The sequence below is a fragment of the Hakea prostrata genome, chromosome 11, assembly GCF_041222555.1.
Source record: "Hakea prostrata isolate BN-2017 chromosome 11, UWA_Hpros_2, whole genome shotgun sequence".
Lineage (NCBI taxonomy): Eukaryota > Viridiplantae > Streptophyta > Magnoliopsida > Proteales > Proteaceae > Hakea > Hakea prostrata.
Genome location: NC_142610.1, coordinates 7,754,777 through 7,815,973, shown reverse-complemented (window position 1 = coordinate 7,815,973; position 61,197 = coordinate 7,754,777). Strand labels below are relative to the sequence as shown.

Below are 61,197 nucleotides of genomic sequence, written 5' to 3'. Positions count from 1 at the left end.
GTGTAATGGTCATTGAGCCATCAAATTGCACGTTCAATCTGCTCATGGATCACATCAATGAGATTGAGTCCTACAATGGTGGGGATCAGGGGTACCTAAGGCTGCGTTTGTTTGCAAAGGTGGGGTGGGAAAAAAGGGGTGGTAAAAAAACATGTGGGTCCACATGTAGTGGGGTGAGGAGAGAAAAGGGGAAGGGTTTGTGGAGTGATGGGGTGGGTCCCTTTTCTTTCCCACTCTCAAATCCCCCAATATGTGGGGTTTAAAAGCATGGGGTGGGAAGTGCGCAGGTCCTTGATTCGGACCCTTGTCTCCCCCCCGCCCACTTTTAGGATTTGGAAGTATTTACCTTTTTCAGATTTTCCCCCCTTTTCCCCCCACCTTTTTCCGCCCGCAAATGAAATTTGAAATTTTCACGCGGTGGCACCGCATCCCAAAACACATGAACTTCCTTAAGCATTTCTGGATAGATGATGAGGAGGAGGAGAAGAAAAAGATGAAGACCCATCTTTTTGAAGCTGATCCCCCAATCTTGTATGTCCTCCATTTTCTGGGTCTTAAGCCATGGCTATGTTTTCGTGACTATGACTGCAACTGGAACGTGGAGTCACATACTGCAGGAGTTTGCATCTGATGTTGCACACAAGCGATGGCGGAAGGTTCATGATGCAATGCCAGAAAACTTGCAGAAATTTCGCCTGTTGAGGTCCAAGCAGAAAGCTGGACTGGAGTGGGATAGGAGGCAAGCTGAGAAGGGAAACTACACTGAGCATTGGAAGACTAAGATCCCCCCCCCCCCCCCCCCCCCCCCCGGTCTCAAAATATGCTTCAAGGATTTTTGCTTCTGGGAGAGTATGCTATGGCACTGGGGTGAGAAAAACTGGACAGACAACTCGACTTTTGTCACCCCGGCTACACCCACGGTAGCCAATTGAACTCTGTAAATTAACCACGTCTAGTTCTTGGCTGGCTGTGATACGGAAGATTCCTACCCGATCGGGTCTGACCCGGATGGGGTTCCACATGCTAGTTAGTCGGGACAGATGCCGATCATCCATGACCAAAAGCGTAACATACGCCACATATATAGCAATCATCCTTGATATAGAAGATCAACTCAGCAGCTGATTGAATGGGACCAACGACAAGGAAGCATGATCCTAGGAGAAACAATAGCCCTTGTCGGGCTAACTTAACAAATACATAAAAAGATAACACTTACAATATAAAAGCATAGACATACCCCTCCGATAGTTTAATCTTGTGTAGCTTTTGCATGAGACCTCACTCTATTCGTCATCTGACTTTGCCATCGGAGGCGGCTACCCGGCATACAAGCCAGCCCGCATCTAACCTTTCTTGCAAGGCTCATTGTCCCGGATACGAGAGGAGGCTCAGTTGGATCCAAAAGTATAATTGATCCGCATCAAGCTGTTTAGGATATTGCATGCATTCTCTCACGTACTCAAATTTTTTTTGCAAATCACATCTTTTATTTGATCAACAATACGATAGAATTGCCACAAGAGGTCAACCCTCCCCACTCTCCCATCATCTTGTATCATGTCAAAAAAGTTTCTAAGTTTCTGCAATTCATTCTTTTATAAGGTATTAAGGAATTCTTTTCTCTAATATTGATGTACCGTCCGTCCCAAGAACAACAACTCTTGTTCGATGAGCATTCGTCTTTTAAATGCTATGATACACCAATATGTTTTCCAAGAAAACCTCACTCCCATAACACCCAGTAACCCAAAAAAGAAAAAGAAAATTGAGGGGAAAGAGAAGAAACAGTGGATATCCCTACAGGAACTGATCAACTCCGTTATAAGAAAAGAAGCGGTGAATGTGGGGGTGGGTGTGATGGAAAGAAACAGTATGGAGACTCGATTGTTGGAATTGGTCACCTCCATTAGAGGGAATCCATCGGTGAATGTGGGGTGAGGTGCCTATTTTGTTTATGGGAAAAGGTGGGCACGTACGCCTATATTTCCCGACATTTTATGATGTTCAAAGACTCATGTGCACATAATCAATCATTGTTAGGTTTTATTTTCACATTGGTCTCTGCGATTTTGGGAGGAACCCTAGCCGCCGCCCTTTGAGGTGGAGAGACTCTCTGTCTCTCCACCTCCACCCCTTCACCGTCAGGATCCCTCACCTACTCTCTTCCTCTCTCCGTTTCTCTGATTTTATCCTTATTTTCTCCCTTCCGACTCTCCTCCCTCACCTCCTCTCTCCTTCGCTGCCGCCTCTCTGCGTTTTCTCCATCTCCACCACTCTTTTCCACCTCTTTTGTGCGCCTCCTCCACCAGCACCCCTCTCTCTCCGCCTCTCTGCCGATCTTCTGCTTCCTCTGAGTCGGCGTTTCCCGCTCACCTCCCTCCTATTCTTTCCGCCTTCTTCTCCTTCCTCATCTGCTAGGAGAAACAGATCTGAGTTGTTTGTTTCTTCTCACCTTTTTGTTTCCTAGTCTCATCGCCTCTAGCATAGTTTTCTCTCCCATCTCTCTTTCTCTATCTTTTCATCACCCACTTCATTCGGATAAAAAAAAAATTTTTTAAAAAAATCCTAATCTCTGGTTGCAGCGACCGATCTTCGATCTGTTTGCTTTTTCCGGCCGCTCCCTCTCCCTGGTTGCAGTACTTCCTTTTTCCCCTTTCCTCAGTTGTTAAATAACAAATAATTTCTTTGGTTGCAGCGATCATTGGTGCACACCGCCGATAAACTCCAAATCGAGATACCCGTTTTTTTGCGGCAAGCTTGAACGCCTTTACGGCAACGCCGGATGGCAGGTTTAACCCTCCTCCGCACTTTTGATGTTACCACTGCAACAACCAAACGACTTTTGTGTCCGCCCTTGAGGCGTGTTGTGTGTTTGTGTCCGCCCTTGAGGCGTGTTATGTGTCCGCCTTTGTGGCGTGTTTTTTGTTCCCCTTTGTGGGTGCCGGTGCTTATTTGGTGCTGCATTTGTTGTAGTTTTATTTCTAAGGGTATATTGGGCTTGACCCATCCCTTACTCAAGATGACCCTGTCTTTTGCATGTATGACAATTTGGTCGCTTTCCGCTCCTTGGTTCGGTGTGAACCTTGTGTTTTCATGCAGCTGGGTGTCTGTACTTTTCTTTCTTTAATGAATGAAGTACTACTTACCCAAAAAAAAAAAATGTGCACATAATCAAAACACACCATCTTCTCTCCCTCCCTCCGCTAAAATCCACCAAGCAGCTTGGACAGTTTTTTGTTAAATCATTAGAAGGCCTACTGTTCCTACTGTACTGTAATCCAATAATTTAATTCCCCGTGAACACAAAATGCTGATCGAATAGAATAGGAGATAGTAACCAACGGGGGTTGGTCCAAGTGGTAAGTAGCTTGGTCCGCTTAAGCAAGATTCCCGTATCGAAATCTTTTATATGTAAAAAATCCCCGCTGGGAGACTCACCCACCACAGCCAAGTGTGCGACTCGGATCGAACACCGGATTAGTCAGGGCAAAGCTTTGAAAACCGGGATTGAAAAAAAAAAAAAAAAAAAGAAAGAAAGAATAGGAGATAATAATATAACAAACTTACTTAATTACAAAATAAATAAATAAAAAAAGTATCGGAAGGGGACGACGACACCCAATACCCATGGAAATCATGAGAATTAATGAAAATTGTTTACAATCAATCAATCACCCGTTACCCATCACTAGCAGTAATATCTTTATCGGAGGCGACCACGCCAGTTTCAATCCAATGGATTGGACGCATCTGAAAACTGAAAGTTGACAAGCCCCAGCATTAAGTTTGATAATTACTTGACGATGAGTGTGAGGTGTGCTGTTTTTCCTTGTTTCACATTGACAATGCTCTCCTCGGTAGAGCACCGTATACCCCTTCCTTTCTCCCTTTCTCTCATCAAGAACTCGTTGGTATCCACTCATCCCCTTGAATGAATTTTTGTGGGGAATACGCAGAGACATGCTTCTCCGGTATCTGACTACTCCAATTCACCCTCCCTGTCGCATTTGCACCGGCACCGGAATTCTGGAACTCGCCGTAATAGAGCGTCGACAGGGCAAAGTCCCCGTCCCACGGCAACCAGCCCTGTGGGTTAATCAGGGCTTCCAAATTACAACGTACGAAGACTGTTCTTGAATACTCCTTCCATGGCCTCCCCAAGAAGTTCTTATGGACCGTGGGATTACTGTAGTACAACTTCATGTATTCATCAGTTCCATTCACCAGGCAGTTTTGGAAAACGAACCCCGTGGACTGGGCTGGGTCGGTCCGGCCATGGGCTGTCACCGCATTGGTCTCACCCTTCTCCGGTTCGACCTGTCGAGGCCGGACCAGGATGACGGAATCCTCAAACACTGCGGCTGAGTTGCCGAAGATGAAGTCAACGTTGCCTTCGATGCGGCAACCTTTGTAATACTGACGCAATGAGTGGGCATAGAGCGTGTCTTGGTTGCCTAGGAGCTCACAGTTCTCCAAGATCGACAGGTCACTGTCCAACCGCAATGCCACGGCTTGATGAGCGTCCGGTCCGGCCGTGTTCTGTATCGTTAGGTCCCGGGCCATAAAACCATCGCCCAAAACCCCTGCATCAATCAATTCACCATCACGTGAGGTCATGGTGTAGACGTGTAGTGTAGGATCCCCTTATGTATAAATATATAACATGTTATTTGAATGAATTCACAGTTAGTGCGGCTATCCGACAACTCCAACATGAAGTGGGCCCCATGGGAAACACTGGTCACCGTTAGGTGAACTGAAACGCTAACTAAAGTACTTTTACTTACCGACGGTTGCTGTGTTATAGGTGGTAACGCTCGTGAGGCCCGCGTTCAAGGAGCCCGTAATGACGGTTTTGCCCATACCATCACCTACAAAGACGAGATTCTTTTTCTCAAGTGGGACCCGTACGATCTCGTCGTACACACCGGCCTTGATACTGATTACAAACTTACGACCCAACTGGCTTTGGTTACTGGGAGCGGCGTCTACCGCTGCCTGCACCGTCTTGTAACAGCCGGAACTCGCCTCCTTACAGACGGTAAGGTCCGGCGACGAACCCCGAGGAAAACCGCCACGGAAGCCGGCAGCGGCAGCGCCAGCGGCAGCGCCAGCGGCAGCGTCTTCCCAGAAACCGTCTCTCTCCGTCATCGGAGGCTTCCAAGACTCGAGCTTGTCCTGGAAGAGGTCGTAGGAGATCATCATACTGAGAGCGTTGCTGGTGAGCCCAATCAACGAGTCCATGAACGCCATGGTTTGGTTGACGCTTTGGGTATCGTTGACGTACTTGAGACCCGACCAGCAATCGTAGTGGTAAGCGAGGGCCGCGCTCATCCAAGCCCGCGCATCCTTGATCTTGCCACGTGGAAGAACGCCAGCCGCCGATGAGATCCGGTACTCTGAGTTGTGTAGAACCTCGAGGCAGGTCTTGGCCGCGTTGGAGCGGTTCACGTTGTCGGAAGAGGCGTCCAGTATGGTTTTCACCATAGACTGGGCCGTCTTGAGATTCTGAGCCGAGACGGATATGGCCGCTTGGACGATCTCGATGGGTTTCGCGTTCTGGGTCAGATTGGATGACCGACTCAAAGAGCCCTCGCATGAATCAGGAAACCGTGTTGCCTTGCAGGCTTGGCGGATGATCTCGTCGGAGGAGGAGGACGAGGAGGAGAGGGCGAATAAGAGGAGTAGGAGGAAGGAGATAAGGCAGGCCATGGCGAAATAGAGAAAAATGGGGGGTTGAGGATTTAAGCCTTTTTCTTCTGTGCATGATGAAATGAGAGGAGAGGAGATCAATTTATATCCGAAGACTGAAGGGAAGGCATGGGAATCCGCGAATGGTGGTGGGATTATTGTTTTGGAAAGTAAAGCTGTTTTTTTTTTTTTTTTTTTGCCGTTATCGAATTAGCAACAGCGCTACCAATTGGTATTCGGGAAACCTGTGATTCGAATGTGAATGTCGGAACCTCGAGGGTGGCTCATTTGGCAAAGCTCAGCGCTTCCATATAGGAAGTTAGAGTTCGAATCTCCTAGGGGCAAAGTCCCGTCGATATTAATTATATAAAAAACACCTTGAAGATGTAATCGTGGTGCGTCCAAGCTGGCCGAATGAACCTCATTTTTAAAAAAAAAAGTAAATAAATAAATAAAAATAAAAATGTGAATGTAGGAGTCACGAGATGCACAATGTGGCTTCGAAACGAGGGTTAGATGATTTCGACGGCGTGGCCACTCCTCTTTCATTGGAGTATACGGTATACCTTAGGTATAGGTATACCTTAGCTGCGTTAAGCAGTCTGTCCAGATTTGGATTTTAACCGTCCGTCTTCTAAAAAAAAATTAACAACACCATCATCAACAACCCAAAGCCAATGCGACAAAAAGGTAGAAATGACATTCATTCAAAGGGGCCGAGGCCAAACAGATAACACCTCTTAACAATCGAGAGAGGAATGTGGCCACTCAATCATACATCAATATGGATAGGTGATTGTCTTTCAGGCTAGGAAATGAGCTGGCCCATTTGTATCCCTGGAGATAAAAATATAAAGTTAAAACAACAAAACTGTTTTTTTTAGGACTTCATCATCAAACATAATTCCTGTAATTGTAGATGGGAGAGCGAGAATTCTGGGTTGCAATAAGCTGCACCGCGACTTCACAATCAGATAATGTTTGGACCCTTTTAATGCCTCGATTAATACATTCCAATGGTGTTGCTCTAATTGCCAAAACTTCTCCAACTAGTGCTTCTCCAATAATAGTCTACTCATATATTGCTCCGGACACTTCACCATCCGGCCTTTGAATAATAAAACCGATATCTTCAATATTGCCTTCAAGTTGAAACGCTTGCATGATAGGTCACTTAATTGCATTAATATTATATCAAATCATTTGTATTTTAATGAGATTATTTGGTTGTTTTATTTGGATATGGACAGATTATAGCGTTTGGATATCAAATCCATAAAATGAATGGTTAAAATCACATCGCCACATTTTTATCAGAAGGATTTTCGTGAAATGTCTTAATTCAACAAACAAATATTTCGTTTTCTCTTGCAATCGGACATCTAAGTAGGAAGCTGAATTGAAAAGTGATTAAATTATAAACCACTGCATTAGCAAGGAGGAAGATCTAAAACAATCAAATGGGCAAGAGAAAAAAATGAAACAACTGAATTGGGAATAACTGCATTACTAAAGCAAACAATGAAAATGATAAAATTGGAAATGATACAGAATTGGCAGGATCCTCTATAAGAAGGAAGGCATTGTCAGAAATTTATCATTACAAGCTACAACAAAAGGAAGCCACAATTCTGAGGAAAAACAGTACGATGTTTTCTATTTTCATTTGTTTATTCTTCTTTTCCATGTCTAGCTAATTCCATCTTTCGATCAAGATTAATAGAACTTTGATTTTCACCAATTGTAAGACTTCAGATAATTAAATTTTTTATAATTCTCAAGTATTAATACGTGTTGGATTAATCCTTAGATAATAGATCTATTGTTTTATGATTAATACAATACTTAATCAATTAGAATAACTATTTATTATTCTCATAGAAGTGACAAATAGCATTCTTACCCAAAAAAAAAAAAAAAAAGACAAATAGCATCCTCGAATGGGTAATCAATGCCCTAAAGAGTTTGCTATGAGAATGTATATCCTAATTTAAATAAATAAGGGTTTTCCAGGTTTATTGACTAGGGATTGGGTCTTTCATATTTGATGCGATTAATAGACATAACTCAAAGAACAGATCCGAATGTTATGTTTATTAATTAAAGAATAACTCAAATGACGGATCCGAATGTTATCAAGAAAGCAAGGAAAGATTGATTGTTAAAGGACTGATCCTCAATGACCATATCCAATCTATCCGAAATTAAAGTTTTTGTTTTTAAGTCAATGATCAATTGAGAGAATCACTACTAAAATTAGATCTTGATTGGAAGTTTTTATTCCAATTTTCTTGTTACCTACTGCATCTATTTATTTGTTTTATTTATTATTTAGTAGAGATCTTCTTCGCCACCAGACGTGGAACTCGGCTTCTCAACTGTCTGATTTTAGAGATTCCCAAACTAGCGACTCATGGGATTACTCGGCTTTTGTACGTACTTTTTCTCTCTATCTTGATGAAAGACTTGAGTTACAGGTGCATGGTCGACGTCGTCGCCGAAGTGCCATTGGATACGAGGAGGACAAAGAGTGTTAGGTTTTTTATTAAAAATTTATATTATTTATATATTAAGTTTCAAAAATTAGTTTTTGCATTTCTTTTATTTAATTATTTTGTTTGTGTGTGGGACCCATGAGATAAGGGTGGTAATAAGGCATCATGGGTAAAGGAGACCCTTCATGACCTTGGTTATGAGGCTCTTCATGACATTGGTCATGGGTCTTAAAGGTCTTGATCATGGTGATGAGGTGGGTTTACTTGAATGATGGAATTTACTTAAATTCTAACTCTTGACCATCAATTCTCATTTCAACTTCATGACCATTCATGGCCATTACCATGAGTGGGGTTAAGGCCTTTGAATGGATTACATCTAATTCATTCCAAAGAAGTGAATATGAGAGTTACTTCTCCAAGTAGTCAGGAGGTTAGGTCAAGGGGTTTTATTCATATTAGTGGAGGAGGGACAAGCCCATTGATTCTCCATTAGTGGAGAATTGATTATCCCCCTTATGAGGAGATGTGGTTTGAGCCTATATAAACCCAACATTTCCTTGCATGTGGTGTGTAATTGAAACACTCCTCACACTTGCATAATTTGTGTTACAAAGTTAATTTCTTTCTTTGAATTTGTCTCAGTGTTGTGCTCTAACTTTTGGCTACTTTAAGGGATTAGAAGAACTACCTCATCTTCTAGTTGGAGGTTGCTTTATTTTGGAGGTGGTGGTGCGAAAAACCCTTGGTAGTAGGGTGCATCAATTATCTTAAAGAAACACTCAAGGTGTGACCCAACCTCATTGATCGGTGGTTCGTTTGGTTGCAACTTCAAGCTCTCCTGACCTCGTCAACTACAACTACTTAGTCTTCTGGCTTCTGGACAAAGAGAAAGCACAACAACCTTGATCTGCGGCTTTGAACCGATTGGAGGGACGATCGTAGCGTAGGCCGAGCTGGGAACTCAATGAGACTTTCCAGCTAGGGATGGTGGGTTTAGCCCCTATCTCTCCTCCTTAAGAGCCCTTAGCGCATCCCATAACTGAATGAGCTTCCCCTGAGTCAACGTGGACTACAACGCTCAGTTTTGAGCCTCGTCCGGCACAGCAGGTCACGTTTCCATGTGAAATAGGCACTCCGTCCTATCTCTAAAGATCTTCATCTCTCAATTGTATTGCAATTTCATTTTTGTGTGTTTGAAGAATTTGTAATACAATTACCCCAACAAAGAGGAATCCGAGCAATCGCAATTGCCCACGCCCATGAAGGAAACACTAGTTAGAGAGCAAAAAATTGAGCGTATCTTCACCAGGGCTCAACACCTGCAACAAATTCTCGATCGTTTTCTAGCTTGTCGACCCACAGGTCTGCTTGCAGCTGTTCACATATAGACTCTTATCCATCTATCCCCTTCTTTTTCTACTCTTTATCTATTAATTGTCTCACTTCCCTTATCTTAATTGGCGTTGTCTATGCTTTATGTATATATAGCCGTTGGTGCATGCATAGCTCCTTCCTTCTTGATATGTATAACTATGCAATGCAGGTATGGCGAAACACAACAGGGTCGTGATTGTAGCTCTCTACCCGACGGTGAAAGAGAGTCTCTACCAAGGGTGGCTGGTACATCAAGAGCACTACCTTGACGAGCTGCTCTCTACGCAGAACAGCCAGCAGCAGTGTGATAGTGTAATTCGAGACGAAGAGCTGAAAGAGCTTGTGTCTCGAGTTCTCTCTCACTACCAGCACTACTTCGAAGAGAAAACCAAAGTGGGCATCGCTGACGTATTCGTACTCTCCTCGCCCAGCTGGTTGAGCCCTTTCAAGCAAACCTTGCTTTGGATGGCAGGGTTCAAACCAGGAATGCTGATTCGACTCGCTGAAAACTCGGTTAACGATTTGTCAGACGATCAAAAGCAGCTGTTGGATTCAATGAGGAGAGAAACAAAGATGCATGAGAAGTTAACTGTGGGATGAGCTCGCTCGGGTGCAAGAGTCCGTGGCGGCGCCACCAATTTTTGAGGTGATAAGACGGAGAGGCAGGGGTTTGGTGAATGGTGTGTGGAGAGATGCAGAGCAAGTGCTTCAAACGGTGACTTCGGAAATGCAGAGTTTGGTGGGGAATGCAGACTTGCTGAGGCTAACCACTGCGAGAGGACTTATTGATTTGCTTAAACCACTTCAGTCTGTGAAGGTCTTAGCTGCTCTTGCTCAGCTTCAGCTAAGAGTTCGTGCATGGGGTTGGGAGCGAGAAGCTGAAAGGCGGAGGCAAGATCCTCAGAATTACTTCTAATCAGAGAGACAGAGAGATTGATGGGTTTTCTTCCTTTGTTCTCTTCGGAGAAGACAAGTGTAGAGACCATCAACACACGCACAAGTAACGTATGTAGTGATGGGCGATCTCAGGGTCAGCAGAGTTGATTATGTGTGTCTGCGTCTAGGAAGTGAAGTAGTGATGATGAGTTAGAATGGAATAAAGCACCGTACGTGTGAAGGTTTTGCTTTGCTTTCTGGAGAAATGGTGAAAAGGCGTCTCTGGTTTCCAGCAGTTGTATGAACTCTTTTAATTTTGTTGTCAAAACAAGTCTCTCTCATTTCTCCTGCAACACCAAATGGTGAATAAGTGTGTATAACACCCGCTGCTTTGATAGATCCGAGAGATGACTCGAACGGAATTTTGTTAGTGATATTTGTGAACGAATAAAATAGAATCTAATGATTTGTTTTTTAAAATATAAAGATTTTTATTGGTTGTGTAGAGAAGCAAATTGCATGGGGATTTTTTTATTTTTTTTCCCTTTTTGCTTGGCATATGAAGGTTTCAATAACTAAACCAGTAAGAGATGGGCATATAAAAATTTGTAACTTCTTCGTTAAGAAATGTTGGGTTTTACATGTTGATACGAAATCATCATGCTCGTCCTTCCTTGTCACGTTCCTGCAAAACACGTGCTCGACCTTGGGTGGTCGAGGTACGTCTCCAACGAGCAAGCCAGTACCAATGCGATATGATCACAACTACTCAATAAAGAATTCCAGTAATTGATCACATAGAATATGAATACTTACTTTCTTACATCTGCTTGAGGTGCTTATATAGCTTTAGATATTTATAGTTAGACTTCGAATATAACTCTAAGAAGAGTTGTCTTAGGAAAGTAACTCTATGAAGAGTTCCTTACCTAACTTATCCTTCCAGGAAGTTGATAGGCGATAGGAGTTTACTTATATCGAGCTCCCTTGATACGATGGTCGGACCGACCACTATATCTATGGTCGAGACAACTGGTATTGAACCCACTGGTCGGACCAGTTAGAAAAGAATAACTATTTTAGTCATTAACATAAGCCCCCCAGTTCATTGAGGACGGGAACTATGTGTTCGGCTCAAGGGATTATATTGTTCTCGTGCTTGGAGAATTTGGTCGTTCCAATCAAGGTCCTCTTTTTGAAAACTGTAATGTCCCACTTATGAGTAGCCGCCATTAACGCGCGAATATCGAAGCATGTCCTTCGAGTTTGTACGTGATTGACACGTGTCATAGTTGTCATGGTCGCATTAATATCTATCATAATGATAAAAAAAAAAACCTTTCATCTCCCACCGTCCATTTGCTTTCTTGACACTCCATTAGATTCGAATCATAGCAGTTTCAAATTTTGACCGTAGATGATGTATTTATTATAGCCCTTAGATTACAGTGACTTGAGTCTAAGGGTTATAACAACATTAGGTGACCTGTTGCTCGGTGAAGAAGACTTTGATGCTACCACTGCTACTGAAGACTTGAAGGAAGTGGAATCGAAGCACCCAACCAAACTAGAGAAAGGTCACTCCAGCCGAACTTCTTCTTCTAAGGGGAAAAACGTCCCCAAGGTTAGGAAAGAGAGACCCTCTGACCTTCCTCCCCGACCATCTAAGAGAGTTTTTGGTCCGAGCAACACCTCTGAAAAAAGTCCAGTCTTTGACCCTCATCCTTCTTTGGGGAAAGATGTTCCGGTTAAGGGAAACCAACCGACGGAAATGAAGGCTTCGTCGGAACCATCAAATGTTCTCCGACCAGACTGGCCATTGAATAGCAGTTCTTCTGTGTTCACCAGCTCCTCTACCTCCCAAGTTGCTACTGATTGGCTGGTCGGTATTCTACTTCCTACTGATATGGCTTATTTAAGGGAGTTTGGTCGTCTCCAAGCTCACAGTATCACTGTTAGGTATGTGATTATCCTTTGTTTAGCGATGAGTATTTGTTATTTTAAATGTGATCATTTATTTTCTTGATTTTAGGATGGTTTGTGCTTTGGTTCAGTCTCTTGGCCAAAGCATTGAAGCTACTCGGGAAGACCATTTTTCTCTGCCCAAATCCGAGCAATGTTCTAAGGAGTTGGAGGACAAACTGTCTTCCTTAAGGGTGAGCAAGGATTCCTGGGTAGCCAAGGAGGCCGAGCTTGTCGTGACAACATGTTTTTTTTTTGTGTGTTTGAGGTTCGTCCGGGCCAGCTTGCACGCACCTCGATTACATCCTCATAGAGAGTTTTGTCGTCCACAAGGGTCAAACCCATGACCTCTCCACTGAGAAGTATGGATCTTACCACTCTACCAACCCAGTATTGACAAAGAGAATACATGTTTGAGATATGGCAGCCATTGTTCTTTCCTAATTTGTAGTACACAAACAACTTTGTACAATCTCATCAAAGTGAAGCCAGCAAGGCTAGTTTTGTAATTACAAACCAGCTAGTGGTTGATTAAGTAATTTGTCATATTGTTTTGAGATGAGGGAATGATGTTGTTGCCCTAGTCTTATAAAATGGTCTTAAGATAAAAAAGGGTTTTCAATCTAAATCTTCTATGACGGCTGCTGTTCTTGTTTTATCTGGAGGAAGCTCTCCTACTGTTCCATAATTCTTTTAAACTCTGTACTTCAATTTTCTTCTTCAATTTTTTTTTTCTTTTTTCCTTTTGGTAAAATCCTTCTTCAGTGTTTGATTCATCCTCAGGCTTCAACATCAAGGTATTGATAATTTTGGGCATTTCATTTCGTTTTTGAATTTTGTCTTTCCCATATCTCTATTTTAACAATGGAGATTGCAGTGTGGAATGTTCTAAACTATTCCATAGGTGTTGAGGTCAATCCGACAAGGAAGAAACTGGTTAAACGAGGAGAATCTACCTCAAGGTGAACTATATGTGCTTATGTTCAATAATTCATCTTGAAAACTGGTTTGATTTCCATTTTCAGCATTTGTTTTACCTTTGTATTATAAAATAATGAAGGCTTCAAAGGAACAAACTGTTGTAGGCATTTAGGGCCTTTTTATGTCAAATTCTCATTCTAATTTTCTAATATTTATTTTTTTATGTGTTTGATATTCATTTTAAATCTTATTTTTATTGAAAATAATAGAATCCCCCCCCCCCCAAAAAAAAAAAAAAAAAAAAAAAGAAATCAATAGACTTCTTGTCTATTATGGATCTTTGGGTCAAAAATTCATTCAATTCATGTTTGAGCAAGTCATTAAAAATTCAAATGAAAATGGAGCGTATAATAGTAAACATAAATTTTTTTTATGAAAAATTGAAAACCCTATTATTTTCCCCATTTTCTCACTCTTAAATCCAAATCATTTGTCTTCAATTTTTATTAATTTTTTTACCAATTTTTAGTTTAACATGCCAAAATTATTTTTCCTTCCATAGTTTATTCTGGACAAAAGTTACTCAACCATTTTCATTTCTAGCCAAAAAAATAGATACTTATATTCATTTCTTTCAAATTGACAAAATAGAATATTATAATTGATACTAAAAGGCCCTTAATTAAAGATAAATTGGGGTGTCCTCTTAATTGAAAACAACAATTATGTGTTGCTATCCTTTGTGGAAGGATCAAATTGTTGTGAAAATTATATGGTGGAGGATTTGGATATTATTTTCTATCATTACTTACCCCACGATTGTTGTCTTATAGATAACGAAGCCAAAGAACTATGGGAATTATGATATTACATCTCAATTAATGAATGATGTTGGGGAAGTGTGCAAAAATCGGACCAACGATTTACCAGGATAACAAGGTTCGTTTACTTCTACTTTGTAATCAATGTTTTTATTACTTATACTTTATTTTTACTCCATCTGCAAGTTTAAAAGTTCTTTATCTTTTTATCAAAGAAAAAAGATTACTATTAATTAAACGTCCAGAACACACCTACAGCCATAGGATAATAGTCTATTACAGTCATCCCTTAGATAAGTTGCTGAAAAAGTTAATTGTTCAAAGTAGATTTGGAGCATAGAGTTTGGGAAAGTGCCATATTAACTTTCTTTGTTTTGTTGGCAAGCTTCAGTAGTCGTTGTACTTCCGTTAGAGACCAAGTTCCTTTTGACGGTCGGGGTAGAAGATCCGGTAGCTGTTGATAGTTAATCCAGATTTCTCATATCTCAATTCCATCGTCGGTTGCAAGTTTAAAAGTTGCTACATGATTTTCCACTTTTAATGTTAGCACATAGAAGCCATAGTTGGCTTTGTTTGCCACTATTTTGTTGTAGTTATTATGGGCCACTTTTGGTTACCAAAAAAAATTATGAGCCACTTTTGATTTATCCTTTTCTCTAGGTCTTTTATCCAAGTACAATGAGATGAAAAAAATCCAATTACAATTGTCGAGTAAAAAAAAGTCTAGTAGAATAATATAAGAAAATGAGCTCATGTTTGTTCTAGTCATAATAAGAAACGATCATATTAGAGTTGGTCTGAGAGTTGCTCCCATAAGTGATAAGCATAGAGAAAGTCGTTTGAGGTGGCATAACCACGTTCAACAGAGACCTATAAATGCTCCTGTATGGAGAAGTGATATAATCCATATTGAAGGAACTAGAAGAGCTAGAGGTAGACCTAAGATAACCTTAGGAGAAGTGGTGAGAAAGGATATGTATAGCTTAGGCCTTGTATCTAGCATGGCCTCGAACAGAACTGATTGGAGGACAAGAATTGTAATATCCAGCCCTATTCTAACCTTGACCCTGACCCGGATCCACTGTTGTATTCAGGTCCGAGGACCCCAAGCGGTGGAAGAAGAGATCTATGGACCATCCTGATTGATGATCATGATTCGGAGACCGAGCCCATGGACATTGACAATGATACCCCTTGCTTAAATGCATTGTCAGTGTTTAAGGAAAGTCTGCGCATCGGAGAAGATTAATATGGTTGATGTACCAAATGACCTCCTGTACACAATCCGAAGGTATTCCCCGAAACTAGACTTCTTGATTGAATTGTGGAAGAAAACCTCTTTTTTTTTTTTTTTTCCTTTCCCATTTCTTTCCCTTCTTTACTTTTCTTTCTTTTAATTTTTTTTTTTATTTTTTTTTTCTTTTTTTTTTCTTGACCACCAACCAACCCAACAAACCAAACCCCCAACCCCCCCAACCCCAAAATTCATCCTTTCTTCTTTTCTTTTTTTTTTTTCTCCCGCCCCCCCCCCCCTTGCCCTTTCCCTTTCTCCTTCCCCCCCGGGGGCGGGCCCCCCCCCCCCGCCCCCTTGGGTGGGGGGGCCCCCCCCCCCCCCCACACCCTTTTTTTTTTCTTTTCTCCTTCTCTCCTCCTCCCCCCCCCACCCCCCTCCCCCCCCCCCCCCCCGCTTTTTTTTTTGCGCCGCCCTTCCTCCCCCCTCCCCGCCGCCCGCATTTGGCCATGTAATCAACAGTATATCAAACGGTTATAAAAGAGAAAGGAAGGTTAAATATGTAAATATAACAAATTATTATTTTATCTAACAGTTTAAAAGTTTTGAAATTTACAAAATCCATCCCTGGCGTTCCCAAATCCTTGTGCGTTCCGCCTCCTCACCTACTCATCGTTCCACCGCCACCGCCACCGCCAGACGGCACCAACCAACTGAAACTTATCAAATGATTTTTTGTACTTGCTTTGGTGTTCTCTCTCTTTGGTTTCATATAGAATCTTTGAGAAAAGAAAGAGGGTCTTGATAATCTCTCGAATTGTTCTGCTTGTCGAATTGTTTGCAGCGACATCAGATTCCAAGTATCAATAAAAAGAGAGAAAGAGAGGTAGTAAGAGATGCATACCTGATGGCCTACGACGGCAACGCAAGCGATCATCTTCTCCGTTCGAATTCACGACGAGTCCTCCTGCAGAATCTGTATATTTATGTTTCGATTCTCATCTTCGCTGATTTTGAGAAAATTTAGTTCAAGCAACCCTAAAAGAAGTCTTAAACAACCAGAATTTCTGGATTGTTTTCTTTTCTAAAAATCCTTTTTCAAGGTCATTCCTATCTGAAATTCCGTATAGAGGGTTAAGAAGAAACCAAACCATCCATCGATTACATGTGATTGTTGCTGGGGGAGGAGTTGAATGATGAAATTGCAATGGGAATATTGAAGAACAAGCTGTCTTTCGTGGTAGGGATTTTTTTGTGGGGTTTATATTGGTCAGAACTACGAGGTTCTGATGTAAAGAAGGTCGTTACAACAGGGATCCGTAAGGATAAAGACATTGTTCAGAACTACGATGTTCCTGAAATTTATCAAATGCTTTTTTTACTGAAATTTCAGTTGGTTGGTGCCGTCGCAGGTGGCGGTGGTGGAACGATGAGCAGGCGATGAGCAGAACGCACAAAGGATTTGGGAATGCCAGGGATTGATTTTTGTAAATTTCATAACTTTTGACCTTTTAATAAAATAATAATTTATTATATTTAAATATGTACCCTTCCTTTCTCTTTTACGGCCGTTTGATATATTGTTGATTATGTGGCCAAATCCCGTCGGCAGCAGCAGGCAGCTGCTGCCGCAAATAAAAATCCCTCTCTACCCTACCATTTTCTACTCCTTTCTATTGTCATCTTGCTGATGGGACATTTGGAATGGTGCTGCAACCTTGCAACCACCACTCCAAGTGCCTACTCATGCTCAATCCATGATTCCCTTAGCCATTCATTGATGCTAATGCTTATATCTCATGCCTAGCATATGTATTCCATGCTTTACCTATTAACATCATACCATTTGATATCAAACTGAGCTATAAAGTGTGTTATGTTCATGTTTAACATTGCCATATGATTCCAATCGAATTTCTATTAGTTCCTCTAGCTATTGCATGCTATTCCTCATCAATGCAATCAATTCCAACTCATGCCATGATGTTTATCACTTGAACTTGATAGCTCAAATTGGGGCTTTTTAATTAGACCATTGGATTGGGTTAATTCCTTGATTTATAGTGTCCTACTACTGTTGTTAAGTATGCCTCCAAGTTCCAGATTGATCCGAACACCGGAAGACTCATTTCGGACCAAAATCCCCAAAATCCACTATTCTGCCCGAGGACTATTTTGGTCGATCATTTTGGTCGATACCATCGACCAAAACCATCGACCAAAGTTGTTGCTGACAGCAACCTTGGTCGGTTTTTGACTCGAATGACATCCGATCTTCCCGACTTCTTTTCTAACTTATTATTGATGTTTGTTTAGGGCCTTAACACTTCTATTGGACTATTCTTGGTATTCTCAATTCATCATCAACTCATCTAAGGTAAGGATGGTTATATCCATAAACATATAAGTCATCAAATATTGAACTATGCTTTATTCAAAGAATGAAGTCCCTAAATTTCTTTCAATCATTATGATACTGATACATATGTGTTGGAACAATAATATTTAAATCTTTATACAATTGTTGTGTTACTCTATCATTTTGATTTGCTTATGTTTATAATGATTCGTTTCAATATCATGATTTGAGTACTATTATGAATATGCATTGGATGCATGAGAAATGATGAGATCCGATGTGTGATTGCTTACATATGACTTGGGATTGGAGGGTGTCCTACTGACACTTCTGTCCTTGGGCATCGGAGGGAATAGTATGGGATATTCTCCGATGGTGCCTATCGACACTCTCCCGAGTTATTGGATGACATACATAGGAGTGTCTAGTTGTGTGGCTAGGTTCATCCTTATCGTGTCAGACCCGAATCGGAAGGGCATTGAGACCGAACAACCCGTGGTAGTGTATGGTTGGATGGGCGCTCTAGGCCGGTAGCCAATCCGGTAGGGGACATAAACCATGCTACGGATACCTGAAAGGGGCCATTTATTGGTAGAGTTGCATATGGATAGACTTGGGCTCACGGGCGCTCAAGACCGGTAACCAATCCGTGAGAGGACGTGAGAGCTTCCCGTTTACTATATGTGGATGACCAATAGGGTTGATGAGTCCGAAATCCGGGATTTCGCTGACTCTAGTGTGAAGGATACCGGAAAGGATCGCCGGGGGCGAGGAATGGACGTATCCGAATCCGACTTGACCGATCGAGTAGATGACTTGCATTGGGCTAGGCTTTACCGTGACATGCGCCGATGCTTGACCAAATGGTGATGTGAGAGAGCGGTGACCGATTCCCCTTACCATGGTTTTGATGACTTTACCGATCTTCCCCGGGCATTCCCAAAATATGGAAATGGGAGAGTGACTGACGACCCAGAGAAGTACGGTGCTATGACTTAAAGCATGTCTACCTTAGAGACCAAAGCATTCATAGAGTTAGGCTCATATCTCGCATCATATGTTCCATATCACATTGCATTATTATATGTTCCGAATGTGTATGATTTCTAATTATGGAATAACTTCCTTGCTGAGTTCTTCGAACTCATTCCTTTTGTGCAAATGTTTTAGATTACATTCCAGGTACCGAAGATTACGATGGCACCTCCTATGAGGCGGACTATGATTCCACATACTATCCTCCGGGTAGTGGCGTCGGTGAGGATTCGTATATTGGAGCCGAGGAGGATTATTATTCGCACCAGGGTTAGCCCCACAGTTGTGCGGGAGCGGCAGCGCTGGGTTTACTTCATCCGTACTGTTGAGGAGACTACTATTAGTATAGAAGAAACCCTAGCATAGTGCCCCATTCCCCTGGTGTATTTGTGGAACCATTGGTCTTGTAACTAACTTATCTTTGAGTTTATCTTTTGACACTTAGACATGTATTTGACGTTATCATACTTCTTTTCCGCTGTTCTGAGAGAGTGGTTATCATACCTTCTCTCACCCTTATGATTATGCTTTAATGTTATTGCCTTCCGCACTCTGATTTATTTAGTTTGTATCTTATTCATGATATTTAGTATTAACTGTTTTTACCATTTATTATTACTGTTCATGATTGTGTTACCGTGTATGTGGGAGGCATGGACCTCAGATCATTGATCCTTGGACTGTGGATCACATCCCGGGTATTCCAAATGGGGTACCGGCTGGGTGGATGTGACAAGAATCCATGTAGCTGACCCCATTTAGTTGGGACAAGGCTTATTATTGTTGTATTCTTTTTCAATCAGATGTTTGTTAGATCCCTAAAATGCATATCAAATTTGTTGAATTGTGTGAATGTTGTTTTCATTATAGTTTTTCACTGAAAAGAAAACTTGAAGTTGAACCCCTCTCTAGTATCCATGCTCTAATATTACTTGCATATTTGCTTCATTAATAGATTAGAAAGTAAAAAGGAATATAAAGTAAGTTATAAATGTTGATGTTGATCAATCATGATTTTATGTTTGATTATAAGCTATGCATATGTGCTCTTTGTTTTCGCTATAAGGTAATTGATGTTAATATTTCACTTTCTATTTTAGCATATGTTTATAGTTTTGGTTACTTGGTTGACGAAGATCCAAGGCTCAATATTGGCCTTCTATTTTTACTTTATTTTCATTCATAATATGTAGTCTGTCTTAGGAAACATTTTACAATTAAGATTAGAAAACTTTTCCTAATCCTAGAATTATAAATAAAGTTATGATGATAGCGGGAGGGTGCATACTCAACTCTCATCTTTCTTGTTAAAACTAACACAACGAAATAGAGTCTCAAAACAGTAACAAAACAAAAACATACAAAGATTTGACATGGTTCACACACCAATGCAAAAGATATGCTACATTTACGGACAAAGATGAAGAGCTTTTCACCATGTAGAAGAATAACAAAAAGAAATCTCACAACCAATCGCCAAGAATGGTGTTACAAGAACTCTCACCCAAAACTCTGACCGAAAATCACAAATCCAAACCTCTCAATAATATGGTAGGCGAACTGGCAAACATATGATACGTATGTATAGACTCCAATCAAGTAAACAGTTGTACCGTACCGCGGGGGCTCTACCCCCACCCCCTCTCCATAGACTGAGATCAGTGGTGGGCTAAGTCCAAACCCTCTGCTTCCACAACAGATCTTCAAAAACGGATGATTCAGGTCGTCCACCAAAATATGTCAATGTGAGTTCATCTTTGAAAATCGAGTACAAGAATTCAAATCACAACATAACATCTCCATCTATTAGTCTCTTCATCTTCTCTCTTTTTTCTTCTTATCTATTCTTAACCTAGTCATAGATATTCACTTTAACAATTGGTTTTAGAGAAGGAAGAAAAAAGTGTTAAAAATGTACATAGAAAATGCTCACAGAGCCAACTCAACTACCAACATGTTAGGAGAGACTTAGCCAGCTTTGCATTGTCATCAATGGCAATGACTTACCTGTTACATTAGGAAACAACTAATACTGTTGAACACAATCTTGGCAGTCATTAAGCATCAAGGACCAAATTGTTGTCATAAATGATTTCCCAGAAATAAATATTCAATACAAACACAACACCCATACCAAAGATAGCCTAAAACAAGACATATTACTGAAAACTGAAAATAAGTTCATGGAAAACCAAGAAATCAATTAATAATAGTTAGCCATAAAGGATATAATCTTATAGGAAAAATCTTATGTGAGAAATGTTGTATTATTTTTAATATAATAAAAATAAAGGGTTTTATTTTCTTGGATTTATAAACTGCGTAAAACCTTTTCATTATTTATTTTAGGAAAGTATTTTTATTTAGTTCCACATTGGAAACCGAAAGTTGGAATCTGAGTTAATTAATAGGTGCTATCTATTTACTTTGATTTATAATAATAAGACATGCATGTGCGGTGTATGAGCGAGAACAGTGTATTGTCCAAGCGAGCTAACACACGAGCGTCATGGGTAGTGGGTTGTTGGACACTTGGCGCACGCATGCACTTAGCACACTTGCATCGCTTGAGTGAGATCAAATCTGAACTGTATATTTTGATCAACGGTGGATCTTGGAATGAATGGTTCGATCTAGACCGTCATATCATTCGGCTGAACAATCCGACGGCTAAACATGGGCATTGATATCCTTACAGAGATGTGCACCTATACAAACAGAGTCATGAATTATTCAGTACAGACACTTCAATGCTTATAAATACCCTAGCTTTACAATAGTAATACATAAGAAGAAAATCCAAAATTCTCTGTGTTCTTGGGTTTTATCTGTGCTTTGCAAAATCTGGGAAAATCGACTTCAAGTTGGGCTTCTTTGTATCTTAGGAGATAGTTCGCTGGTACCCTATAGCACCTTCTATGGGGGTGAATTATGTCTTAAGAAAAGCGATTACAGTAACGTGCCTAAAAGTTCCAGCTTTTTCGTTGTACTCTCTTGCTTTTGATACTTTATTCTTTACACAAAACAACAATTTTCCGCAGTTTAGACTTCGTAAGTTCCATGTCATTGAACCTGATTTCCATTGCACTTGATCTTCTGGCTTAGTCTTCCGCTCTATGCTAATGTGGTAACTTGCTTAAAATATGCTGAACTTTACTTTATGCATTTTCAAACATCTATGGTCTTTGTATGTCAGAATAAATTGTGCACTACAGGGTTCCAAACATTAATTTTGTGCATTTTTGGTCATGATTTCATTATGGAATTCCTGTGCCTTTGTTTTATTGCAGAGAAAAAAGCTAAGGAAAAAACTAAGACCAAGAACCAGAAGACCGCCCAGCATCAAGGTGGTATGCTTCAAGTAATTTAGTCGCTCAAATTGTATTCTTCCACTCCTTGCATACAAGTGATGCATTGTAAGAGCTGCAAATGGAAGCCAAGCCTGTGACACTTATCTTTCGAAAATTAAAGAAAGTCTGCTTTCAAGAAAAGGCATCAGCAGATGTTCTAGAGCAAACATTGAGACTATCTTATTACAATGAAAGGAAGGTTGGTTTCTGGTGCATGTTCGTATTACTAAAAAGATTGTAAGTTCATGTAAGGAGATGGCAATGACAACACCCGAGGATGGAAAGCCTGACCTTCCAGAATCCGCTTGTGAGAAGCTTTCAGCACTGAGTTCACCCCTTTTCAGTAGGAAAGACAGAAAGGTGCAGTACTTGTTGGTTTGTGAAGTAGGAGTTGAAGCTAGTGGCTAATGATTATCAACGAAGGCTCGATGACATGTCTCCAGGTTCACCTTTCTGATTGTGATTGGGTTGGTGATTTAGCTAGAAATGTTGAGCATGAGTGGCTTTTTGTTCCAGTGACAAAAACATCATTGTGAATCAATAACAAATGAGACAATATATCAAGGGTATGAGGCAGAATGTAAGGATCATTGCTCAACAAATATAATTTTTTTCCTGATGGTTTTTTATCTTATATTCTAAAATAAGTTACCATATTTCACCTTCTTCATCTCCAATAACTTAAATAGATATTATCTATGCATTTGCATGTCGGTTACTAGTTTCAGGTTTTGAATCTCTCAACCTTTGTTCTAACAAACATACTGATTTCTAGTACTACTGCTTTAACTTACGGACTCAGATGATCACAATATATTTATTCTGAATTGCTTTTGTCTTTTCTTTTTTGAACTATTCTTGGAACACAAAGCACACATCATCAACAATGTTATTGATAGACCAATGCACAGAAAAAACTTGAACGTCTGGAGGTAATTACAATCTAGATTTGAGCTGTAGGATCCATGTATGGTGTTTATCCTTCATGAGGAATGATATATATTGGTGTAAAATTTCAATAGTGGGACATACTTTAGGGTTGGTTAGTTTTCTATAAGTAGGAATCCTAAAGAAAATGCAATTTTGTGCTTCAAGTACGTTGTTTTTTAATTGTTGGTGAACAGAATTTTTCATCTTTGTGCTCGAAGCATGTTTGTTGGTGCCAAAACATGAAAAACAATGACTAAACCCCTCCTTGACCATTAAAAGAAATTTCTTTAGAAAATAACCAAAACCCCAAGAGAATAAATAGTTGAAGTGTGCCAAGGACATGCATTTTGAAGCCATTGCAGTAACCCCCAAAAAAATTTATTGTGAAATTTTAAAATGGCACTCAAAACAAAGAAGCTGGTAGATGCTAGTTGTGGAGGACACCTTGTACCGTGGGGAATCAGGGCCAATGGAAAGAATAGAAGTGGTGAAGGAATTCTTGGATGTGCTTCCAGAAAATCTAGAGGGCCACCTCTGAAGTGAGAAATGGAGCTTGTGATAGCTTTGGTCTTCAGGCAGCTCCAGTATTGAAGGCACCATGTTGCATGGTATATACCCAGTGAACTTTGGGAGTGACAGAACTAATTGATAGTACATCTGTTTTTCGAGGGATTTATCTAATTTAGGGTTTCACCGTGGGAAGTTCCGGTGTTGCTTGTAAAGAAGAAGGCTAATAGTATGAGGATGTGCATTGACTATTGGAAACTTAATAAATTAACCATCAAGAATTGGTAACCACTCCACTAGATAGATGATTTATTTGATCAATTACAAGGGGCAAAGATAGGACATGAGGTCAAGGTATCACCAACTAAGGGAGAGCAACACTGAAATTGGGAAGACGGCGAACATTATATGTTTCGAGTCATGCCATCAGTCTACCTCACTAATGCATCGACAACGTTTATTGACTTAACGAACAAAGTATTTCATGATGTGCTCGATAAATTTGTCATGGTATTCATCGATGATTTTTTGATTTACTCTAAGACCAGAACAGGAGCATGCAAGACCCTTGAGATTTGTATCATAGAGACTCTGGGACATGAAACTATATGCTAACTTTAGTATGTGCCTATCATTAATCTATCCATAAAATAGTACCATGCATTAGAAAAAAAAGGAAGAACGAACACAGAAAATAAAAAGGAAGAACTGAATATACAATTCAACAGAGATGTAAGTTTGAACCATGAAAAAGAACGAGATGTTTTAATAGCCTTAGTTATAGCATATACATAGAAACATATATAAGAAAGAAAAAAATGAAAATCAAACCAAATTTCAAGATGACTTATTGAACATAAGCACATATAGTTCACCTTGAGGTACATTCTACCACCTTGACTTTAACCGGCTTCTTCCTCCAAGGACTGACTGCAACACCAATGGAACAATTTATGAACATTTTTCTATGCAATCTCCATAATTAAAGTAGAAACATAGAAAAGGCAGAATGCAAAAATGAAAATAAATACTCAAAATAATCAAAAACGAAATTATAGAACCCCAAAAGAAGGAAGGTATCGTAGGAGAGCTTCCTCCAAATAAAACAAGAACGGTAGCAGCAATAACAGATTTAGATTGTAAACCCCTACAACAATCTTTGTATAGACTAGAGCAATGGAGTCATTCCTCGAAACAATGTGAGAAATTACTTAATTAGCTGCTGTTCAGTTTGTAGTTACAAAACTAGCCATGCTAGCTTTACTTTAATGAAACTGAGCAAAATTATTCATGTATTGCAAAGAGCAAGAACTATTGTTGCCCTAACTCAACCATGTATCCTCTTGAGAGCAATGGCCTTGGCTGGCATATCTTGTTCCTCACATATGATATGGCTGGCATCACTCAGTCCCCTTTTCTTTTTTCATTATTATTCTCAATCATCTCTCTCCATTATTATTTCAATTTGGTTTTATGTCTATCTTTCTTTTTTCATTATATTATGAGCATAATTATTATGGTGTTTGGTTCTTCCTAATATTATCTCTTTCTACTCCAAGTAAAAACCATTAACAAAAATGTCATTAGTCACATAAAACATTACTCCTAAATAGAGGAGACATCAAATATTTTGTTGAACAACATGGTGACCAATTATATCGGTCCCGCCGCCGTATACTTAATTTATGTATAAGAAACTACGCTGAGGATGAAATCGAGATGCACGTGAGCCTGCCCAGATAAACCTTAAATCCAACAATAAAAAAGAATTATATCCATTGCCAAGCCAACTGTCTAAACTAGACCCATTAGAGGGTCATTAAATTCGTCCATAGTTAACAAATAGTATGACAACATAAATGGAAAAGAAAGTACATATAGGTAGAAGAAAAAAATTTGACAAAGTAATATTCAAAAGGAATCACATGGAGATGCAGTTCTTAAATCTATTTATTTTCTCTGTTGTCTTAATTTTTGCTGTTATTTGTCTCATTCCCTTCAGTTTATCAGATCTAATTAGCTGTTCTATAATCTGTTTCCAAACCAGATCTGTTTTCCTCTATCAATTTCCCATTCTGTATACCTTATGAACCTTCAATCTAACTTCTAAATGTCCATGTCAGGGAGAAGGCCATCACTTGTGAAGGAAAACTAAAATCAGGAACCTGTACAAATTTATTCATTAGCTGAACTTGTAGGTCACTGTGAGAGGTCAATTAGCTTACACTCACATGAATTTTCTATCAAGTCATTGACATAATTCATCTAAGAGCTTCCCAAAAAATATAAAAGAACGAAAAGGGTGACAAATAATTTTTTCCTTCTTTATAAAAGGGTGATCAGTGAATTTTGGTCAATACATAAATCATCAAAATCTCCACCGGGGCTGTTTTAGAGTTGCATGCATATGAGACTGTTGCCGCCGTTGTTGATTTAGCACGGTTTCATTAGTCTTTAAGGTCTTTGAGGCTCTTGGATTGTCTTGAGGCCTTGGAGCTCTCCGTTTATCCCCATTGCCTGGACGGAAATTGAATTGTAAGAATTGATAACCCAGAAATTTAGTTTATCAACAAGGTAGAAACAATCACAGCTACAAGTTAAAAATATTTGAATAACATATAAAGGTGTTAAGTAATGATATGTAAATAGGTAGATGTTCAAACCTTTGTGATGATGTGGAGTACTTTGTAGTTGTTCATGTAGATATTCATGACAAGGAGCAAGCATTTGGTGGAACTTCTTGAATAGTTGAATATCAATTTCTAAAGTGGTGCTGTAAGATCTGTTGGAATAAATCATAAATAAATTTTTCTATGGAATTCATTTTAAGATAATGATAGAAAGAAGCTTAGGAAAACTTACTGTTTGTCAGTATTGATCTCAAGCAATGCCGTATTCGAAGAGATGCAGCAAACCACACTTGCAATGATCAGAGAAGCAGCAAGCTGAACAGCTTCTTCCATTAACATTTCATCTACATTATGATGAGTTTTGTGGTCCTTAAGCTCTATAATGTAATTAGCCACATCCAACATTTGTTTCACTAAAATCTTTAGGGCTTCAAGACGCGATTTCATTTGGGTTTCTGCTGCTGTTGATGATGATGAAGTTTGTGTAATTAGCTTGGGGAGAGAAGGAGACTGCTTCAGTATACTAAGTGATTGCAGAAGAGGGTTTCCCGGAAATAATATTGGTTGTGCTGTAGTGACCCAAAACTCTCCATATGCCATAGCCAATGCACTTAATGTGAGAACCACCTTCCCATCCCATGAGTATTCATTTAGCAAATCCAACAAGACTAAAGTTGTTTCATGTACATCTTTTCTGTGGCTACATTTGCATCTTACCTGCCATTTCCAAGTTAAATAAGGACTAATGCTAAGAGGACCCAGATCGAGAGAACAAGTTTCAGAGATTTGCTATGTAAATTTACCTCCAAAACTAGCCTGTGAATTGTACTACGAAGGTGGGTTTGCAACACAGTTGGGTTTGTGCTCCCGGGACTTAATTCTTCTGACCCTTTTTGTTGCCCAATCTTAACATAAGAAGGGGAAAAGAAAAGAGAGAAAAAAAATGTTTGTTTCATTCTTAAAATTAATCCAAAAAGAAAGAAAGAAAAGGTACGTACAGATCCAGAGGATGAGAAGAGAGAATGGTGGAAGATATCCTCCACCAGATTCATCAATGGCTTGAAGTTGAAATCTCCATATTTGGTGCTATGCTGCTGCTTTTTTAATTGCAGGATGATGGCTTCACCAGGGAAAGACACAGAATCGGCAAAATCTGACCTGATTGTTGTAGCCATTGCAGATGATAGAAGCGTTTTTCTATGCTTACTTCTGCAGTTTTCTTACAAAACCAAACCACCTTATATCTCTCAAACCTTCAAATATCACTCTAACAACCTCAGACCCAGCTGAGAATTGAGAGAGCGTTGGGAGATGATATGAAGATTTCTCTATATAGAGGCATGGAGGAAGACAGCCTGCCATCATCATTTCAATTAGCAGATGCTCATCTCTTAACTTTTTTTTTGGTAAAGACTGATCATCTCTCAACTGCCACCCAAATATTTAAGAAATGGACGGAAGAGTTCAGGATCTAACATACATTCTTATCTAAATTAGGCAATGTTGATCAATTTGGTTGTTATATTGACTTTTAGTTTTTACCTTATTTAGGGTCATTCTGAAATGAATGGTATTGCCTCAAAAACCGACTCCATCATCAAATTACGATCGAACCCTAATGCATCTAGCCTAACCTGTTCACAGAGACAAAACAGTGAGAGTGCCGGTTGTCCAAACAACCCGGTCCGACCTTCGGTTCAGGACCGAGCGTCAGTTCTGTGCCAATTGGCATTACAAAGGTTTTATCAGCTTATCTTCTCTAATCACGATTTAGTCCATATTCTTATCTCCCAGTCTCAAGATTTTATTTTGTGGGTCTCAGGAAACATCACCAGATCACATTTTCATTCACTGCTAGTATGCGAAACAAGTATGGAATAACTTGCATTTTTATGGTTTGCTCATCGCTAATTCGATTATAACCACAATTCAACAGTGTATAGCTTTTGCACAGAACAGCGATGACAAAGCAACGATATTCAACACTCTCCTTGCCTTATGGCTCCTTTGGAAATCATATATGGCGAATATTGTTCCTGGTCCCTCTAGCCAGACATCACAAATTAGTTTCCAGGTATGAAAGGGTATTTAGTTTTATCACTTATCCAAAGTTATGAAGCCGGTGCCAAACACCTCCCATGGAGTCATAAAATGGGTACTCCCTTCCCCCCCCCCCCCCCCCCATATTACAAAAATAAATATTGATGCCTCTTTATTTAAGGAGAAGCATCTCGCGGAATATGGTGGGATTGCGAGGAATTCTATGGGCAAGATGCTGTTTGGTTTTGGGTATGGTACTGCAACTCAAGATTTTCTTACCCTCGAGGCTCTAGCCATAAGGCAAGCTATGCTTTGGGCACAAGACTTCCACTTGCCCAAAATAGATTTGGAAAGTGATAATCAAGCTCTAATTGCCATCCTTCAAAAGCACCCTAACGGAGGCTCCGTTGAAGATTTTTCCAATCATATCGGATATCAGAAGACTGACAGAAAATTTTGATTATATCTCTTTCACCCATGTCCCTAGAAAGCACATTTTGTGGCAGATGCTTTGGCAAAGAAATGAGCGTAAGCGCAGGAAGCCTTCTTATACTTACATACACCCCCTTCTCAAGTTTGGCAATTAATGTTATTTGATGCTTTATCGCTAGGTTGTAATCATGGTTTCTCTCTTTAATAAAGTTTTCCTCTTACCAAAAAAAAATCTCAAGATTTTAGATGGGAATGCATCTATTTAAGAAAATTGGCATCACACAAAGATAAGGTTTTGGAAATCATTTATTTACAAGGTTTAACCTTGGACTTACTACAAAGTTCATTGTAGGCAGGTGAGAAAAGAGGAAGGAGATCATGGCTGTAAACTTGGGAGTCAAGAACCTAGTGCTGAAACTCCCACCTCATCAAGGAAAATAAACCAATGCCATTATAATGTTGAAGATTGCATAGCAATTGTTCATAAAAACAATTAACAAATTTTACTTATTCGTGTGGAATCCACAAATTGAGATACCTTCTGCAGAATCTGATGTGGCTATATACCAGTGCATGAGGATCCAACCATTGTAGGATCTAAAGAGAGTTTGGCAATTGCATCTTCAAGGTACTATTTCAGAGAGTTCAATCTTTAACTCTGTTATATCAGACAGTGAATGTTCTTGACAACAAGGTTTAAAAATTTACAGAAACTGATTCGCACTATAAAAATATTTCATTACTCGTCTCATGGTCAGCAATTTTTATGGTACCTCATAAAATAATATGATAACACTTGCCAATATGAAAGTAGAATCAATGTTGGTGTTGTTTAGACTGAAAGCTTTCTGCAAAATGGCACAAAAATCCCCACTAAAGCATTAAAGAAAGACAAGTACATATTTTTTTGTTCAAAGACAACCAAAATAGGAAAAAAGAGGGGGAAATGGGCATCTTATGACTGTTATTTACAATTGCTCATAATTTATACAAGAGTAAAATTATCCGCACCAAAAATAGATTCCTTACCTGGCCTTTTTCTCTCCCCCCCCCCCCCCCCCAAAAAAAAAAAAAACCTAAACAGAGAATAATAAATAAAAATAAATTCTTCTAAAGGCCTGTAAATACTAATGACAGAAGATGACCAGAATTCTCCTTCCCAGGAACTCTAAAACCTTGTCAGAGTAAATATATTTCTCTATCCTACAAAATCTGAAGGACAGTAGCAACAGTATCCCCCATCTCTAACCTTGTTCTCAAGGTATCAGAGAACTGGCAAACAGTCCATGTTTAAATTAAGCAATGCAAAAATAAGGCTTTCGGCACTACAGAATCAAAAGGATATGTGTAACCATTGTGGCAATGTATAATCAGCACTCAATCCGAACAGCCCCACTCTCTGATGAAATAAATTTGGGTTTCCTCTGAACTTGCTCCAAGCACTGGACGACATCTCCAACCTGAAAATCATCACAATCATGTATCACCAGACCACATTCCAAACCCGTCCCGACAGTCTCAACATCCTGCTTTTCCCGCTTCAGTGAGTCACAGCACCCTTCAAAAATCACCTCCCCACTCCTCAACAGCCTCAAGGTTGATGACTTGGTGAAACGACCATCTGTCACCCGGCATCCAGCAATCTTCACATCACTCCCTTTGGATTTGCTCCTTCCTTTCAGCTCAAAAATACTCAATACTTGGGCCTCCCCAGCAACCTGTGTCTCTTGAGTTCCTGGGGCTTTTGTGACAATCAGACTGCCCACTTCCTCCAAAAGATGATAGATGACACGATGCACCATTATCTGCAAGAGAAAAAATAAGGTCAAGCTTGTTCACAGGTTCTCTTGTCCGTCACAGTCCATAACCACTTCTAATTTCCAGCTCTCCAACCAATGCAGATTGAACTGCAGGTGTGGACCAGCTAAAAGAGAGGAAAAGATTCATTTTGATGGTTGGTATGACCAGATCTGAAACTAGAACCTAATGATTCAAGTCTAACGGAAGTTTTCAACTGAAAACGAACATAAATTTTTCATGCTTAATAATCCCACCAAAGAGTGTACATTATGAACAGGAAAAATTAGGAGGTTGGAAAAATAAGACTGGATCATTATCACCAAGTGGTCATGGTTTCAAGTCTTGGAGATAGCCTTTCAAGGAAAACAGGGGAAAGGCTGCATACATTCTGATCCACAACAGGCCTTTTGCACTGGGCATGTCCATTTTTTAGTAGTTGAAGAGAGAGGAATAAGATATTATGCTTCCTATACAGAACAATCAGAGGGGAGAAAGATCTAAGAGAGAAGGTGATAGAGATCAAAAAGAGGAGAAACTATGTCATTAGCCATCAAAACAACTAAAAAGATCAAAAAGGGGAGAAACTGTCATTAGCCATCAAAACAACTAAAAAAGAGAGAAAAATCCACCCGTGAAAGGAGGAGAGAGAAAAGCTAGCTTGAACAAAGAGAATCTGAATTCTCATTCTACTAATCCACCATTGGTTGGGAGAGGTGGTTACATATTTATAGAAACTAAGAGAATATATACCTATTCCATACAGCTACCAACGCTTGTTTCTTAATAACAAATAACTAACGACTAATAAAATATGATATTTCAAACTTCAAAAACCTAATAATTGCTTAAACAAGAAAACCATGACCCAGGTTAAAACTGTACTTTCAAAAAATATGGAAAGACCACATGGAGCAAACCTATTGCACAAACTTTTGACAAAGACTATCCTGCCCTTGACATAGAAGATCTGCAACCATGCTAATCTAAATCATTCAAGCCATTGAATCTGAATCATGTATTTCCTCTTCATTATAGAATTCTGTTTTTGACTAAAAATGTTCAGAACACACATAATTTACAGGACTGAAAGAACAGTTAGTACCTTAATATTAGCTCGATTTGCTTCAACAGTGACAGAACTGGGTGGATTCTTTATATTGAACCCAACAATGCATGCACCACAAGCTTGTGCCAAGTCCACATCAGATTGAGAGATAGGGCCAACTCCAATATGTATTATATTGACAAAAACCTGGCAAAATGACATAAAAGTTGGTTAAACAGAATGGAGCAAACACTAAACCAACCTCCTCCTAGTAGAATATAAATAATGAAAAGTAATGTGAAATAATTAAGAAAAGACTAGTAACATAATAGTTGATTAAAGGTCGCAGTTGACAAAAGAAGAAAAGCTTTCTACATTGTCCCAATTTTTCAGTAAGATCTAAATATGGTTGGAAATGGGGGAAGGAGACCACTTAACATTTAGAAAGTATTCAGTCAAAAATTATTTCTGGTGATTAATAGAATAGTTTCTACTAGGTTTTGTTTCTAAGACAACATTTACATCATATAAATCAAACCTAAAGGAATGTTCTGAAAATATGGGTAAAATCTTTCCAAAAGGAAGGGAATAAGAAAAAAATAGTAAAAAATAAAACCAAATTCACTAGAATGAAATTTAGCAGACAAGCATGTTATGGTAAACCAGATACCAGGCTCTCCAAATAAAACCACAAATGCTTAACAAAGAGTTTTCAAGCTCACATAATATGCAACCCCCAGAATGAAAAGTGTAGTCGACTAGTAGATCTAATGGAGGTGGAGTTCTAGTTTGGGTCCAACCAGCATATTTTGGCATTTAGACTTGATGAGCATCCAATTCTGATAGTCCGATAATGCAGTCAAAAGGACCTGAGTTGACTCAGAAAGATTTTACTTTTGGCCACGAATGGGTTCTATTGGTCTTGGATGGGGATGTAAATGGATAACCGAAATACGCATTCAAATCCATTTAGGAAAATCTGAGTTCCAAAATTTAATCAGATGCAGATAGGGTAACCCAGCTATCCAACTGGCTAACCAGTTGAGATACCTTGTCAGATATGTTTCCTTATTTTTATAATTTTGTATGTCTAGATAATTTGATTAATTTTCTAGATTTGTATTAGCATAAAAAAATAAAAAGATAAAAAGAGTAATAACATGAAACTCAACTTTCAAGTCTACCACCTGAACCCCTCTTCAATAAAATGGTAGAAATGTCAATGGGTAATCAAAATTCCGTATCCAATATGCGTTCATATCCATTTAGGGTACCCAAAAATAACTATCCGAATCCACCTAAAGCCATCTAAAAATTATTAGATATAATACGAATCCATCAAGGGAAATATGGTAACGCAACTATCTGATTCAATTCCAATCTGTGTTAATGCCTAATCTTGAATCACCTGTCTAATAAATTTCTAATAGACCGTACTGAGTCCTGAAAGTGAGAGTGAAGTCCCTAAACAAGATCAATAATTAACTGAGAGATTTAAGAAACACGTGGGATACTTAATAGCTTTCTACTTTTGAAACATTTATGCCATTAAGTGTAAGAATGATTCAGAGCCAAATTGTGGACCTAGTTCAGATTACAAAGCATGCACACACACAAAAATCAAGATCACCAGATAAGCCATTAGAATTGGGCTATGGACTCAGTTTACTGAAAACAAGAAAATTTTGATATCCAGTCAGATCTAGTTGAGATTCTAGTTAAGTGTAGAGCTTTGACAAACCTATGAATCAAACTAGAAATCCTGAAACTGAGCTAGATCTTATTAACGAATTCAAGACTGTTAATTTTTTAGGTAAAACAAGAAACTGAGATTCAGATTTAGAATTACTGTACTAGGTCACAGAAAGTCTGAAGATCAGAAATAATAGCCAGCAAATCTAGATGAATGCCTAGATGCTCCATTGAATTTGCAACCAAAATTTAATTGGTGGATAGAAAGATAAGTAGAAGTACAGATAAATCAACAAGGGAATTGGATAATAAGAAGAATTAGAAAGGCAAACACCTAATGATAGAGGAGGAAGAGGGAATAAAATCTGGAACACCAATCATGTATAAGATCTCAATTAGCAGTCGTGTTTGCACCCTCAATGATTCCAAAAAATCTCTAGAAACTCAAATTGTTATACCCACACCATCCATAATTGAAAGAGGTTATATGTGTGCGATGTAACCGGCTCCTAACCAGCCCTAAAAGAGGGCCCAAGCCCATCTGTGAGCCAAGGCCCAACTAAAAGGGGCCGTATCTGTCCAGGGGTAGAATGCTCAATTTCCTACCCCTGGATCAAGTATTATTGGTTGACTGAGTCCAGTTTTAGTTAGGAAAATTAATCCTGTTTTTATTTCCTAATTTGGAGTCTCAGTAGTCGAGTTAAGTTGGTGTTTGTTTACAAGGATGAGTAGTTCAAGATAGGGTTTTAAAATTAAAAACCTTATCTTAAGTAGTGGTCTTAATTTAGTCAGGTTTTTAAGTAGTGTTGGATCCCAAATAGGTAAGGGAATCCTTTTTTGAGTTCAATTCAGTTGTAAAGGCTATAAATAGCCCGTCCTTCATGTTATTTCTCAGTCTTCATCATCAAATAAACCAGAATTTTTGAGAATTGGCTAGTAGAAGAAGTGGGATCCAGAGGGACAACCTGCAGCTGGGATTTGAGAATTGTTTCTTCAACTTCAAGGCTTCCTTCACTGCTTCTAGCATTCAATCACAGAATTATCAGCAAGTTTCCCATTCCCAAGTAAGTAGAAAGAACTCCACCTCAACCAAAACCCTCCCTCTCTGTCCATGGCTTTCACAGCCCTTCCCTTCTGCCAAGACCTTGAAACCCCTCTTAAACCCATCGCAAATCATCCCCCTTCCTTCCCCCTTAGTTCCAGCCCAACCCTAGACCACCCTAAGTTGTGTGACCCTTCCCCTTCATCCCCTACCTCCCTGCAATACAGCAGACTTTCCCTCCCTGCAAAACTCAAGCCCTAGCCCCTTTCACCCCACTTTTTACTCTCTTTGGGTCGCCCCTAACACTAGGCTGTAGTCCTAATCCCAGTTTCCAAAATCTGCCCTGTTTTTGGAGTAAGAAATTTCCTGCTGCAGAATTTTTCTTGATCTTCAGAAAACCCTAAAATCTTCATACCCCAGCCCCCTCACCTCAGAGCAGCATGTGAACAGCACTTCAGACCTACAGAACCAACAACCCTAGGCCCATCCCAAACCCTCGCTGAAACCCTAGTTTACCCTATAACCCTAATCAAGTGCTGGAACCTTCCCAGAAGATCCTGGATAACTAACCCTAATCTTGGGTTACATCAGCGTCTATAAAGCATTAAAACTTCTTAAGTTAACGACGGAAATGTTTGAACCTGTGAGCCTATCAAGGACATTGGAGTCCCCTGATCTTCCAAAGCCACTAGAGTAAGGAGGAGCAGAGTCACCAGACCATCAAAAACCACCTGGATGCAATGTGAGTCAATAATAAGTTCAACATACAGTGACAGAAAAATCCAAGGATTCAATGAGTAGAAACTTTTATAAATTATTCTGTCAAGAGTGTGATGTGAACAGAAAAAAGAGGCCCATCAAGAGCCACAAGAGGGCCTAGCATTTCCAAGCCCATGCACACCCCTCTAGGGGTATTCCTGTCCTTTTAGGGTTTTTCCCCCCTCTTATTTGGTTAACCATTCCAGTTGGGATTCTAATCTGATTTTAAGAGTCCCAATTAAGTTTCTTACTTCAGTAGAGTTATTTGGATAAGGAAGTTTCTTACTTAACTAGAGTTAGCCAGTTAGATAAGGAATCTAACTTTAAGTAGGTTAAGATTTGAATTTGATTTTATCTTGAAGTCTTGTAAAGGCTATAAATACTCAAGCCTACCACAAAGCAAATGAGTTTTGATGAATAAAATATTGAGAGTTTACAGCCAATGATGTATTGGCAGGGTTCCTCTGAGGGAAACCCTGTGGTTGTCTAGTTTGCTACTCCCAGTTCTTCTTCATTAATCCTGCAATTCCATCACCCAGTCTCAGCATTCAAGCATTGATTACAGAAAGTAACAGCAACATACAGCCTCCAGCATTCAGCTCAGAGCTTCTCCAGGCAACCCCAGCATTCTCCAACCCATCACAGCCCTCCCCCCCCCCCCCCCGGGTTTTTTGCAAGGCAGAATTCCCCCTCCGCTGTACTCACAGCCTTCCAGCCCTTTTCCCCCACCTAGTTCAGGTCCATATCTACCCTACCACCCCCTCTGCGACTGCCCTAGAACCATTCCCAGCCCCTTCAATGCCCAAAACCCTCCCCCTCTCTCTCGGGTGCTTTGTTCTGGCGGTGAAACAGAAAAGAAAAGGAAAGGGGCGGAAAAGAAGAAGAAAAAAAAGGCAAAAATAAATAAAAGAAAAGGAGGAGGCAAGAGGAGAGAGAGTTTGGGAAAGATCTCAAAGGTCCTCCCAAGAAATTCCCATGACCTATCAAATTCACCCAAACCAAAACCCTGGATTTGCCCTAGATTTGACAATTCCTCCTTCCCTCCCTCCTTGGTTCACATCACAGTGGGTGGGTCAATGTTAAGTTGAAACATGAAAGTGAGCATCCCTCACTTGAAATTAAAGGATAATTATAATGAAATAAAGTTTTTGCATTCTTTTTCTTTTTTCTTTCTTTTACTCCAAAGCCTTTGTTGAAGTTTCAAGCTGTAAATCGTTCAAAAAAACAATTAAATGCCTGCAATAACTCATCCATCTTTGTTCATATCAATTTCAAACCCAAACACACCACCCACCACCCCAAAAAAAAAGGGGGTAAAGTCAACTTCACCCACCATCCCAAAAGGGGGGTAAGTGACAGCATTTCTCACTATATTTTTCACATTTACTTCTATTAGTCACCTTTTAAGATCCTTGCAACCTAAAGCAGCTTGGATCCTTCCAAAACCTACAGTTCAGAAGCCAAACATATATAGGACCACCTACAGCATCATTGTGCCATGATAACATTAAAAGAGTTGAGAAGAAGTACAACTAACCATGCAATTACAGCCACCAGCCTATGTAAGCTCATGCACTGTTGCAAAGCCAAGAGCTTTTCCATATCAAATAACTTTGCTTCATGGACCTTCCGCCAATGGGCAGTGCAAAGAATGAGCAGGAGGAAAGAAGAAGAGAGAAAAGAGATAGCTGTAACCTTGGGAGTCACAAACTTATGTTGAGACTCCCCACTTCATTTAATATATAATAAGACATAACCCTACTAAAGGCACCAAAACAAGTACATCAAAAATAACAGAAGTTGCCATTCACATGAACACTACTGCCCTTCTGCTAATGGGCAGCGTAAATAATGAGCAGGAGTAAGGAAGAAGAGAGAAAAGAGATAGCCGTAACCTTGGGAGTCACAAACTTGTGTTGAGACTCCCCACTTCATTTAATATATAACAAGACATAAGCCTACTAAAGGCACCAGAACAAGTACATCATAAATAATAGAAGTTGCCATTCACATGAACAGTGTACATAATGAGTAGAATGAGAGAAGAAGAGAGAATGGAGATAGCTGTAACCTTGGGAGTCACAAACTTGTGTTGAGACTCCTACTTCATTCAATATATAATAAGGCATAACCCTATTAAAGGCACAAAAGCGAATACATCATATCATAAATATTTAAATTAAAAAAATACGGTTCACATGAAAAGTATCTGTGGACACTGTTTGCATGAATATGAACAGTGCTTTGAAGTACATAATCCGTAACTACAACCAGGCAGAATACTAAATGCCATATCAACTGTGTAGCATAGTGATTGACCTTGAAAAGGATAAAATTCTACATCTCTTCAAATCTGAAATATTGAAATACCTTTCTGTAAAATCTGAAATGATCATACAGCATTGTACTAATCATTTTTATATGCAGTGATGTTGGTTGCTTGACTTGATTACTGAAGTGATATTATGCAAAGAGTATTTTCAAGGGTGTCCTTACTGCAAAAGGCTCAAACTGCTATAGTCTGCAGAGAGTTTGGCATTTTATGCTATTTCATGACACTGCCATTTCAAAATTTTGATAGTCATGATTAGCTAACAGCTATGGCAGTTTTTATCACTCGGTGCTCCACCTTAAACTCTAATTCAGAGTGCAATGATATTTCAGATGCTACATGTTTTTAACAATAAATTTTGAATCTCTACAAGGAAATGAATGATTTTACACATCAAAATTTCATAATTCACTACTTTTTATCAGACATTTTTATAATATTTTGCGGTTTTTTATTGAACATTTTTAAGGACTTTAGCAGGGATATTCATTTTTGAGTCCCCACCCCAAAAAAAAAGCACTCATTGAAAGGTTTAAGTATACAATAATACAAGTTTTTAATGCACTCATTGAAAGGTTTAAGTATACAATAATACAAGTTTTTAATGCAAGGGCTACTCTGATATTTTGTGTAACAAAACCCATATTCTTTCTCCTGGAAGAAAATTCATGCAGCAGAAGAATTGTTCACATACCTGAGGACTATTTAGACTCTTCAATGCATCAGTGACTGCTTGGACAGTACCTTGCACATCAGCTTTGATAATCACCGGCATCTCAACTCTCTCTGGCACCTCTTCTGAAGCATCAGCATCAGGAACTTCTATCCTCTCTTCATCAATCTTTTTAAGCCTATCTTTCACCATTTTCTTTTTCCTTCCCTCACTAAGCATTCTTGCTCTTTCTTCTGAATCTACAACAATAATATCATCACCAGCCATTGGAAGCCCTCTAAGGCCTTCAATCTCAATTGGCATAGCAGGTTGTGCACTTTCTGTTGCCATTCCCACCATATCCCTAATAGCCCTTATTCTTCCCCACTCTGCCCCAACAACTATATATTGCCCACACAGTAGGGTCCCTGCCTTCACAATTGCAGTAGCCAAAGGGCCTCGCCCACGATCAAGCCTTGCCTCCACTACATATGCTTGAGCAGGCCCATCTACACGTGCTTTTAGATCCATCAACTCAGCCTGGAGAAGTAATGCTTCCTCCAGTTTATCTAGTCCTGTCTTCGCCACTGCTGAAACTTCAACTACCTGAACATCTCCACCCATCTCCTCCAGAGGCAAGCCCTCTGCACCAAGTTGCATTCGTACTCTTTCTGGGTCTGCAGCTGGCTTATCACATTTGTTGACTGCAACTACTATCGGAACATTTGCTGATTTCGCATGAGACATTGCTTCAAGAGTTTGGGGCATTACACCATCGTCAGCTGCTACAACAAGCACAACTATATCTGTGACTGCTGCACCTCTTGCCCGCATCGCACTAAATGCAGCATGGCCTGGTGTGTCAAGGAATGTGATTGATGCTCCAGATGTCATCTCAACAACAAATGCTCCCAGATGTTGAGTTATACCCCCAGCTTCCTTGGCTACCAGAGAGGTTTGACGTAGGGCATCCAAGAGAGATGTTTTACCATGATCAACATGACCCATAACTGTCACAACTGGAGGTCGAGGTTGGACCTCTGCACCTTCATTTGAGTGTAATCTTCTAACATTGACTCCAACTTCCTGATAAACGGGGAGAAGATTAGAACACTAATGTGATATAAATGTATGGCGATGTTGAATTATAAAAGTCATAGCTTACACTTTTTTTCTTTTTTTTTTTTGGGGGGGGGGGAGAAGAGAGAGATAGCAGTGTGTGAAGATTTTCCCTTAAAAATGAACAGTACTTACGTCAATCCTACATAAAAAGCAGATAAACACCAATTTGATTGGACAAACTATGGCTACTCCAGTCCCCCAACTTCATCTCACAACCCCTCACTAAATTTTCCTTTCTCTATTGTAATAAGCTATGTGGGAATACACAAAAACAACACTAAAGAGAATACTAACACACCCATGACAGATAAAAGGCAGGAAAGGAAGGGGGGGAACCATGAATGAGGACCAACCATCAATAGACTCATCTTCTAAAACATCAATGGAACCAAGATATTTTTTAATTCCTTAACTTTATCTCTTATTTCAGGAACAACCACAAAAATACACAGGGAACACAAATAACTTTTATCCAGAGTAGATGTCCTATTGGTAGTTCTGTATTCCCTACCGAAATGAAATAAATTTATACGCCTAGGGAACCAACATAAAAGCCCAACTAAAGCAATAGTAGTCCAGATGTGTCACCCGCCTCATATGCATCAAACTTCATTGCTGAAATATAGCCATTTGTCACCAACAAAACAATAGCACATTCAACCACTTCTCACCAACAAAATGATAACAGACTTGCACCTAAAAAGGCAAACTTTAGATTATGTCAACCAATCATAGATGTCTGACCATCCAACCTACTCAATAAATATGGGACACATTCAAGTTCTAGCGAATCAAAGGGCCATGGTCAGACAGATGAACTCAACCATCTAATGCACTATCATTGGTATCAGAACATTAATCCAATTCTTCTGACCATTGGTAAACCAGAAATCACCAGTTGTTTTAAAGCAGGATTTCAGAAAATGGGGGATTGCATATATCAATCTACAGACTAGCACCAGGTGTGCAGGATAAGCTCCTCACTCTCCCTGGTTTTTATGTACACATAATCACTAGTTTTCCTCAAACAGAAAAGGAGAGTACCATTGCAACCAGTTCCGCAACATCAATGCTGACAGGATCAAACTCAGAGTCAACTTTTTCTCCAACATTAATGAGTATATCTTGCAATGAAGGTATTGATGCACCAGTACGCTTGGCAAGCTCGACAATAGTCATGCCTTCAAAGATGTCAATCGTTCTATCAGGCAACGACCTTACTGCTTTCTTTAGTTTTGGAGGTACATATGGGAGCTTCAACAGGTGGTTGGGATCTATTTTCCTTTTTCACATACTTCTCTCTCTTGGGAGCTTTTAGACCATAGTCTTCTTCATTTCTTCTCCTTCCCAATGGCTGTGGACTTGCATGAAAATACCTGGGCAAATTTAAATAACTCAATCATTGCAAATGTTATATACACATAATCCATTCTCCTAGCAAGAGAACAGTCAACAAATCTGTGTTTTGATAGGATAATTGCACTGAAGTCTAGGTCTCAAAGTATGGTGATTCTATCCAGACAAAGGAAACACAAAACCTAGGTCTGCAGGCAACGATAACTCTTCTATAACGTTATAGATACTAAAATAACTCTTTTTCTCAATTGATTAAAAAATAATTAGTTCCCTTGCAGAACTATATTACTCAACACAAAGCCAAGTTATGAAAGTGAAAATCCTAAGGAAAACCTATGCAATGCGACTCCAAGGAATATCAATATATAAGAAGAGGATTTTAAAGAATCACCATGTGCGATTAATTTTTTCTAACAATATTTATTGGACACAAGAAAAAGTATATTCAACAGAAGAACAAAGATATAATTTAGTCTTGAAGGTTGTCGATTCTACAACAGCAAAGATCTTAACTTCATCAAATACAGACATAAAATTACTCAATTACTCAAGGCTTGAGAGGAAATATCAAATAATCTGAACTGCCTCTATTCTTCCATCAAGGGGCTATAAGTAGGCTACTTGTCAGCTTTACAAGTAACAACTCATAATGGAAATAGGTATTGAACTCCTAAAAGAGATAGAAATAAAAACCTATTAGACCTAGGACTCCTACTAGACTTATAACTTAGACACCTCACATTAAAACGTAAGAAATGGTTATTCTGCCTTTGTAACTTAAGTTGGGTACAAATACATAATTAAAACACTTAGCCTAGACACTCAACTTCTAGGCCCCCAACCACATAAACCTATCAGACAAAGGCTCAACACCCATATCCGTCAACCCTAAGACAATTTTAAAAGAAAAAGGTCCAATTCGATGCTGCATTTGTATCAAATATCCAAGGCCACCAGCCTATGTTGACCAATTAAGCTCTCTCCAAGTATTAATGATGTAACCAGGATTGGCAACCATAGGGCACCTCAGATTTTGACTTGAGCCCCAAAACAGGCCCCTATTGGAGCACCCAAGAAGTGGCCGAACTATGAAGGGTATTTTGGTCATTTCTCCATCTTCTTTGGGCTCCAAAGTGCTCCATAAGATTTCAGAATAATTTTAGGAGCATGAATCTACTCTTTCTATTTTAATTTTGTCTGAGTAGGTGTCCAAATTGGAATCCAATCTCAAATAGGATTCCTTTTAACAGTTGATCTCTGATTTTGCAAGTTGTATTTGTTTAGGAACTCTTACCTGAGAGTACTTTTCTAGTTTAGAAAGTAAAGTCTAGTTGTACTAGGGAATTTTATACAAATTGGATTCCCTGAATTGAGTCCAAGTAGGTTTCCTAAGTTGAGTCCAAGTAGGTTTCCTAACTTGAGTTCAAGTAGGTTTTCTTCATAAAATCCTAGTTGTTTTCCCTCAATGTAATAAGCCTATAAATAGCCCCTCACACCTTGTAACGAAGGAGATGTGATGAATGGAATAGAGAAGGGCATTGAAGGAAGACTTGGAATCATGGGAGAAAGCTCCCGATCTGGGTTTTAGAGTTCTTATTAGTTTTCTGCAATTGATCAAAAGCCCCCTTCCCCTACAAGTAAGTAATACATCCCCAACCCCATCCCTAGCCTTCCCTCTTCTTGCCCCTTCAATCACGCCCTTCTTTTTTATTTTCCTGAATTTTCAGACTTTTTCTAGAGACCATGGTTGTCAAAGCGTCCACCTAGGTGGTAAGGCAGTTTTTCAACCACCTTATTTGGCACCACTTTGTTGACATGCAGTTTTTCAGCAGCTTTTTCACCTAATTGCTAACGCTTTGTCGTCATGTGCACCTTGTGTGCCTTTGTTGACATTTTTTACATGATAATATTTTTTCTTGACTTTTTTCAATCAAATTTATTCTATAAAGCCATATACAAATTTAATAGTAAGTCATTTCGGAATCAGAAATCAATGAATCATACAATTGACAAGGCACTTATTTGGCATCACACTATCATAGAGGTAAGTAAAAATTAAAATTACTACTTCCATTTTCATACTTATAATTTGACTTATGTTTGTGTTCTTTTTTGGATAATCTTTCATAATAATGATTCTTGAATGCTTTTTTTTTATGAATGTGATTCTTGAATGTTTGTTTAGCTTATAATAGATATTTATCAGTTTAAAAGTAGTTTTATTGAAAGAATTTGACCCAACCACTTTGGTTGCCTTTTTACTGCTTTGTCGCCTAATCGCCGAGGCGGAACCCCAACCACTTTGGTCGCCTTGACGACCATGCTAGAGACCCAAAATTCAAGGACAAATCCACGCCAATCTAACCGTTAGATCTGTCCCAAATATTAAGAACCTCATCTCCCCAACCCTAATGACCTTAGAGCCCAGTTTGATGCCATTTTGACCATCCGATTTCAAGATATAATTATCTTCTTGAATTTTTGTACTTCTCAATACCCTAAAACCAAGAACCTTAATATTTTTTAATTTAACCATCCAAACCCCCTCCAAACTTTGGGGATCATATCCCTATATGATTACCTACATTCCCTCCAAGTTTCAACTCATTCAAACACTTAAAGACCGATAAGCATGCATTTACCATTATTTATTTGATTTAATTCCCCATACTTATTCAATTAAAAACTAATAGTAATTTGAGTTTTTTCAGGAAAGTGATTTGGAAAAATAATATGAAAGTTGCAAATATATAATATTGGTATAATCATCGCATTCAATCTTGCTGCCCAAACTGGTAACTGCCAATTGTAGCAACATTGTATAACTAAGGTGCCTCCTTCTTTTTGGGTTCTCTTGTTGGCTTGTTTGTTTGTTTGGCGTTTATATCTCTTTTGTTTTGTTTTTAAATCCGCGTGGTATCCTGGTTCTTTGTGTGTCTCCCCGGCTTCTCTCATCTTCTTGTTGGCCCTCTCTCTCTCTCTCTCTCTTTTTTCTTTTTTTTCTTTCTTTTGTTTGCTGTTCCTTTTCTTTGGGTGTGTTCTGCTTTTTTTTTTGTTGTTTTCTCTTCTGTTGTTGTGTTTGTTTGTGTTTCTTGTTCTCTTCCGGGATAGTCTTGCGAAGATGGGGCATATCTAGGAAGACCATCCCTAATTTGCTTTGAAGTGTAGAGTTATATCGATTAGGGAAAAGCATTGGGGATTCGAAATCCCAAAGATCTTCACATATTCATAGTTTAAGTTTTTGCATTAATTAATAGATTTAGTTTAAATTTAGTTGTGTTAAATTCAATCTTAGTAACTTAGCCTTTTAGTTCCCCATAGTTCGAACCCGTACTTCCTGCTTGCTAGATTAGTATAGGATTTTATTTTTGATTGGTTAGCGACACGATCAGAGACCCAAGCTTCCATGACATGGAATTTATCCCACATCTCCCATGCGATGGGTTATTGATCCTTAAGATCCCAAATATCATCTTAGAGCATGTCATGTTTGACCATAAAACATTGACCATACCTTTCCGGCTTTCCCCCTAGGATATCCATCCTCTTCCCCCTCTCCACCTTCAGTCCCAGTCCCAACCCTAACCCTGTTCCCAAAAGCCTAGTAAAAAATAAAAACCTAATTTGAAAACCCTAGTTGAGGAATAATTCTGTAATTAAAGTTCTGCTAAAACAGAGCTGTTTTTCTTCAATTTCTCACCTCAATACAGCTTAAACAATCCCTACTTTCCTTTCCCATAACACCTAAATCAACCCTAGACCCCCCCCCAACCCTGGCCGCAGGAGTCGGAAGCCATAACCCCCTAACCACAGGTGATGTTTGACCACATACAGCTGCTGTCCATTAAAAATTGAATGAAATTTGAACTAAAACAGCAAAATTAAATCCTAGTTAATGATGGTTTTCTAAAAGAGGATCCTGAAGACTGGCCGAGACCTAGGTTACATAAATTAACCTTGCAACCCATACATATACGCAGTCAAACCTTCTAGTTAATAAGATATCAATTTGGCTTCTTTGTTTTCCACTATCATAGGTAAGTGAGTGATCTTCTATCTTTAAAAAGGGAGTTTGTAAACACAGATCAAAAGCCACCATCCAACATAGAAATCCCCTCTTCATTCCCCTCATCAAATTCATATCCTTCATGAACCTCTTCAGTCTTCACAATACAATCACTACTCGAATGACCGTCACAATCTCCTCTAATAATAAGATTCTGTCCTTGATCAAACCCTTGACAACAACACCACCACCACAAGCCTTATCAACTAAATGAGGTCAGCTACATGGATCCCTGCCTTCCAATCAGATCTATTCAAGGCCAAGTGGATATAATACCTAAGGCATGCATGTCTTTTCTCACCACTTCTCCTAAGGTTATTTTAGGTCCACCCTAAATATTTTAGTTCATTCAATCTATAGATTAAATCGCTCCTCTGTATGAGGGCATTTAAATGCCTCCACCGGACATGCCCATGCCACCTCAAATGACCTTTTGTAGCTTATCATTTATCTGATCTACTCCCAAACTATTTTTGCCACTCATCCATCTCGACATCCTCACTTCTGCTATACACTGAATTTATCTATATGATGCTTTTCAACAACCCAACACCATACATTATAGCTGGTCTTATGATGGTCCTATAGAATTTTATGGTGTTTGTTAGCTTTAGCATCTCATTTTATATGCATTAGTGAAGTAAAAGATTTTTACTGCTTCCTTATCAGTGTTTGTTGCTTTTACATGCATTGATCATATTACAATTATGTTTCTTGTACAGAATTTTGAAGAACAGAATCAGGACCAAGCAGTCCAAGAAGATTCTGATTCAGATCTGATCATCTGATTATAGATGTATCAAATTGATCAGGAATCAGAGGAAATTTACCCTAAAACTAGAAATACATTGCAGATCGGTGTAGGCTGATCCCAATTCTTAGAGCCCCATTACCATAATAAATTTAATAACTGATGGGAATCATGGGATCACAAAAGACCTCCTATAGACATGCCACAGGACTTGACGTCATAAGATTAATAAACAGAAGACATGACAACTTACCGAATAAGCTTTAGATGTTGTTTGGCTGAACTCATGCAATTTACAGTATCTTCACATGTTGAACTAACAAAATATTCTGCAGTAAAATATAGGGAATGGTCAGTGATGAAATGAAACTTTAATTACGAAGCATTACCATGGTGTACCCAGCGTCTTTTCTGGGAAGGCATCTTGGTCGCCTGGCACCTCATTTGCTGACTGACATCCAAGATCCCCTCCAACAATTTTGGTTGCCTAGATTTTGTGACAGCTATATGTATTTGTTTAAGGGCATTCAGACATATAATGCAGGTATGCAACTAAACAAACATCAAAATTGGGAAATGAAAGACAACAGAATCAATTAATACTAAGTTTGAAGAAATGTAACGAGCACATACCAGGAAGGCTCCTCATTAAAGCAGTTACCAATTGCACTCCACTACCTCGAGTGGTAGAATTCAAAGATTTTATGAAATTAGAAGGGACACCCTGGTAAAAAGAAGAATTCAAGGGCAAAATCATTCAGGCAAAAAGAAATTGCTTTAAGTACAACATACAAGAGAGTATTGACTTAATTTGAATTAACTACTAATTTACTTCAAAAAATCAAACCGACACCTAGGGTTAGGTTGCATAGGCTATGGGCCTTTGGTCCTCTATGTTAAATGTAATGTGCCTTTTTAATGGGCAGTGAATGGGGTTAACTAGCTCAAGTATGATAATAGGTTAGTTACTTAGTTTATATTCCATCTTTTGTCTTCTTTCTTTTTCACCCCATCTAATTGAACCATGGATCAATGGTTGACTAGGATCTTATGTTAAGTCAAATCAAATTAGGAATGTTATGTCTTTTAGCATATGATTAGGTCCATTCAAGCTCCACACAAGTAGCTGGAATTATGTCTTGTTTTGGTTAATTCATTTTAAAGTCCACAATCCAGGACTTAAGGTGCTACAGCCCTTGATCCTGGCTCCTGATCTGGGGTTACATCAAGGGATGATACTGAAACTTAAAGACATCGGCTATATTGATATAGTTTTGACTTCGAATTTTGTTTCTTGGGGAGTCGGAAAAATTCAAGAAAACAAAGGAAAAAGGTGATAAGAAGGGGCTATCAAGATCAGTTCTCAAAACCTAAACAGTGAAGATGTGATTAGGGATCCAACCTATTTGGGCCTATTTTGCTTCATTGAGCCTAGGATTGGATTTCTTAGGTCATGACTTTAGTTTGAAAGTGAGATGAGCCTCTTAGTTGGCTGAAAGAGCGCACCAAGCTTAAATACAAAAATAGTCAAATTATGTAAATTCTACCCAACTTATAAAGGCAGATTAGTCTTTTCACTCATGGAAGTCAATCTCGAGAACCAAGAGGACCTCAGAATTGACATTCCTTCCTCAGGGTCCTTTTGGTCTTTTTCTGGCTTCTGCTATTCTTCTCCCGTTCTATATAGATAACCCTCATCTTTCTCTTATTGAATAATACATTCTGTTCTCTGGTTTGCTGCATATACATGTTTTTCTTCATTTTTTCTTTGATCACCATTGTTTACATGGTGTCAGAGCCATAGAAGGACTAGTATATGTCAGCAGAAATCCCTCTCTTCTCCTCTTCCCTTCTCTTTTTTATTCCAACATGATCTCTATCTTATCCTACTAGTGATTTGTGATCTCAGAAAAGGGATGATTTTTCACCCATGGCTTTAGTGGGTTGATTTTTCAGTTGGAGATTTCGTTGGAGAGACATTGTAATTCTGTTATTTATAAATAAAAGCAGATCTGTTTGAAGGCTTTTCATGATATGTGGCATGGATATTCAGGCCTGCTGATGGATTTATCAATTTACTATCAGATCTTGCTATGATGTCCTAAAGTCTATATAGGAACCAAGATGCAGATGAAATAGGAATCTCCTAATTAAAAGGAAACTCGAACAACTTGCTATAACATATGGAACTGGTTCCAAAAACTTAAAATACCAGCCCTAAATTGTGAGTGTTAGAATCCAAGACCCTGTGACCAGCCTAAGGACTGAGAAAGGAGAAAGAATTGGAGGAGAAGAAATTGCAGACCATACTTTAATATTGATTTAATTTAGTGTAAAAAGCCAATTCTGCCTCTGACTAATTAAGGACAGAAATACATTAACATCTAAAATAATAAAAGGTTTTAATCAAGAGAAACAAACATAAGACTAGGACATAATTGCCATTGTGTTGCCCCTAGGAATTTAACAGGGAGTCTATTTGTAAGACTTAAATTCCCTTTTGACTTAAAAATTGAAAATAAACACAAATTTGTTTAACACCTTGGTACACAGTTTAGGCCTCAATTATGAAGTAAACCCTTGCAACGAAGGGTCCAACCTACATATGATCACAAATACATGTTAGGTCTGCATCAACTTTTTATATGATGTCATCATCAATTGAGTTCTATTCAATTGTCATTCCATCTCTGCCACAACTGATTACAAAGCCCCTCCATCAAGGGAAGCTTGAGGCGAGCACCCCACCCCCCGCTCCTTTCACTTTACATTTCTATTGATCCCCAATCCCCTTGATCAATCCCTTCTTCCACCCATCTCAAGAATCTTCCAATTGGCCAATAAACCTAACCTAAAGCACCCAATCTGAAACCATTTGAAACCATCTAACTAGCATTTTCAATTGAAACCACTCTACACAACCCTCACCACAACCAACAAAACCTAACCTAGTCTGTTTTCCTTGGCCTTGCAGTTGGTTTTGATCACAAACATTGGTTGAACTACCTTGCGAAGCTAAGTCAGATGGAAGTGACAAAACCCTATACTTTTCATTGCAAAACCAATAAACCAGAAAAGGATGGATTGTTTTGTGAAAGAATTTTCGGGCCTATCTTGGGCTAGCGTTTGGATCCAATTCTAGTATGGCAAAAGGGATATGCTCCCTCAAAGATAAGCCAAACTCATGGTTAGGATGTGAGATATGAAATTTGGGTTCCTGAGAGAAACTGGCAAGATCCAAATTAAGGTTTTCAGTGATGGGTTGGGACCATAACTTGGAGTGAGTAAAGGGGCTGCTGTTGGCATAAAAGCATCCAAATATAGAAGAATTTCGAGGGGTGGAAAGAAAAGATGAATAGTTGTTGGGTTAGGTCTTCTCTATGGCTTCTTTGTGAACTCTGTAGAGTGGAAATTGAAAAGGTGGATGGAGGGAGAAGATGAGTAGGATGTCCTTACCAAGTAATATACTTTCCAAGGCAGCAGCTTGTAGGGCAGATCTCTGTGGAAGACTGCTACTACAGTCATAGAAGAAACTAGGATTGATGCAGCACAACCAGTAGTTACTGTTCACGCTACAGTAACCTAGGAGACAATTCTTCATATTTGGTGGGCCCCAAGTCCAGCTTGCAAAAAGATAAAAAAGGAACTCTTTTTGAGGGAGTTTTAGAGATAATTTAGAATTTAGTTATTTATTTATAGGGGTAATTATGTGATCAGATTTTCAATTTGGGTAAGATACCTACGATCAGTTTTTGTTAGTTTTAAATTCCTAAGAGTTCTAGTAGGATCTGCTATAGTTGTACTCGTATAGTTGTACTCGTATTGAATTATGTCTCTTTTATTATTTAAACACTTATAATTAGCTTATTGAAGAGGGAATAGGAAAATGAAGTAAAGCTTAAATTTTGTACATTTGCAGCCCCCTCTCCCCTTCCCTTCTTCTTTTTTTTCTAAGAGTGTTTCCATCTTCCCCTGCTTCCAGTCTGATTCTTCTCAGGTTTCCCTTCTTCCTTCTTTAATTTGTCCCCCATTAAGGACGTTAAAGGGCTGGCCAAGCTCCTCGACTTCAAGTATCACCAGGGAAACCAGCACTTGGAACTTTAAAACACCAAGCGCGATCAGCCATCTGGACTTAAAACCCAGCAACTTAGTTATCCAGACTTTAAACCCCAGAGAACCATCTCTCACAAAGAAGGCAGCAACCAAGCTTGGAACCGCCAATTGCAATTACCAAATCTGTCTTCCCTGTTACAACCTTATATAACAACAACAACAACAACAATAAGCCTTGTCCCAACTAAATGGGGTCGGCTACATGGATTCTTGCCCTCCGATCAGTTCTATTCGAGGCCATGCTAGATACAAGGCCTAAGCTATACATATCATTTCTCACCACTTCTCCTAAGGTTATCTTAGGTCTACCCCTAGCTCTTCTAGTTCCTTCAATATGGTTATATCACTTCTCCGTGGGCTTTATGGTCCGTTGCGGGCCGTGCCACCTCAACGACTTTCTAAGCTTATCACTTATGGGAGCAACTCCCAGCCCAACTCTAATATGTCGTTTCTTATCTTATCCATCCTAGTTTTGCCACTCATCCATCTTAGCATCCTCTTTCGCTCGTTTATCTATTGATTCTTTTCCCCCTCGCCCGTCATCATGCTGGTCGGCCGGTCCTATAAAATTTTCCTTTGCTTTATGGATCGCCGATCACATAAGACCCCGGCGCCCTCTCCACTTCATCCACCCTATTTTAATTCTTTGGGAAACCTCATCTTCCAAATCACCTCTTTTACTTATGATTGACCTAGGTACCTAAAACAATCACTCGGAATCTCTTTATCGTCAGTATCACCACCTCATCATCCGGCCGATCTGCTGTTACAAACTAAATATTCGTCTTCGATCTACTAGTTTAGCCTTTTGATTCAAGCTAATCTCCATGATTCTAATTTGGAATTAATCCCCACTTGAGTCTCATCAATCAACACAATATCATCCGCAAAAAGCATACACCAGGGGACCTCATCTTGAATGTCTTTGGTTAATTCATCCATTACCAGTGCAAATGTTACAACCTTATATAAGAGACTCAAATAAAACTCCTACTCTACCCTGAACCTAACTAATGCTATCTAGGACACTAAAATACACTCAAAATAAAGATCTGATTACATTATATTAACTAGTCATGTACTAGACATGCTACCTTAAACTGAATGAAAGAACTGGTTCGGTTGACCTAAAGCAAAACAACTTAAAACAAACTAAATAAATACGATATTTTCTTATTCAACTTAATTATCCATATCTTTGGCCAATCCAGTAGCCTGATTACAAGTTAAAACCGGGGGATTGAATACCCATAATCAGTACAATCCAACCCTAGGATTTTCCTAGGGAAAATATGCTAATTTAGGGGTATATCTGCATCAGACAACCAACAACATCATCCCAACTAAAAAAGATCGGCTACAAGGATCCGTAAAAAAAGAAGAAAAAGGATTAATAATAAGAATAATTTTTTATTGACTAACCCATGAAAATATACCTTTCTTCTAATCTCTCTCCACGCCATTCTTGCGTATTTTATGCTCCTTAACTGGATGCTTTTAAACAAAGCAACATGCAAGATAAAGACAAAATCAGCAACTTGAAGTTATCAGTACATACCGAAAAGTAAAGGTTATTAACAGTAAGAACTAGAGTATTTTGACCACCCTCACAGCGCCGGTGACCAACTTTCAAGGCATCTCGTATTTTGCCACCATTTTGCCCCTGCTGCAACCAGAATATTCAAGCAAATGGGCAAAATGGTGCCAAATTTTAATCAATTTTGGCCAAAACTGAGAAATGGCCACTTTGGAGCTCAAATAGTTGAATATTGCCAAGAGACTTCACAAGTGCCTTTTAGGCACAACAATTATGATTCAATCCTTATGTCATTCTTGGGTGGGTGGGTGTTTTTCTTCTTCTTTTTTTCTAGGGTTTTTTTTTTTTTTTTTGGGGGGGAGTATGCCTAAAGGGTGGTTCGGTTTCCCATCCTATGTTTCTAGCATATAGCATAGCCTACAGTAACTGTTCTCTCTTTTGTAATATACTCAATACATAACTAGGTCAAGAACACACATCGTTCAACAAAACGGTTGTGATAACTGACGTGCATTAGAAATCAAGAATCAGAAAACTAGCACATATTCCACAGTCATCAAAGTCTGAAGCCATTTAAAAGTTAAAACTACTAGAAATTTTTACAAAAACATTTTGTCAAGAACAATCATCAAAAACAAGAAGTACAAATTGTCACCTTTGATAACAAGTGAACAGCCTTAGGTTTATGTCAATATATTGAATACCACATTAAGTAATCACTTACAGTTAATTGTACAACCTCAATATTTCACAATTTCCATGATTTTTAAAATATTTCACCATTTTCAGTATTTTTTTCAATCCAAATCAGAATATTTTTTCCAACTTTATTTGATTGAGTTTTGGATCAGAATTGATGAGAGGAGGACAAAAGAGTCCCTCTCGATCTAGCACTAGTGCTAGGATCAAGAGGGATCATCCCTCTCCTATTTGCACTAGCACTCTGCTCCTATTTCATATTCAAGTCTTGGATTCCTTCTTTTATTTATTTTTTTCTGACTTGTTTTATTTCCTATTTGACTTCCAGATTAGATTATATTCCTTCTTGTATATGTGTTTCTTTTCCTACTCAAAGTAGGACTTACTCAAATTGTAAACTATAAATTCCACAGTGGAGGCTATCAATAAACTTAACTTACACTGAGCAATTACCCCTCAAAGCTTACAACATGGTTCCAGAGCTTAAGCTCTAAAATTTTGATCCGATCCTCTGGCATCAGAGCTTAGGCTCTAAAAGGGCTAGTTCCTCCCGTTTAAGCAGCTTGACTTCTTCAACTATCTGTAGATCTCCAACACAATCTTGTGAATTACCTTGATATCCCATATCTTCCACTTCCAAGTAAGTTGCCTTTTTTTTTTTTAACTTTTAGGGTCCTAACCGCAGCTTCTATCTTACCTAAACTTTGAGGGTAGTAAAGGGACGATGGGACAAACTGCTGCCTTTCCTTCTCCCTTTGTAACCTAAATTTGAATTAAAAACCCTATTTGGTTCAGCCCAGAACCTGTTCTCTTCTTCAACCAGAGTTTTTTATAAAAAACTCTTCTCCCCTGGAGACCTAAAATTGCAACAGAACTGAGGTCTTTTTTCCCCAGCTGTTTCTTAGCAGCTTATCCCATTAAAATCTACTCCTTTCTAAGGCTGTAATCAAGGATTAATTCAGCACCTTTTTTTATTGTAATTTTACTTTTCAGCAATCTCTTTTAGTGCTGTATTATGGACTGTTGTTAGTAAAACAGTCCAAAAATTTTTAAAGGTTGTAATTTTTCCTCTTTTGGCCTAGTCGTTTCACAAAAGACCTGGTTGTAATTTCCCCATACACCACCAATCTGAAACCTAAAGGCCACATCTGAATCCACTACAACCGCAGAACCTATAACTTCTTCAGCTGACAATCCTGATAAGAATGACAGCCAGCCCCTTGGTTCACCTCTTAAAATCCTAGATGGTTCAAACTTCCAATTATGGTCAAGATCTGCAATTCTGCCTACATTATCTGCAATTCTGCCTACATTATCTGCAATTCGACAATCTCAACCGAGATTTCTTCTATGGTTCAAACCAAAATCTATCTCATTTAGGGAAACTAAACAATCAAAAGAATAAACTACAATTAATTAAGTCTTGTTCGATCAATTCCTTTTAAGGTCAGACCGAATCCCACTAGACCAATCTATTTCCATCAACTCTCTTCCTCTGAAAAGAACTAGACTCCGACAAATTCGGATGATGTCCAAGAATGTCGCCCGAGTCAACTCGTCATAGGAGGTATGTACCAGCAATCTTTTTCAGCTTGATACATAGAAAAGCATTTGCTAGGAGGGATTTCATCTCAAGTCCACCATGCTGGAAGGAATATGTATTCTCGTGACCAAAATGTTTGGCTTTCTTATGATACAGCCATGGGCGTCCTAAAAGAATGTGGCAAACTTTTAAAGCAAGAACATCACAATACACTTGATCAATTACACCAGTAAACACCTTTCATTCACTTTAAGGTTTGTGTTGCACACCCATGCAACTCTGTAAGGATCTAGATGTGGTTCCGTCTTCAAGCCCAACTTTTGAACAGTGTCTTCAACAACAACATTAGTGCAAATGCCTAAGTTGATCATCATATCACATAGAGTGTCATTGCATAGGAAAAAAGATGAGCGAAGAAGAAGACGGAAGCAAATGTGGTTCTGTAGTTTAGGTTTGCTAGATTCAATTATATAACCCATTAAAATTAGGGTGAACGGTTTAGGGTTTTCCTGAGTAAGAGAAAGGATAGATTTAGGGGGTTTTGAATCTTGGTTCAGTCCAGATAGAGCTGGGTGTTTCATTTGGTGACTTAGGTGGGTGTGATGGTTTTGAAATTAGTGATTAGAGATGAAATTTGTTGACAGCTTGGTATGCAGTACCAATTGCTAGAGCTCTTGTTTGCAAAAAAGCTCCGTTGATATGAACGGTACTTTCATTTCCCAATTGCAAAGATATGAGACATTATCCTTATGGAAGATTTTGACCTAATGAAAATTAATCTGATTCTTCAACTTGCTCATTACCACTTACCAGAGCTTCTTTTGTTTTAGTAGTATTCCCCACTCAGTATTTGCTAAGACTTTTTCAATAATTCATTGTTTAAACCACTAATGTTGTGTATGTACTGTGAGAAATAGAGTTATATAAACCACTGACGGTGAAACATAGTTCCCCCAAATAGTATGCAACGGCAAGGAAGAACTACAACAACAGCCAGGTTTGTGTTGTGACCTTAGCTAGTAACTTCGGGAACGGCAATCTCACGGGTACAGATATATACTACAATTGAACAATTAGATGACAAAAATACTTTATAAAAATCTGGCAAAATAAAATAATACTGCAATGTACATATGTTGTTAATACCGCTGTTCTATAAGCATTACACCGACATATATTAAGGGACATCCATAGCCAAATAAAGAAAAGAATAGCATTCTCTAATCCCGTTTCTCCATCAGATAATTCATGAAATCCACAAAATAAAGTTCAAGCCATAATGTCTAAAACCATGAAAAGCACTTAAAACACTCTCAAACAAAGTAGTGAATACATCATTCATCATGTGATTCATGAAATTCAAAAGATAAAGTTCATCACACAAAAGAAAATATCACCATCAATCAATAACCACAATAGCAAATCATATGGACGACATAACTGCATAAAAAGGTAGGAGAAGAGCTGCTGGTTGCAACCCATAGAAAAGAATAAAAATACCATGTTTAAATACATGAAGTGTGTTTCAATTTTATGTCAAGAATGAACTTCAGATATGAACTTATTCCATTACAAGAGGCAGAAAAATCCCCTAGAATAACAACTATTTTATTTTGGGTAAGGGATATTGAAGCCTAATCCATCTTACGTACTTTATGCATTCTGAGATAGCCAGCATCATACCTAGAATATATAATGTGATGCTTATCAGATTTCATTAATGCAACATCAACGGTAATTGAGTTAAACAAGGTGAGGTGCAATCAAAGGTTCTTTCTTTTTAATCCAATGGCTAAGCAGTACTTTGAAACATCAAAAGAAAGAAATAGATGTCAATCAATTGTAAGTTCCCTTTATTGCCTATCGAACTCAAACAAAAGGGTTCAACATTTACCAAATGAAGCTGCACTTACCATCTCCTACCTAGAGGGGCATTCAGTCCAAATTTGAGCTCAATCAGTCTCTTAGATTAAATTAATTTTTAATGTAAACAAGAATACCACTCTACTATTTCCGCAAACAACCTTTTCTGCCCTTCTAAATCTGGAAACCTAGAAAGCATGCCAATCAGAACAACAGGTTTGGCATGCTTCACACAATGTAAGTCAATTGAAGACCCCCCCCCCCCACCCCCAAAAAAAATAAAATTGCTCTAGAAGCTTCTTTGCAACTTCTATTGATCAAATTTTCTGTTAGTTGATTTTTCAATCTAAGATTTAAATTTCTCAAATTACCCCCAACTTATGCACTATCTCTATTCTCTCTTACATCACATGGTGAAGAGTATATATGCTCATTCTGAGCTTCAGTACCAAATATCAACAGCGTTCCCCGTAAAAGCAAGCAGATAGGTTGGATTTTAAATATCAAATGAAGTTCCACAGATACCTACGGATTGTTGTATCAGTTTCTACATGGACTAAAAGAAAGCTTCATTGAGGAACAGAGCAAGGCTTCTGTTTGTTTTCTGTATCTATTGTACTCCCAATACGACATTGATTGTTTACAGTGAAAGGGATTCAACTTATTTAAAAAATAAAAAATAAACATCCTACAGAAGAATCCTATAAGAAGAAAAACCCATCTGTTAAATTTCGAGGAGAAGAACAATAAGGGAAAAATCTAACTGACCTTAAGTTAAAGACGGGGAAGATATGAATAAAGGGGCACCAAGAAGCCGAGACTTAAGCCCTCAGAAGCTCTGGTTCTCGCAATCCCACCCCCAGGATACACAGAGACGAAGCTGAGTCATCGGAGATAGATAAGATGAAGAGGAATCACCTTGTGCAAAGACGGCGGCTACAAGCTTTTTTTCAGACGGAAAAATTAGAGTTCGTTCTTTTTTCTGTTTTGGTTTTTAAATATTTTCCCATTTCACATAATCGTGTTAAAAGCAGCGTACTAAAAATAAAAGAGTTCTTTTATTTTTACCATTAAGTGTAGTCAACTTTTTACTAATACTGTTAATTACCATTAAATATAGTCAAATTTAAAATGTAGAGGGACCAAAATGCCCCCGAAATTATTTAAAATATTGTGTTATTATATTTTTTCTTTTTTAATATATATATTTTTTAACTATATAATTATTGCTTAATGATCAATTATTTCTTTTTAAAACCATATATTAACACAATGTATAAATAACTTGACGGGCACTTTAGTCTTTTCATGTTTGAAATTTTAATATACTTAACCGAGGCTAACAGTGTTAGTCTGCTTGGGATCCACATATAACATATTGCATTAAAGGGACCAAACATTAATTTATGGTCTACTAAAGAGACTCACACATAAAAAGTTCAAAATAAAAATAGTGTGTTAAAAGTGTATTATTCTAATAAAAATAGTGTGTTAAAAATGTATTATTCTCAATGAATTAGGGGTTGTATGGTTACCTTTCTTTTCAAGTTTCTTATGTTTTCTTTTTAATTTTTCTTTTTTGGGTATGTTTTACAAAAGGAGCAGTTTACAATTTCGATTTTCTTATTACATATATAATTATCCTATGACTTTTACATATATTAAGTGACATTTTCTTTTCTTTTTTGGATTTTTTTTTTTTTTTGGTTGGGAGATCTGAGGTTTATGTAGACTAGCTTATGCTTATCTCAATTGCATTCTTAGAAAACTTTTATATAAATAATATACGCAATGCTTCTTCCCTAGTCCTGAGGAGATTCAAACTCTGATCTCTTTCGTAGGAACGTGATCTATTGTCAACTAAATCACCCCTAGATTTTTTTTTTTTTAATAACGAACAAGTGTTTTGACATAGTTTTAAGCCAAAGGATTGTATAATACTGGTTATGGTTCCTTGTTTTGTTTTTAAAGTAATAAACATTTTGTGCAAGAAAAACAAAAGTTAGATTGAAAATTCAGGTATGGTTCTAGTATAATACAATGTAGAGTTTCATTATGTACTAATTGACGTTGTGTAAATGAAATTAAACTAGCAATGAATATGTCATTAAACTCAGCCAGTGTTTTGTTGCTAGTCCCAAGCTTGGGTAAAGGATGAGGGTTGGTGCGTCAGGTCGGCAACCGGCACCGAAAAAAAAATCTAGCCAAACATTTTTTCATAGATTCGACCTTAAATGATAAAAGCTATGCTAGGGCGTTCCCCAACAAAAGAAGCGACGCGCTACACTATGGCCTGGGTGTAGTGATAAGTGGGCAAGGGTTAGCTAGGGCGTCCCTTATAAGCGACGCATCACATCGGCGCCCGGATGCGGTGATAAGTAGGCAAGGGTTCCCGCGTCATGGATGAGTGCAAGTAAAGAAGCTAGTCCATAAACGTAGGATTAGATTGGCATCTTGGAACATAGGATTTTTAACTCGTAAGAGCTTAGAATTGATAGATGTTATGAGGAGAAGAATGATTAATGTAGCTTGCATTCAAGCGACTATGTGAGATCCCACCTATTCCTAACCTTGCTGTTGTACTAAATGCATACATACCATATGCATTGTTCGATTTATTCTCTGCTGTACGAATTGCCTAGTTTCGTTTGGTAGAAGTTTACCCCAAAGTTGATCTATTATCTCCATGATTTCTTCTTGTGCCTTACATTCCCTTTGATAGGAGGATGATCTTAAATCATTCCCATGACTGATCCTTCTATCCCTGTTGTTCTAGAGTGGATCTCCATACACTCTATAACATTGTAAATTCTCCACATGATGATTTTGAAGAGAAATCAAGTGTGATCTTCATGGTTTGTTATTCCTTCTAATTTTTTTCAAGACATCAAGCTTTTCATCCCCTATTCTTCAATCAAAGAATTGTAATCTCTCTTGTGTTGTATTGATCTACTCTTGCTATGATTTATTCTTTGAGATTGAGATTATGAAGTAGATGTTGCATCCTTGCAACATATTGATCCTTGCAACCATCTCTTCTACAATCTCCTTTCATTCTTAAAGTTTTATGATCTTCATATTAATCTTCGCCATGATCCTTGTGAAATCTTCATGAAGCCATGATCATACTTTCCATTTGATATTCAAAGCATGTCAGATTTACTCCTTGTTTCCTTACAAAAAGACTTATTGTTATTTGTTTTCCGTGGACTTTGGGAAAAGGAAGCCAAGATAATAGGAAAGTACCCCTGCCTTTTTGAAACCAAGCACTCTCCCAATTTCGAGGACGAAATTATTTTAAGGGGGGGAGAATGTGAAATCCAGCCCAAACCTAGCCAGGGCACCCTATCTGTTTTGGGTAAAGAAGGGTTAGTTTAAATGTTGACTTTAAAGTTGGACCTTGATTTGATCTTATCTTGTTGCTTGTAGACCCTTTTGGTTGACGATTTGGTGTCGGAACCCAAGCCCATGGACATTGTCGATGATGCCCCTCACTTGAGAGCATTGTCAGTGTTAGTTTTGAATCTGCGCACCGAAGAGGGGTGAATTAGTTGAAATACCTAATGAACTCCTGTGCTCAATCCGATTATATTTCCCGAAACTAGACTTCTTAATGGACTTCTAGGAGAAAATCTCACTCAATTTGGCCCCATATAACCTTCCAAATCCCTGTCCGAAGTTGCTGAACTATGTCTGTCAAATCCTGCTTGCGCATCGAAGAAGATGAGCCTAGTTGGTGAACCTAATGAACTCCAATTCTTGATCCAAAGGTATTTCTGGAAACTAGACTTCTTGATTGACTCGTAGAAGAAAACCTCACTCAATTTGACCTTGTATAGCCCTCCGAATCCCTGTTTGAACCTTGCTGTTCTGATTGGTCGACTCATTGGTCGACTGGACCAGTAGACCAATCCAATCGACCAATGGTGTCTGAATTTACCAATTTGGTCCTGTCTCCTCTATTTAAGTCAAATCTCGGGATTACTTCGCCTCCTATGCCTCCTAAGCCTCTGGAATGAGTTAGAACCCTAATCTAATCAATTCCCTTGCATTCCTTGGTGATCTCTCTCAAGACTTGAAGTAATCTTCTTCCTCTCGCATCAAAGGTATGTCTACTCTCTTTTCTTTCTTCTCCATCTCTGATTTTCTTTCTTTAATCTGTTCTTGGCTGAGATCAGGAAGAAGATGATGCACTCTTGCAACCATCCACTCCATGATCTCATCTTGTTCCTTGAGATCTATGATCATCATCATGATCTCAACCCCAACCAAAGGAATCTTTGAAAACCCTAACCCTAATCCTTTGAAACCCTAACCTGGGTGATTATCTGAGAACCTTTTTGGTAACCTCCCATGTGAGGGAAACCTCATGGGTAATGTGGAGGTTGATCTAAATTCAATATTCTTTAATTCTTCTTGTTGTAATTGGCCAATCATCAATTCCCTCCCTCCCCGTGATCTTAACCTTTTTATGGGAACCATAAAGGTTGAAACCCTAATTTCTTGGGTTAGATCAAGAACCCATCTTTTGACCATGATTATCTTCCCATAATGTTTCTATTAACCTAAACAAGATTTTCTTATTATGTTCTTGATTGCAACCATTCCCTTTCTTCCCGTGATCATAACCTTTTCATGAGAGCCATAAAGGTTGAAACCCTAATTTCTTGGGTTAAATCAAGAACCCATATTTTTACCATGACTTGATGATTTTATCTTCCCATATGATTCTAATACATCCTAAGAAGTTCCCCTTCGAATTTCGGATCAATCCGACTTCAAACGAAGAAGTTATGGCCAAAACAGTTTTCACTATTCCGTATCGACTCGATTGGTCGATCGATTGGTCGATTGGGTCAAGAGACCAAGGCAATCGACCAATGAAGTCAGTAGCTTCAATTTTCGCTCGATTTGATTCGTTTGCTCTCCGATCTTTTAGGTATCTTTCCTAATGTTGTATCTATGCTTGTTAGGGGTTTATTTGCCATGTTTGGTGTCTCTCTCTTTGATCTTTGGATTATCTTCGGCGATAATCGGTAAGGACAGTTGATTTCCTTAACTACATAGATTGCTTGTTCTCTGGTTTCTACTTTATGAAACTATGAGATTACCTACTGTTATTGTATTTTAATTCTGATCTCCTACTGTGGGAACAGTAGCACTTATTTATATCATCTTTTCATTGTTTATGTTATATGAATTACTTATTACTGCTTAATCTGATGTTGCTTTTACATTCTCTTTTATATGATGAACTACTGGTTGTGTATGTCATGACTGATCCGAGAATGTGTTTGCTTAAGTTTGGTTTGGGATTGGGAAGTGTCCTTTTGACACTTCTGTCCTTGGACATTATCGGAAATAGTATGGGATGTTTCCGGGGTTGCCCATCGACACTTTCCCGAATCAATGGTTGTCATACCTAGGGATGTCTAGCAGTGTTTGGCTAGGATATACCCCTGTTATATCAGACCCGATTCGGAAGGGTATTGAGACCGAACGACCCGTGGTAGCAATGGGGATTCACGGGCGCTCAAGACCGGTAACCAACCCGTGAGAGGACGGGAATCACATTGTGGGGGCCATTTATTGGAGGGTTGCATATGGCTAGACTTGGGCTCATGGGCGCTCGAGACCGGTGAGTTATATCCGTGAGAGGACATGAGAGCTTCCCGTTTACCATATGTGGATAACCAATAGGGTTGATGAGTCCGTAGTCCGAGTTGGTCGGTGCCATAGGATACGCTGACTCTAGTGCGAAGGATACCGGAAAGGATCGTCAGGGACGAGGAATGGACGTATCTGGAACTGAGTTGATATAACTAACTATATGACTTGCATTGGGCTAGGCTTTTCCCTGACATGCGCCAGTACTTATGCCAAATGGTTGTGAGAGAGTGTGTTGACTTAACCCCTTACCATGGTTTGATGTGGACTTTACCCATTACCAACCGGCTGCTCAAGACCGGTGAAATGATCCGTGAGAGAATCCAAAATATCTTAAATGGTTGAGGATGTGAGCGGACTTACCCAAAGAAGTACGGTGCTATGACTTAAAGCATGTCTGCCATAGAGACCAGCATACATAGAGTTTAGATGCATACATACATTACTTGTTTCATATTGCATTGCATCTTGTTATGGTTTGCTTCCATGTTATTTATG

General features: G+C 38.8%; 2 protein-coding genes and 2 pseudogenes across 2 annotated transcripts; 2 read left to right on the top strand and 2 right to left on the bottom strand.

Moving 5' to 3' along the window:
- The window catches only part of LOC148999874 (putative UDP-glucuronate:xylan alpha-glucuronosyltransferase 3 pseudogene), a 3,644-nt pseudogene extending 2,712 nt beyond the window's left edge, over positions 1 to 932 (top strand).
- Positions 933 to 3,525: 2,593 nt separating this feature from the next.
- On the bottom strand, positions 3,526 to 5,754 carry LOC148999873 (putative pectinesterase/pectinesterase inhibitor 51). The gene is made up of 2 exons (XM_089139994.1): positions 4,791 to 5,754; positions 3,526 to 4,586 (listed from the first exon to the last, which is right to left on the bottom strand). Exons 1-2 carry the CDS (start codon positions 5,713 to 5,715, stop codon positions 3,901 to 3,903), a joined length of 1,611 nt encoding a protein of 536 aa, XP_088996120.1. The 5' UTR covers positions 5,716 to 5,754; the 3' UTR covers positions 3,526 to 3,900.
- A 3,983-nt stretch (positions 5,755 to 9,737) lies between these two features.
- LOC148999872 (protein RESPONSE TO ABA AND SALT 1-like) lies at positions 9,738 to 10,482 on the top strand (annotated as a pseudogene).
- A 19,273-nt stretch (positions 10,483 to 29,755) lies between these two features.
- LOC148999871 (Translation initiation factor 2, small GTP-binding protein) lies at positions 29,756 to 56,024 on the bottom strand. The gene is given in 9 exon segments (XM_089139716.1): positions 29,756 to 30,465; positions 31,563 to 31,712; positions 38,025 to 39,068; positions 40,149 to 40,355; positions 40,357 to 40,480; positions 45,531 to 45,606; positions 45,911 to 46,001; positions 50,827 to 50,884; positions 55,801 to 56,024. Coding segments are annotated over 8 exon segments (2,154 nt in total). The 5' UTR covers positions 50,854 to 50,884; positions 55,801 to 56,024; the 3' UTR covers positions 29,756 to 30,030.
- Positions 56,025 to 61,197: the final 5,173 nt, after the last annotated feature.

Bases quoted from the DNA above. Each gene is read 5' to 3' on its own strand.
- LOC148999873 (XM_089139994.1), bottom strand. From the start codon at position 5,715: ATGGCCTGCCTTATCTCCTTCCTCCTACTCCTCTTATTCGCCCTCTCC. The intron at 4,587-4,790 runs GTAAGTAAAAGT...TGATTGATGCAG, and splicing joins CTATAACACAGCAACCGTCG to GGGTTTTGGGCGATGGTTTT.